Source organism: Micromesistius poutassou (assembly GCF_964030765.1).
Source record: "Micromesistius poutassou genome assembly, chromosome: 7".
Lineage (NCBI taxonomy): Eukaryota > Metazoa > Chordata > Actinopteri > Gadiformes > Gadidae > Micromesistius > Micromesistius poutassou.
Genome location: NC_140277.1, coordinates 473,814 through 545,902, shown reverse-complemented (window position 1 = coordinate 545,902; position 72,089 = coordinate 473,814). Strand labels below are relative to the sequence as shown.

Sequence of the window (72,089 nt, the reverse complement as noted above, 5' to 3'; positions counted from 1 at the left end):
TCAATATCAGAGCTTGTAATTTCAAATACAAATACTTTACTTACTCCAGGAGAAACTCCTTTAATCTAATATACAGTAGGCCTACTATACATCAATTCCAACACACACACACACACACACACACACACACACACACACACACACACACACACACACACACACACACACACACACACACACACACACACTTCTGCAACGATTGCAAAACTTGACAATACATAAGGATACAATCTGGTCCAATATTGTCAAACCAACACTGAGGTCGTTTGGAGTCAAGGTCTTCCCATGAACTTAATCTTCTGTACGTTTCATTATTTCAAGTGGACATCACATGAGGTTGTATTAACAACATGATGATGGGCAACGGCCTCATTTCTTTTGTACCACTATAAAAGGGAAAAAAATGAGAGTCCGTCTCTGCCCGCGTTGTAGGCCTACTGAAGGAGTTTGATCTTATCATATCACCAAAAGGCCTTATCACTCTGTTCCGACGTCTCACTCCTACCCACTGACTACAGCCACAACCGCCCTACTCAGTAGATAGGCTTTGAGAACCAGGCTTTGAGAACCAGGCATTGACCGCGAATTGTTCTAACGACGTTAAAACACTATATATACACAATTATATTAATTCAATAAAATGTAAATTCATTTTTAAAAAGTTGTTTCCGAGTTCCGAGTGGTCTTGAACGCAGCATCGCTGTATAGTTCAGACCATAACTTCATGAACACAGATCATAACTTCATGTTATATCTAGGTGAACACAGACCATAACTTAGTTATGTCGGTGAACACAGACCATAACTTCATTTATATCTCGGTGAACACATACCATAACTTCATGTTATATGTCGGTGAACACACACAGACCATAACTTCATTTATATCTCGGTATCACAGGCTCGGTTTCCTAGTAAGAACAGACTTGGGAGCGCCCTTAGTGGTTTACTTTTTCCTGCTCGGCTCATTCTAATAATAATTTACAAAAATTAACCATTGAATGTCTACGCACAAATGTGAAACTTTATAAAAGTGATTTAACCACTTTAAGAAAAATCTAGCGTACTTCGATGTTGCCAGCAATACATGAGGTTTAGTCATTAAGAACATACCTTTTGTGTCTTTTGTGAGCAGGTAGCGTGGATGCAACAAGCAATATATTCCTGGATCTCATGCGTCTCAAGAAAAGCCCGATATCGACTCAGTAGGACTCCGACTCGACCGCCACACTTAGTTTTCCTTTTAGTCTCGTAAGGAGCGCAGAGTAAAGCCTTCGGGGTGTCGCGATCTGCTAAATTCAGACATCATACAACATGTGAACCCGGCGAGATAGATACAATGTTTAGCCCAGCCTTGATTCTCGTGTGTGAGCCTGGCTATGATTGAACAGTTGCTCCTCCTGAACGGTGACGCAGCTTTGTTATTCAGAGACAGAACAGGGCGGGGCACTACCGCTCCGTTGCTGCTAAAGGGAACAGGTGGGAGCCTGTCCATACCTCGAAACCCACATCAGCAGGCGAACCCGTTCGGCACGTTCACCTGCTCCGTTTTACACGTTTCCCTACTCTTTGTTTGCGGTTATTTTTTTAACATTGGATAAACTAGGCTATATACACAGAAACTCACATGAGCCAATGTCTGCAAACAAAAGTCTCTCTCTCTCTCTCTCTCTCTCTCTCTCTCTCTCTCTCTCTCTCTCTCTCTCTCTCTCTCTCTCTCTCTCTCTCTCTCTCTCTCTCTCTCTCTCTCACACACACACACACACACACACAGTTTTTGGTGTATATAGACCCTCTTGTTTATTTTTCTTCCAAAAAAAAGGGCGACCCTATTAAGAGAGGCGATTATCTCACAAGCTAACATCAAATTATTTAAAAGCTCACACTGCTAAATAAAGTAACGACAAATGAATGCTTTTTAGCCATATCGCCTCTTCTTGCCAGAACACAATCAGGCACGCCATCCAAGATTCATGTGATGGGAACACGCAGCTCACACCTCTATGTGCAATTAATGGCTTGACATGCATCCGATACACATGGCCCCGAACACCGTGACCAGAATCAGTGTAGCGCTGCCTGGAGTGCTCGTCAACTGCCCCCCGGGCTAGGGTGATAGCAGTCCGGCTCCAGGCATGACCAGAGGACCACGGAGGACCGGTTCTCATGTGTCTCTGCTGTTCCGCTTGACGGGGCCTCGCTAGCGCCACCAGGCTTCGTCGGGCCGCGTGCACGTGACCACAGTAGGCCCACATGTAGGAACACACAACTTGGTTCAGAAGCCGCCTGCTATGCCGCCTTTCTGGCCGGGTCGGGTGTCACGTTCATTCACGTCACGTGACTTACGGGCCAAAAAAGGCCGGTTAGGGAAATAATGCTGGGAACCGCGGCGCAAACACACGAAACATATCTGGTATGCACCGAAAAGATCCACACATAATACCGCCTGATGGGCCTGGCATTTTAAATTAGTCCTGGAATTCGGTCTACTTTGGGTCTGCAAAGCGTATTTGTTCAAATGTAGTGTGTAGGCTTTCTAGGTATGACCGAGGGCTTAATGTCATCCCATTTCATTTGAACCTGTGAAACTATTTTAGCGGTTTCGTTCATACAAACAGTTTGCCAACGTGAAGTTGACCAGACCAGTGTCAAAGCAAGGGACTAAAGTTACGGCACGGCAGACACCATGAATCTGTTACGGGCCTCGCCGCGCTTCGCTAATGACCCCAGTTCTTGGAGGTCAAACCTTGCATGACAACAGCATTTCAGATCAACAATGTGGAGCCAGCGTTTATCTTGGGACGGCATGTTTAGAAAAACTGGAACCATGTAAATTCTTTATTGAACAGGCATAACAGTGCATATCAATACACACACACACACGCACACACACACACACACACACACACACACACACACACACACACTCACGCGCACACATTATCGGGTTGTAATGTACCCATGATCTAATAACATTGTTCCACGCTGCATAGCGCTTCTGATGTGATCGTATATGACAGTAAAGGCAATTCCTATGGATTTTCTAATATTCATTGCTACAGTTACAAAACTGTAGGGTGTATGTTTTTTGGGTGTATGTTTGGTGAAAGAGAGAGAGAGAGAGAGAGAGAGAGAGAGAGAGAGAGAGAGAGAGAGAGAGAGAGAGAGAGAGAGAGAGAGAGAGAGAGAGAGAGAGAGAGAATGTTGTTGCAATGTACTGAAAATGAATGCAATCCAATCTTTAGATGATGTTTTGGACTCCCGTCTTGTTGTATGTATATCTCTAGCCTTGTGTGTGTGTGTGTGTGTGTGTGTGTGTGTGTGTGTGTGTGTGTGTGTGTGTGTGTGTGTGTGTGTGCGCGTGTGTGTGTAGTTGTGTACGGTATATGTGTGTTTGTGTGTCTGTGTGCACGTTGCCTATTCTATGGGTGTGTTTGCAGAACTGTTTGTGTACAAAACAAACATGTTATTGAGTAAACACGTGCTTACAAAGGAAAATGTTAAAACCTGTTTGCACTGAACATGCTCCCCGAAATTATTTCCAGCGCTGCCGATGACAGAGTAGACCTGCTCATTTCCTACCATGTGGTTCCTCAAGGAAAATGTGAAGAATCCACGGCCACACAGGCTGACATTTAGGGGTGTGGTCAGTGAGCTAGGCTCCACCCCTCTGGAAGCATACTGGTTCAGGTCTTCCCCCTGCCGTTTCCTCTGGCCGGTTCTGACAGTAGTCATGCTTAAAGACATGTCTGTGTTTCTATTCAGCAGACCCAGATAAGAACGAAGACCCTTACATCCAAAAATTCTCCTCATAATATACATGAAGAGAAGCTGTTCTCTGACTTCCTCAGACTTTCTGCCAAAACCGGAATTAATTAGTTCATACTGAGAAGCGTGCAGAAAAAAAAGGGCATGGTTTGCAGCTAAACCACATACTGCAAAGTTCTTTGTTATTCTGTATACACACGCATGAGCACCCACATGCATACACACAATTTAAACTTTTAGCATATGCTTTACATTTGTATAAATATTTTGATTTTTATTCTCATGTCCTCGTTTCCTCTGTGTTTGACTTCTAATAAGATGACACTCAAAATGTTTATAGTCATCCTATTATTATCCTTAACTTGATTTGGTTAATTTTGGGTTCCTCTCAGATAACAATGTAGTCTTTGTTGCCTTGAGCCAATGGTGGCGTCCGTGTCATCAGATCACGTGGTCTGTACTTCCATCTGTATACTGTACAGTACACTGCTGAACCCTCCTTAAAGCAACACAATCAGATCACAAGATGCATTAAATATAGTGAGCTATTCAATTAAACATGTCATTTATGTATTTTAAGAGAGTAAGATATCATAAATTAACAGCCAAAGCGATGTAGGTGATTAAGTCCATGGGGTCAGATCCCGTGGGGGAACTAAATCAATTATGTAATTGAAAATACATATTTACGAGCAGCCGACTGCACTTTTGAAATATGACACACATAAGGTCTTGTATCCTGCCCAGTGGTCTGAACTGTAGCGTGTACTAAACTAAGTGTGAATTGATGCCCCCTCCATAAAATTCACTTTAAAAAAAATCCATGTTTGTGGTCCTCCCCTAAATTGTAATGAGACCTGCTTGAGTCCTATGAATGGCAGCACACATGGCAGAACACCTCGTGTAAACAACAACAGTCGGAGAGACATCCTGTGCCAACAGCAACACATTCCATTGCTATGGCTGAGAACAGGTTCTCAGAGGCTGGGTGGAGTGGCAGCATGCAGCTATTCACAGTGACAAGCGTTGAACACTTGGGAGCACACTGTGACGTCCTCCATGTTGATCTGTCCATGCGCTGTCACACAGCAGAAACAGCATCGCACGCACACTGCATCACGTCGTCGCGACACTTTTGACCCAAAGCCAATATACGTACATCACCACGGTGGTCATTACGGGCGGGGTCCCGTCGTTCTGAAGTGATATTACCCAATGAGCTCTTCATTAGAGAGAGAGGGGATCATGTGAGAATGAGCACTCTGCTCATTGTATGGATGCAGAACCTTCAATGAAAGGCCCATCACCAGTGACCTGCTATCAGTGAACCACTCAAAGGGCGTCTGGTGCTTGTATGCATGAGGTTATCTCACAAAGCCTTTGCGTCATGTGCCACCCAGGTAAAAAGGATTTATCCATCACCATATCTGGATCACTATCCATCACTATATCTGGATCACTATATAGAAGACCACAGGTTGTGAGAAACCCAAAGGGAGATGATGTACTTTCACGGAGTTGCCAATTCCAAGCCACAAAACGAGACAATGGATGAAATGTCATGCAGATCGTTACCAAGGTTACGCATGAATGAATGAACACTGTCGCGCGAGTAACAACGCTTCCAACGCTTCCACTTCTTGTTTTCACAAGTGAAAACAAGAAGTACGATCAGACGTGTGTCACAAGACAGGAGAATGTGGGTAGGAAGGCACACCACATGAATGTTTCGTTTCCACCAAACTGTTGTCAGGTATAGTTGTTGTAGATTTGTACAGTGTGTGTCTTCAGCGTTTACTCTCTATTATAGCAATAACCTTTTTACAGATTTTGACCAATCTATGTTGATAAAGCAATCTATGTTCTGAGATCTCCTGTCCATTCCTAAATTAAACTGATACCCAATTCAATTGCATCTCAGGACATACTAATTAGAATAATACAAACACATACTCATTTTACCTTATTTGACCCTCATCCAAATTGTATGCAAAGCTGTCAGACACAGTTTGAAAAATGTATTTCAGAGAGCTTAAGTGAGGGTGTTTCAATACATGCAAATACTGTTTTGCATGTATTGTGTGTGTGTGTGTGTGTGTGTGTGTGTGTGTGTGTGTGTGTGTGTGTGTGTGTGTGTGTGTGTGTGTGTGTGTGTGTGTGTGTGTGTGTGTGTGTGTGTGTGTGTGTGTGTGTGTGTGTGTGTGTGTGTGTGTGTGTGTGTGTGTGTGTGTGTGTGTGTGTGTGGCGGCATTAGCTCAGGAGGTAGAGGGTTGGCTGGTAACTGCAAGGTTGATGGTTCAATCCCCGGCTCCTCCTAGCTGAGTGTCGTGGTGTCCCTGAGTGAGACACCTCACCCTAATTGCTCCTGACGAGCTGGCTGTCGCCCTGCGTGGTCGACTCCGCTGTCGGTGTGTGAATGTCAGTCAACACTGTAAAGCGCTTTGGATAAAAGCGCTATATAAATGAGGACCATTTACCGTGTGTGTGCTGTTATCTGTATTTTCTTGATAATTAATTTATGGAATCATCAGTCATCACTATATAACTGTTTGACAGTTAGAAAGTTAAAGTTAAACTAATGTGATGTCACCATTCACCACACATTAAGATAACATTTTACGACATTTCCGTTTCATTGTCAGAAACAGCATTTTGAAGGGCTAAGATAGGCTAACTAAGGATATTGTGAGATGATGAGGTCAGATGACATTCAAGAGTTGTTCCCTCTTACAACACCCCTTCAACCTCCTGCATTGTGACTCTCTAAAGTGGCCCAGTTAGTTCCTCTTTACTTTTCACAACTAACAGAAAATAAATGAGTCATTTTGTGATTGAGTCATCAAGTTCACACAGACATTCCCCCACTAATTCCTGAAATCCTTAATCTTATCTTAAATACACAGTTGGTGTGTTACCTTGCAAATGAACGATGCATCAATCCCTCTGTGATCCTTCCTACCAGTCAAGCCAGAAGCAAGTATTGCATTCTGTTTTTGTTTGCTCCCTCCACCATCGCTTTTGGCCTCTATCCATCTTATAAATTATAATGCTATAATAATCTGTCATTCTGAGATATGACTGTCGTCATCAACCAATGTAGCCACAAATGAATGGGGAGCGATGGTGATAAGTCAACCTGCCTTTTGCTGAAGAAGATTTGTCCCATAAAACCGGTGGATCTACCAAACAGTTAGAGTGGATTCTACATTAGCCTACTATATGCATTTGACCTCCTCTGCTACATATTGAGGACATTCCTTAGACACGAGCATCCAATTGCCAAACCTCTTTTTCCATTTTGCCATGCTTGTGGTCACCTCTTCCGGCCAATCTTGGCATTGTTGTAGCTTGCGTCTCATTGAAAGCCTTGCTTGGGAGGACTCCTTTGCGCAAATGGGGTTTGACCTATTAATAAGAAAGAAATCTGTAAATGTTCAGTGTACATTTTTCAAGTAAAGTTTTAAGTTATATGGATTAAGATACATTGTACTAGTACTTTATATAATAAAATAATATAGATACAAATTGAGTGTGATTGAAAAAGTATAATAAACAGTAATGGACGGGATAGACCAAACCTTATTAGTCTAAATTCACGTATGGCGTTGGAGATCTGCTTGCGGACGGAGAGAAAGCCAGATATCAGGTCACCTTAAGTGGCCTTTCACTTCAGCATAAGTACTGTTGCGGGAACTATCTACATCCGCTAAAAGCTTTCAACCTTTAGAATCCTTTCAAGAACAATGTTGTGTGATCCTAAAACGGTTAAAGGAGGCATTGTAGAAATTAAACATCAACCAAATGATGCCGTCTGTTGCAAGCTATGTCAAAACTTTTGTTTTGACATAGTGAGAACATTGACCCACACATGACATCTGGACCATATCCGTCTGCCATTAATTATAGTACTGCACAAACAGACACCCACACATACAAACACAGACACACACACACACACACACACACACACACACATACACACACACACACACACACACACACACAAACAAACTTCATACACTTCATACAAGTGTGCATATGTTCGTGCATGCCATGTCTTCATGCAGTGTGCTGTGTTTCGATGCCCTGAAAAAGCCTACCAATGCATAAAGGCTTTTCCATTTGTTAAGTATACTTTTTAGAAGAAGAAGCTTGTATGTGTGTGTGTGTGTGTTTGTGTGTGTGTGTGTGTGTGTGTGTGTGTGTGTGTGTGTGTGTGTGTGTGTGTGTGTTTGTGTGTGTGTGTGTGTGTGTGTGTTTGTGTGTGTGCAATGTTATTTGGAGGTTTCTTATGTAAGGACATTTGGGATGGTAAACCAATAGTTTGGCTGCAGCCCAGATGGGTTGTAGAACTGCACAGACACTGCGCCCAACGCCTGTTGTGTCAGGTGTGGATCTGAAGACTACTGACGATCTAAATAGGTTTTGCATGTTTTGCATTTAACGTAAATAAGGTTAACTGTGGTCTAACGGGGGTAGACCACAGGTCTACCCCCCAGCCAAATAACCGCCAGCAACACATGCAAGTGATGGTTTACTCAATCCTTCTTTTATGTTGCAAAGTTTGCATGTAATAAAATGACCATTTGATACATGACCTGACCCATGAGGCCAATGCATCAAGCTGGAAAACAAAGAGGGTTCTTATTCTCACTTAATTGTTTATTTTGTAGTTGGCTAAGGAGCTGTATCCTAATCACCATATCATACCATAAAAATCATCATAAAATATAATCTAATATCATATAAGATAGCATGGGGACATGACTGAATACTGGACATAGGATAACAAAATGGCTTGGTAGCAAGAATGAAATGATGTACTCTGTATGACTAATCAGAAATAGGGCAGGGCGCTGAGGTTGTTGAAATGAGAGGAAGTGATGTGCTTGGAAAGAGAGCGTGGCAACAGGCACGGAAGAATCCTCAGGGCCATTTGAGCACATCAACGCACTGCACCAGTGGAGGCAGTAAACAAACTGCACACTCACACGCATGCACACACGTGCGCGCGCACACACACACACACACACACACACACACACCCATGCGCAGACATATCAATTTCATATTAAACCCAAAGTTAATGGGCCATCGCTTCCTTCAAAGTCTCATAACCGATATGTGCTGTTTATAAATAGATACTAACAGTCTGTTGTATTAACAGTTACAAATTGTACAGTAGCATTCATTATTCACCAACAGTCAATGCGGACATTTATGACGTAACATAAAGGATATGAATGATAGTGACTTTGAGTCCTCGAAAAGCGCTATATAAATGTAATTTATTATTATTATTATTATTATTATGAATTTAAACAGAGTTTGGGTATTGGGTGTGTACGCAGATGTTTGCCTAAGCAATGGAACAGGCGAGCTCTTGTGCATATAATGGAACCTGGCTAATGTAATGCTTATGACCAGTCAATTTCACCCTCATTAAAACCAAATACTCTTCACAGTTGAGCTACGGCAAGACTCACATTCTCACGCATTCTTATTCTGGGACCAAGATAAGGGCGGCTTCAACACACCAATCTTTTTGTTGTTGTTTACCCTTGCCTTAACAACATATAATAAAAGGCCTCATTGATGCTCTAGGCTGCTGGACTCCAGATATGTGAACAGGTTGCTCTGCACACCATGTGTTTAACAATGAGGAAGGTTGGAGTGAGAGAGGGAGGGAGAGAGCAAAATAGTCCAATATAAACACCACAGTGATTCTGGGTCAAGAAATTAGCTTTATTTGTTATTTGTTATGTGAATTTACAGAATGAACAAGGCCAACCAATTGCTATTCCCTATTTGCTGTGACAGGGCAGTCGCTCAAAAGATGATTTATATAGGGGTCTGTTTGTTATTTGGGGTGCATGCTCCCTGCAATTTTAGAATCTCATATTTTGTATTAAGTGTTCACAATGGCATTAAAGTCGCCTTCTAAATATTCCAAAGATTTCCTTATTCTGAATAAAATGAAGTCATGTTAAATGTGCAAGCTAATGGAAAACGTTTTTTACATCCTAGACTAAATTTTTCGATCATTTTGGGTGACAGGGACTGAAGAGGGACAACAATTGAAGACATTGGACCAGTATTGAGGGAGAACCTCGCAACCAGAAAACTGGCTTCAATGTAATCCTTTGGGGCAATAGTTCATCGTCAATGTACGTCTTCTAAAAGCGCTTGTTGCTGCCACTGACAGACTCTGATTATATCCTGTCATTATGGAAAGGATTCCGACTGAGAAATTAAACTTGTTTGTTACTATTCTCTTGACCACATCCTGTTTGTTAATGTGTTTAACCTAGACTCATTCAAAGATAAATCTCGCCATGAAATCTCATGGTTTATGTTAGAATATTTCACTATCTTAATCTTTTAGATAGCACTAATCTACCATAAAGCCCAACACAACACACTTTGCTCTCTCCAGCTCTAACTCTAGTTTCCACTGTTCACTTCCTTAACTCTCGCAAGACTTCAAACGGTAATGAAATCAGTTTGATTTCTCTGTAGGGATCCTTTCCATCATTATAGAATATAATCTTAGCCAGTCAGTGGCAGAAAACAAACACTTTTATAGGACGTTAATGTATGGGTGCTATTGCACCAGAGGATCATATTGCAACCTGTTTGCCCACGTTCTTGCTCAATAGCCCAAACGGGTTTGTCAAATGTTCCAGATTCTCAGAAAGATCTGGAAATAGGTCACAATAGGTCACAACAATCACAACCTTTTCCTTTAACACTGCCAACTATACATTTCTAAATGTTCCTTAGGGCTGTTCAAATACCCCTGTGTTCTTCTTTAGGTACACTGACTCCTTCTTCTCTCTGCCCAGGCTTGGAAGATCACCTTGTGTCGGGTCTCCGCTGGCAGACAGGGGCTTCACACAGCCGGGGCTGTAGCCAGGCCCTGGCTGCCAGGGTCTGACAAATAATGAGGAGCACAAAAGTAACACAAAGTAACAAGTCTAAAATAAATGAAGCATGCACTCATCTCGGAGAAGTTCTCAACAGCAGATCTTTTTATATGGTTGCAATTGGGTTCCAATTTTATTTTTAGCTGTAAAGAAATGACTGGGGAGCGGACCTCGGTGACCTCATAGTAGCTGGCTCCGGGCATGCCCTTAGCTCTGGGTGTTACGCAACGGCTTGCGCCGTACAGAGGCCAATTTAGAGAGCAGAGGGAAAGTGGGTGGGGCAGGAGCTGGGGTTTTAAATGGAGCCCGCCATTCACTGAAGCTTCAACTATCATGGATCGATCACCAATTGTAGGCTGAGTTGTCATTCTGTTTTTTCACATTAACCAGGAATACCTGCAGACTCATGAATGAGGCAAAGGCTTTTTTTTCTGTGGATATTTGCAATATGTCGGAACTCGGAGCTCCATCAGTTTCACATATCCAGCAAGACAGACACTGCTCAGAGAGAGCACGGCCCTTGGCAGCGTCATAACACACAACACGCTGTGTTGCGTGCGTGCATACATGCAATGCCGCGCCACGTACAATTGCCAGTGCTGCCCCGCTCCGGGCACAAGAGATGCAACTCTGCCTCTGCCTCACTACACTAAGGCGGGGAGGGTTGGAAAGCCTTAGGCCGAATATCTCAAACCAAAAACGACCGTTGATGTTCTCGGGGAGGGACGCAGCATTGGGTCTAAGCATTGCAATGAGCTGTCCTCGCTAAGTAACAAACTACCAGGGCTGACAGACACAGCGGCCAACTCCCGGCACGTTTGTCAGAAATCAAAGCCAATAAAAGCACCGCCTTATAAAAGTACACAAGAATCTCTTGACCGTCTCTGGCGCCTGCGATATGCAGTGCTCTTAGGCTGAGCAGGTTCAGATGAGCCCAAAGCCAGAGCCGGCCTGCTGGAGGAGGGCAGAGGAGCACAAACACCCCTGTTCGTTTAAGTGAGCTGTTGCTGAGATTGTTGCAGATGCCTGTTCTGAGAACGTGGCGGCTGTGCACCGGTGAGAAGAAATGTGAAAGCCCTTTCACCCCCCCCCCCCCCCCCCCCCCCCCCCAACGAGGCACCCGTGAAGACCACCATGTCAGATGTCACTCTGCCTAGGGGAACCCCCTTGAGAAATGCAGGGGGGCTTCTCCAGTATTCCAGGTCTGGTGACACCGAGCAGGGTACCGAGAGCACCCTGCGCTTGAGTCGCCTGGGATCCCACCTTTGGCGAGCAAACCCCCGCTGGATTCTGTGCATGAAGACCAGATCAGACCAGACCAGACCAGACCAGACCAGACCAGACCAGATCAGATCAGACCAGACCAGACCAGACCAGATCAGACCAGACCAGACCAGACCAGACCAGACCAGATCAGATCAGACCAGACCAGACCAGACCAGACCAGACCAGATCAGACCAGACCAGACCAGACCAGATCAGATCAGACCAGATCAGATCAGATCAGATCAGATCAGACCAGACCAGACCAGACCAGACCAGACCAGACCAGATCAGATCAGATCAGACCAGACCAGACCAGACCAGACCAGATCAGATCAGGGCTGCTCCCTGATCCCTGAGCAGCCCCAGTACTGCCTCCACACACTTTGAGAAGGTGTCCTGGGCCGAACGTTAGGTACTGGTATTCGTATACCACCATAAGTAAAGCTGAGACATTTCCTGTAAGCCGTGAGAATAGGGATGTGGAAGTAAACATCCTTGAGTTACCTGAATGCAACTGAATTGTTGAAGACGCAGAAGATCCAGAATGAATCTAATCTCCCCTGACTTCATGCGAACCAGGAAGAAGTGGTAAAACCCTAGGCGTGACTCGAGGGGGGAGGTCAGGGGAGGGAACAGCAGTGATGGCTCACTTCTCCAAGAGACAGGCCACCGCCACCGCTAGAACTGTGCTCGCAACAGGCTCCTGCAACCCTTGTCCCCACCACCCAAATAAAGGGTGGGGGGGGATAGGGCTTGAACTGAATGGAACGTCCCCACCTCAGCGTGTTGTCAATCAAGCCGGTGAAACGCATATCGCTCGGAGAGAGAGGGCGCACTGAGGACAGCTGAGGAACGATGTATAGGAATAATAGGCTGCATTCCCTGGCCCCTACCGCCATGTGTGGAAAAGTGAAAGGGAGGGAAGGGTCCATCTGCATGCGGGGAACACACTGCGAGCCGTCGGTATCACCCTCGCCTGTGCGGTGGACCACCCCTTCGCCCTGCGGAAGTCGGTGAAACGTCTTCAGCGGAGCCTTCAAAGAGGACGGCTCCACCGCACCGAGGCGCCGCTGGATGGGCGGGAATGAGTGGGCTTATGGTAGGCTGTCGGAGAGACGCCGGGGGGTCTAAAACACTCTCCCACCATGTCGTCCATCTCAGGGTCGGACGAGGCCACCGCCTCTACCGTGATTTTGCCAAACGGCCAAAACGACGTGGCTTTGCCAAGGGGCGTGCCGAAGCACGAAACACATCAGAGTGTGGGTTGAGCCCTCGGCCTCGGTACCATCGATGACGGGGGTCGTGTCTCCCGCGGTCGTCCGGCCCGGAGATGGACGACATCGTTGGGGGGAGAGTTTTGGATCCCCTGTCGTCATCCCGACGGCCTGCCATTATTGCCCACGATTCCCGCCCGTCCAGCGGTGTCACACCGCGGCGGCTCTTCTTTGAAGGCTCCGCCGTCGTCTCCACCCTCGGCCGGAGGCGCAGCGACACCAGAGACGTCCACGGCGTCATCTCACCCCACCGAGGGGGGTGGAAAAAGAGCTGCCTAAAAAGGAGCAACTCTCACGGCGACAGAGGCGACAGAAGAACGAGTGCTCGTCGTCTGGTGGAAAGGGCCCTGAGGAGTGAGCGTTTCTCTGGGGCCGCCGCTACACCGCCTGGACAGCTGGCTTTACCGCCGCTGGATGACTTCACTCTTCTAGATGAATCCACGAGTTGCTCTTCTGATGACGATTGCTGAAAGAGACGGGAGGACGGCTGTTGCTGTGCAATGCATCATACACACGGGGCGGGGCACATGGTACTTTGATGACATTTTCAGTGCGCGTGAGGGCGTGCCCGGGGGAAGCCCAAAAGGCTAAGCCTAGACGGCGTAGCCCACATGAACACTGGCTCCCGGGGTGCGGTCTCCGAGCAGCATGTCCGATTGGCCAGTAGCTTACACCACTGTAAGTGGATGTGCACTTCCATGTTTTGGAGAACTTAGTAATTTTTTGGATCACCAAAATGAAACCGAAGAGCAAGTTAACATTAGCTTTAAGCGCCAACTGCTATCTGGCTGAATGATAGCAGCAATACATTGAACAGAACTAAAGGTCTATAGTTTCCAACTAGGAATGCAGTGAGTGAGGAGTTTGTGTTGAGATTTCCTACAACATGCATAGTGAACACGGTGACTCTGTCGATCGGTTAAACTGATTTAGACTGGAGCTGTAAAAAATGAGAATAAAGAGTGAGTGAGAATAAAGTCACTTTTTCAACTTTATTCTTTGTTTAACATTTAGCTAAATTATTTGTAATGCTTAGCAGCGATGTAAATGTCAGTAAATAGCAGGTCAAAACTGCGTCACCAGCCGAGCAGCCAAAAGAACTGACAATTATCCAAGTTGGATTGGAGAATTATCAATAGGCCTATTGAGAGAATCTGTCATATTTTATATATGTCCCCCTGCGGTAGCGGTCTCAGGGACTCGGCACGCTATCATTGAAGTGCAGCAGACGAGCTGCCGTGCTGTACGCTGCATCCCGCCACAAGTAGGTACACGGAGCGTTTGGTGTGGCTTCATCCGGGGAGTTCCCAACCTTTTTCTGAGAAATGACTCACCGACACACTTTCACACATTTCAGGAAATGTTTAACTGCTTGTCATTAAAATAATTATATTCACACGTTGTTGTGACTTGCTGTTTACAGTTATTAAAATATAAGTTAGTTATCATATTACCATGATATTTTATCATATAGCAGAATATAGTTGTAAATAAAATATCAACCATATAAGACCAAACTCACAAGATAACAAATCATTGCAAGTTGAAACTGCAGCCCATAAAGACATAAACCAAAATGTAGCCCAATTATTATTATTATTTTTTTTTATTTAACCTTTATTTAACCAGGAGAAAAACCTATTGAGATTAAAAATCAATTTTTCAAAGGTGACCTGGCTAAGACAGGCAGCAGCACAATAAACCACATTTACAGACAAACAGTTACAGACAAACACACAGGGACCAAATTAAAATAGCACTAAAAATAAAGCAAATCAAATTCACACTGCAACAATATTAATAGACCAATTTCTGTAACCAGGAAAAAACCTATTTAAAACACTGACATCTTAGAGAGTCTATAGCTCAATTTCCTTCATTTTCAACTTCAACTTTTTTTCAACAAAAAAGCATTCAACGAAATTAATTCAACAAGTCCTAGGTCTTTCTGCAGCGTATTCCACACAGTTGGGGCAGAGTATACAAAAGCCTTTTTACCCTGTTCTAACACCTTAAGGTTTGCAGCCATTTAGAGACAGATACATTTTTTGCATCCATTCACAATAAATGGAAACCTATCTCTCTGGCCAAAACGAAAGTCATAGGGCAACATATTATCCTGGTAACCAAGCAACAGCGCCCCATGTGGCCAAAAACATTATGGTCTGTCATGACCCTTTGCTAAGCTTCACTCTGACCTAACACTGCTGCTATTCATCACATTCAGCCTATTGAGAGACGTGTGAAAACAGAACACACACCCACAGGGATATATACACAAATGAATAAATAAATGAATAAATAAATATATATATATATATATATATATGTGTGTGTGTGTGTGTGTGTGTGTGTGTGTGTGTGTGTGTGTGTGTGTGTGTGTGTGTGTGTGTGTGTGTAAATAATAATTGTTAGTACAAATATTTATAAATGTATTAATGTATTCAATTTTAACAGATGATATACTTTTAAATTCATTGTCTCCATAGTTACAATCTGACAATCTGACAATGGGCCAACTGTTGTCAGGTCACAACACACAGACAAAACAACCACACACAGACATCTGATCTAGTAATCTGTACAATAAATCGTTTTATTTCTTTGTGCAAGATAAACAAGATTAAGACCATAAATAATTGGATATCGGTCTTACAGCACACACATGGCTGGGGTGCAGTTTGAATTGAGTTAGGTGTGGCCAGAACGGATTAGCCTCAAGTCAACAAACATACAATAAGGACTGTGTTGGAAAAGGAAAAGACACGATGTCAAGAACCACCTTTCAACGTGTAACGAGCACCTTGTAAATCACAAACCATTTGAAATCAATGCCTCTACCTAGTGGACAGACATTAGTATTGCAAGTCGATTGCGTATGTGTGTATAGAGCTTATGATGCACAATGCAAACCTTTTATGTTTTTGAATAGCCTGCAGAGGACGTTACAAAATATTAATACATTTCCATAATAGCAACATAATACCCAGTATTATCTACTGTATACTTTGAAAACTTCTAAGACCATTTTCCATTGATTCATAATGATTTGGTGGAAAAACTGTCTACATGGGTCTATTGTTTATCCCCCGCCCGCTACCAGATACACGGCACCGAGACAGGCTACAGATGGCCCAGGCCTACCTGGCTAAAGGGATTAACACCATTCTCTCCCTCAAACTAACTTCAGAAACTTAACCAAACTAAGCCAATTTGATAGTCTGCGGTGTCTGCTGCTGCCATACGGAATCTCCTTACGTTTTTTCAAGCCCTCATTTAAGCTAAAACTTGAATATATAATCGCGATTCGTTTTTTAGAAAGGCAAATATATTTGCATTTAGGAAGTTTGTGAGTAGTAATTTGTTAATAATGAGATGCATTTCTTTAGAACTTTGATTGGATGAGAGGTGTGTGTTGTATGTGTGTGTGTGCAGAGAGAGAGAGAGAGAGAGAGAGAGAGAGAGAGAGAGAGAGAGAGAGAGAGAGACAGAGAGAGAGAGAGAGAGAGAGAGAGAGAGAGAGAGAGAGAGACAGAGAGAGAGAGAGAGAGAGAGAGATCGTAATGGCAATGTCAGTGATCATAATAGCAGGGATAAAATATAATGTTTGTAAGGATAATTAAATATCTTCATAAGTACCAGTGGTCTTACGCTTCTGTAAGGGCAGCAGGTGTGTAGGCCACGATTCCGTTCGACTTGGCACATGGCATCGTTTAATCTCTAAATCTGATTTGGGTGCCTTCACATCTTCAGCTGCTTCACTTTGACTAGTGGTGGAAACAAAGCGTATGAGCCATCTGGTCATGCGCCTCACACAACCACCGGGACTCCTGTTGGCATTAAGACGATTAGGACTTTCTCTGCACGTTTTTCCTAAGCTTTTGCTTGTCCTGCATCCCGACACTCTGGAGTGTCGGACTGGTGGCGGTGGACACACGACCACACTATCCCTGAAGGGCCTTGTTTCTTCTCTCGCTCTCTCCCCCTCTCGTGTCTGTGTGGAGCAGAACCGGGGTTAAGGGGGGCAGTGATGTACAGGTCCAAATCATTGGAAAATCAGGAAATGATGGCGTTGTGTAGCAGGGGACGATATCTCTATGGTGTCCAAGACATGGACATGAACAGTGAGGTAAGGCTCCATGTAGTTAATCAATGTTGAACTCTCTACAAGATTTAGTATCATGGTGAAGAGGATAAGAAATGTGTGAATGAAGATGCCTGCTTCCTTATTACCTTGTTAACTGCCCTGATGTGAAACAGTAGCATATTGAAGGCCAACATTTCCTAATTACCCTTCATCTTCATCAGAGAAGAGCAAGTAGAAAATATAACAATTGACAAGCAGCCTAATTATGTGTAGTGTTATTATATCTGTAATTGTATTGTCGTAGACGTTTATTGCTGCCATTAAACTAAAGTAAGTGACTATTCCTTGTTTCAGGATGAGGAATCGGACTCTGAGTTCTACAAAGGGGAGATGAGGAACTCCCTGTCCATGGACAACTGTGCATTCCAGGGGGAGGAAGAGGAGGAGGAGGAGGAGGAGGAGTGCCAAGTCTACTTCTCCAACCAGGAATACTACTGGAGGTTGGAGGAGCTGAAGAAAACCCACCTGAGCAACATGGCTGAACTGGAGAAGATGTACATAGGACGGAGCGAGGGGGGACCCCAGCACCACCAGCATGGCCTGGGCCTTGGAGGTGGAGGAAACAGGTGGAGTAATCCTCTTTCTCTTCTGCTCGAAGGCTGGTACATCGTTTAGGTCACTGCTCGGATATAATTGGACCATTTGAATTATTTTTTTTGTTAATTTAAACTTAGTTACACTTCATTTTCATAATGAATATACTACCACACTCATCCGCTGTATCTGTGGCATTCATCATGACGAATGTAATAGTTCTTCCCTCGCTTACCGCATTGAACTGTCCTATCTCATGGTCTCCTCAATGTCTATCCTTCTTCTAACCTATCTTTAACATCTGCAGCCTGGCAGAAGAACAGGCCACTCCGACCAGAAGGCTTCAGCGAATTAACTCTCAGGAGGAGTTGGACTTCCACGACACCTCCAGTGGCTCAGACCAATCAGAACTCTCCAATGTGCAAGACAGTGTGGGGGAACTTGAGATGTACATGGACTGTTTGGCCGGGATTCCTAGCCAGGCCCAGGACACAACCTTTGGCAGGTATTGAACAATTAATCGCTATTAGTTTGAGTTAAAATATTTAAATCTGTCAAATGAGAAAATTATGTAAACCTATTATGTAACATACAGGATTCACACATCCAGTATTGACAAGATCATGAATCGTGGCCTCGACTACTAAGAAACTTGAAAATGTATTTAATAGATTATATATTATATTCATAATCATATTAATTCAATCTCACTCTTTTTTTCCTTCAGGGACAGACTGGTGAATCCAGAAATGTCGCCCGCTCGCTTACAATTCTACCCTCAGGCCAACCGCCATAATGCGGGCTGTCTAAAACCCAAGCCAGCGACGTCCCGGTCAGCGACGTCCCAGTCAGCGACGTCCCAGTCAGCGACGTCCCGGTCAGAGACGTCCCGGTCAGCGACGTCCCGGTCAGGGACGGTGGCCTGGGCCAAGCCCACCTCTAAGCCCACCGTGCCAAAGCCCTTCCGGATGATGCTGAGAGAGGAGGAGAGGAAACATCGGCAGGTGCGGACGCGCTCGGCGGTGGAGCTGGAGAACACCCTGTTGAGACTGGAGCTGGAGGAGCTCCGGGAGTGCCGGAAGAAGTTCCGCGCGTCGCCCGCTCCCGCTCACACCCGCCGGCCCCTCTACGAGGTCCTCGGCCGGGGGGCCGCTCGGCGTAGCCGCGCCGAAGCCAGCCGCGACCGGGCCAAGCCCACCGCCGGCCCCGTGCAGCCCTTCAGCTTCCTGGAGAGGGAGAGGAGGAAAAAGGAGGCCAGGATCGTGGCAGAGCTGGGGAGCCTGTGCACCAAGGAGGCGCCGTGCGTCTTCAAGGCGAGGCCCCTGCCGTGCTCCGTGTACGGCAGGCCCAGACGACGAGGCGGCCACAGTCCAGAGGCCAAGACCACGAGCCCACCCGAGTCGCCCTCTGCCGCCACCGGCAAACCCCAGGCAGACGACGAGAGCTTAAAGGAAATCAAAAAGGAAGTCCAGCAGCAGGCTGAGCGCGGGCGACTGCCAGAGAGGTCCTGGATATCCGGGAGATGTTCAGTGAACAAGCCCGTGAAGAAGCACATGGAGGTGTCCATAGAGATGGTCAGAGAGAGAGAGCGGTCCTACGTCACCTACGTTACCCTCACCGCCAGTGAGGTGTGACCATGGGACGCTGGGGCCCGATGAAGAGATGCACATGTTGGCTGACGAGCGTTTACTAACGTTAACATGCGTTCATTTAACAGACATAAGCCAAAATGATTGACATGGGTATGAAAGAAATGTATTATTTTGAGCCATTACCGTTACCCAGTGTAAGGCTTTCATTAAGAAATCTCAGTTATTAATAGAGCTCAGTGAATGCGAGTGTGAATGAAAAAATCTTTTTCTAACAAATAACAATATTGTATTTATTGATATTGAAAATATAAATTGAGTAATAGAAAATACAATCTTTATTATATCATTTTGTATAATTTCTCAACTTGAATTGTTTGTTAATAAAATCATTACTGAAGACAAGGCTTAATTGTGCTCTAGGTAAGATTTAAGAGCTAGTGTCAGTGAAATTTAGTTAGAAATGCGAAAGCAATCCGTTGGCTATTAGTGAGTATTAAAAGTATTGTTGTTGTATTAATGACTAGATCACACCTTTGAAAAGAGGTTAAAAAATGGCTCATTAGCGAGGCTTCAAACTTGTAGGCTACTATTGTTAATATAATTAAATAATCTTTAGAATCTAAGGATTATTACAAAAAGTCTTTACGAAAGTCTCCTAAACTGTAGCCAGCATACTTAAAGGTGCCATGACATGCCACCAGGTGTGGTGTGATTAGCCGTTACAAGCCGTTCAGGAAATCTGCCCCTTATGACATCATAAGGGGCAGAAAGTGGGCGTGTCCACCTAGATGTGTGCTGGATAGATCAGTCTACCAGCCTACCCAGTGGACTGCAGCAAACGTTGCATATCTATCCGTCACACATCTAGGTGAACACACACCTGTGATGTCTTAAGGGGCTGATTTCCAAAACGGCTTGTAACGGCTAATCACACCACACCTGGTGGCATGGGGTTGGGGGGGGGGACTCTGCCCACACAGATAAGGTGGTCAAATCCCCTTGGAAACATCTCTTCTTCTTGAAGAGACTTGAGTGTGGAACCGGTCAACCTCACAAATTTTACAGGTGCTCTTTTTGGTGTACGGAAGCTTCACAGCTAAGTAGTGCAAGGTCTTACGCTACTGGTCAGGACTGGAGAAAGCATCATTGGCAAATAGCTCCAAACCGAACAGGTCACATACCACACCCTCAGAAAAGGATTATTAAGGACTCCCACCACCCATCTCAAAAACATTCTAATTCTAATACGTGTACATCCGTTCTCACACCGGCAGACTGAAGTTTCTATCCTAGATACAGATACAGATCCGTCAGGCTTCTCAACCTTCTTACATTCTTACATTCACATGTTACTTTCAAACCTTACTAACCTAAATGCCTCATAATTTGGTACAACATTGACTTTGCACATAACTGGATCAGCACTGAATTTTTTTTTTTTATATCATAACCCCGTAATATACTTTTTCAGTTTTCAAGTTAATTCATCTTTATGTTATAAAAGAAAGAAATAATAATAAAGTATTGCCGGTAACTTGTCATAATTATTTTGTCTGTCTGACTCAGATGATCTTTGTGTCTGACAAAAAAAACCTGAACCTGAACTTGAACTGATGATGTGGCCTATTATATATATAAATAAAATATAGGCTATTATAGGCCAACAGGATGCATGGATGCTTGCATTAGGCCAATGCAGGCCTTTCCCTTTCAGGGCCCGATTGAGGACCGGGCCAATGGGGCCCTTAGGGGCCTCGAGGGATTTGCACCCCTTGCCATTGGGACTTTTGTGATTTAAAGGGTAGACAGAAAACAGAAGTTTCTATTACCTCAAAATCCTCCAATGTTTGTAGACATCATAGAGAGTAACATCCATAAATGGTTTTACTGGTTTTATCCACAAACCATGAAGGATGTTATTTATCATCATCATCATAATTATTATATCAAACTTCAACATGTGAGAATATATTAAGTATGAATAAAAAAAATGTAAAAGCCACATTAATAACCACGATTTTATTAAATCCACAGAAATATTTTAGAATATTCATTGAAGGGGTGGGCCCTGCTACTAAATATACCTTAATGCAGGCTGGATCATCCCTTGCGCAGGACCCCCATTAGGTGTCCATGGCAGTGGTCGCCACAGTACTTTATAATCAACCACAGTCAGTTTTGTAACAAAGTCCTGGTTTCTGTTACAGCACTGCTCCGAGTCCCATGTTGGATGCATCTGTATGAGGTACACATGGTTGGGAAAAAAATGGAAATGCCTGGACAGGTGGTTGAACCAGACAGTCTATCAGTTGCTCAACAGTATGGTGATAAGTAAATTTTGATTCAATTGGTGTGTGACATGGCACCACTTTCACATCTCCTTTTTAATGCCACTTCCTTCCCTTGGGTTGTGATCTTTCCTCTCTGGCAGGTCCCTTGGTCATTTCATAAAGAGGGCTGGCAGTGCAAGAAAAGTATTTTATAGATTGGCGAGAGTAGCTCGACAGTCCCTTAATCTGTCTCAACCGACTGTTCTCTTTGTTTTAGTCTTTCAGGACCCTCATGGCAGCGGTGTCAGCAGGATCCACTTTATTTCCTCCCCCTGATACTAATCTCCCAAGAAAGCAGATTTCACATTTGCTCTGATTCAATTTGATTCCATACTGCCTCAGTCTCTGCATTACTCCTCACATCATTGAAATTACTTTCAAACCTTTTGCTTAATACAAGGGTGTCATATAGATATGGGACAAATATCTTATCTTGGAGGTCTACTTAATACTCCTCCATGCAGAGTTGGAGGGCTGCATTCAACAATCCGAATGGGATCTTTGTCCATTCATACAAGCCCAGTGTCACAAAAGAGGTTAGGTGCTTCTTCTGCCATAAACCCCCAATGGTAGGCCATTCCCTGGCCTAATGTTAAGATAATGGTCTTTCCTTCAAGGCCATCCATGATATCCTGCACTCTGGATTGGCTGCCTGTCAGAGTCTTGTGCTTTAGCTCCCTATAGTCTGTGCGCAAAAATAAAGGGCAGCACTTCTTTCTGAACCAAACAACAGGTGAAGCGTAGGATGACTTGGATTTATTTTTCCACCCCTGGGCAATGAAATCCGGCAAATGGTCTTTCATTTCCTCACGAAGGCTTACGGACTGAGAGCCCTGTACTAGTGTCCTGGTCTTTGGTGTGTTGGACCTGAATGTCTACATCAACAGCACTGAGAGGATACACAGAGGTAACTGACAAGGGCAGATGACGCCAATAAGACTCAACAAAATTGATGTTTCCATTTTAAAAGTATATTCCAAACTATGTTCCCTGTGTTTGGAAACGTTTGGAATAATTTGGGAATAATGTAATTACACAAGTAAAGTAAATATATAACAAAGGTCTATTGCTTTTTACATATTTATATATTATATATATAAAGTGTATTTAAAGTGATGATATTTGGTTGTTTCCTCACCTGCACTTGCTTTTTACTTACTCAACTGCCTTACGGGCTTACGGCGCGGAGCTGGGCCTCAAGGCTCCAGGACTGGCATATAACGAGAGGTCCACCATGCAGAGCCATGGTGTCGTGGGTGCCTGGCATGGTGACCTTGGAGAGGAGGGTGCTGTCGGGGAGGCCGGACATCCAGGAAGGGTTCAAGAACTTTGGGTCGGGGGTCTCATTGTAGTAAGGTTCTATGGCAGCTCCCATGGCACCGTCAGTTGGGCAAAGGACTGATCAATGGAAGACATTGGGGGACATTTTCTTTTGAATATCTGGAGAATTCAAAAGCTTATACTTCTTGCCGTCATTGTGTATTCCCCCAGATCCAAATAAGAAACGTATCTTGTTTGAATTGCACTTTCATGAAATGTACTTTCTTAAGCTTATAAAACAGAAACATAACAAATAATATATAATAAATAATAAATAATAGTGTACTTAAACATAATCATCCCCCAACCCTATGTTTAAGTACACTATTAGTTAGTGGAGATTTGGGGGATTTTAATTTGATTGCATTGATTTAACTTGATTGCATTGTTTATTTCAATGGCATAGCAAACAGACAATCCATCCAACAAACCGTCCTTATCGTTATGAAAAATATATTGATGACCAAATAACAATATGGTTAAAGGTCAAAACCCATTGAAGATGTAGAGGCATGAAAAGTTCCACAGGTGATACCTTTCCCATCAATTATCTTATCAGGGAGAGAAAGATAAACATTACATGGTGTTGATCCTATTATGCAGTCCTATTGTACTTAACTCAACTCTACTTGAGTTGAGGTGAATACTGTACAATATTTTTCTGCTGTCTCTGAATATGATCGTTCTCCACTTTCACTTCCAAGAAGGCAATCACTACAACACAACCTTATCTGCAGTGTTATACTTACCTACACATTGTCATGCTGTCGAACATGTGCTTCCTAAATTGTCCGTATTGACCATCCATTGTTTCTGGACTGCTGTGTCCGTCATATAGGAGAAATGCACCGGATCAACACACAGCTGACGACAGAAACTAGTCACTTTTGCCTGATCCAAGATTCACATCCTGCAGGATAAATCAAGTTTATAATGTTTACTTATGCTCTCATTGGCTTTTCTACTCGTATTATAAATAAGATACTATCATTGCGTATTTTATTTTAACCAACACGGACTAGGAGGGTTTGTATGGAAGCCCATTCCCGCCAGTAAAAAAAAGAAAAAAGATGAAAACTCTTCCTTGATAAAAAAATAAAATCCCCATTGTAAGTCGAAATTATGAGATAAAAAGTCGAAATTATGAGATAAAAAGTCATAATAATGCGATAAAAATTCGAAATTATGAGATAAAAAGTCAAAATTATGAGATAAAAAGTCGAAATTATGAGATAAAAAGTCATAATAATGAGATAAAAAGTCGAAATTATGAGATAAAAAGTCAAAATTATGAGATAAAAAGTCGAAATTATGAGATAAAATGTCATAATAATGAGATAAAAAGTAAAGTGTGCATGTGCTCCAGTAGCACTGTTTTCAAAGGTCCCTTCATTGTCACCATCATCGCTGGCATCCCCAACCATGCTTAAATTAACTAAACAAATTAGATCTCTGTTCGTGTAGCTTTGACTACACGAACAGAGATCTAATTTGTTTAGTTGTAACGGTGTACTTATTGAAAGACTTTAACAAAAGTAACCATAGCTGTAATTCTTAAAGGTCCCATGACATGCTATTGAGATTTCAAGAAATTCTGCCTTGGTGCAGAATTACAGCCACTACGAGCCAGTCCCACAATGAGCTCTCCACAAACGCGCCATTTTTAGAGGCGGGTCAAGGTAGGGGGGGGGGTGTGAGCAGCTTGTTGCCACGGTACTTCTGGCCAATGATGAACCTGACATTCCCTGCAACAATAAAGTACTGTTTTACACCGAGCATTGGTGAAAATTTAGACATTTCTCCTTTTCTCCACATTTGGTGCATTTTTGGGGCAGTCTGAGTGATCCGCTCACTCCCTGTCCCTCGAGAGCACCGCTCCTCGTCTAAAGAGGTCCCTCTCGCTGCCCTAGTCTGTCCTCGGTATCCTCTACAGCCAGCACAGAACTGCTCGCTACTCCCGCATCTGTAGCAATGCTGGCAGTATCCCTCGCCTCCCTTCTGACACATAACCCATCTTGGCCGGGGACGTAGCATTGGGTATCTCTGTGGTGTGAAGCTCTGCTGAACCTGGACAGTTCCTGTCATTGACTTTGGGTCAACAGCGGCTTTGTTCTCCTGCACTGGTCTACACTCTCCATTCCCGGCTGTGAAGGGTGGCTGAACATACATTTTTCAATCATGCTTCAGCCTACGAAAAGGAACAAAATTGAAATGCATGGGTTTAAAGTACTTGACACTGTCACAAGTTCTGTGGCCCAAGCCCTGAAAGTGGTAATAAGCTGTGGGCTTATAGCCTTATGTCTCCAAAATGAAATAAGCGTGGTCCTCGCAGCTTGAGCCTGCATGGGGGCTGTTTCAATAGGCTAGCAGGGGGAGAAGGGGAAGGAGAAGAAGAAGTAGTCCTCGGGGTCCGACAGAGTCAACGAGAGACTCTATCAGACCCCGTGGGTCAGTGCTACGATAAGCTACATCTGAGTAAAAGAAGGCAGGAGAAGAAGTGCTGCCAAGAGGGTCCTGGGTGCGCTCTATATATACCCGTCGCCAGCTGACTTGTGCATGCGAAGGCATGCGCATGCGTCGTTGCAATAAAGCCATGTTCCGCTTTCTTCAGGGACAGAGGGGTATGGGGGTTCCTGTTTCTACGAGGTATTCTGTACACTTTGTGCTGACGCAACAGCTCAACAGTTTAGCAGTTGAATATTTTTCACATATGGCAGCACTATTAAACGAGGAAGTCCTGCTCATATAGTAGTGCCGTTGAAAGTCCGGTTTTTTCCATGAGCAGATGGGTATGAGGGTTCCTGTTTTCTTCGAGGTAGTTGGTATATATCATGTGCGGAAGTTGCTGTCGATAGTTGCTGTCCCTATTGCTCTAAAACAGTTCCAAAAGGTCCATGAGTTTTTGACTTCGGCAACAGCCATACAGTCCATTTCCACATCTCCATATCATAACTCAAAAGTGCATTACTTATAACAACTGTATGTCAGTATGAAAACAGTCAAAATCTCAACAATAACAATGTCAATACTGTCAACTTAATAACATAACATGTACAAACCATGTTTTCATTTCCCACTTTTCTCTTTTTCTTTTTCAACCAAAACAAGTGTATTAAAGCAGGCCTAAGAGCTAAGTGCCCCTATACCTGTAAGGAAGTCTGACCTCATGGCCTCACGACCTCAAGTCTGACCTCACGGCTAGTTGTAGTATGGGCAAAACCATACTTCTCGCTAAAGTCTTTGAACTCACCAGATGTGAACTGTGGCCCGTTGTCACTCACCAGTTCGAGTGGTATTCCCTGTCTAACGAACATGCCTTTGAGCCTGTTGATGAATTGTATGCTGGATGTTAAAGAGAGGTGAGCTATTTCAAGGTTCCTTGAGTAATAGTCTGTCACCACGAGGTAATTCTGCTTTTCTAGTTCGCAGAGGTCTGCTGCAATGCGTTGCCATGGGCCCTCTGGTAGGGCTGTCGTGAGTAGTGGCTCACGTCGCTGAGTGGGTCTGTTTTCGATGCAGAATCGGCATGCTGAGACTTTCTGTGTTATCTCACCACTGATGCGTGGCCACCACACTGACATACTTGCTCACGCACGGCACCTTGTCAGACCCTGGTGGCCTCCATGAATCTGCTCCAGTATGGCAGATCTCAGTGCAGCAGTGATGACAATCCTATCCTGATATAGCACCAGCCCATCTGTTTCGGAGAGGTGAGCCCTAGCAGAAAAATAAGGCTGTAGAGATGGTAGCACCCGTGACTTGGGCGGCCACCCATTTCTGATAAAGGCTATGATCTGCAGCAGCTCACCGTCATGCTGAGTAGCTGTGCGGACCTCGTTGAGTCGTTGTGATGAGACTGGAGCATTGGCAGCGACTGATTCCACGTAGGCCTGTACCTCGGGCTCCAACTCTCATCACTCCATCTCCATCACTCCTCGGACTATCTGGAGAACGACTAGCTGTTTCCCTGGAATGTGCTCGGCCACCACATTAAAACGAGTGGCACAAGAGGTGTGTGGTCCGTGTGCACGTGAAAACTGTCCATACCTTGTAAGTAGCGTGCAAACCTCTCGCAGGCCCACACACACGCCAGGCACTCCTTTTCAATTTGTACCTTTTCTTGGCCTCCGACAGTGTACGAGAACAGAATACCACTGGCTTCCACTCACCACCATGTTCCTGCATTAACGCAGCCCCTAAGCCGTAGCTGCTCGCGTCTGCACTTACGACAGTATTTAGTAGTTAGCTTCATAGAATGCCAGAGCAGGGGCTGACACAAGCATGACTTTGACACTCTCAAACGCTCTTTGCTGTGCCTCACTCCAGACCCAGTCGTTTTCTCTCTTCAGCAGATCAGTGATCGCAGACCGTTTTGTGGAGAGATCAGGCAGAAATCTCCCAACATAGTTGACGAGCACCCGGACCTGACGCAGTTCCTTGACGTTTGTTGGACTGGCCATTTGGGTGATTGCCTTCACCTTGCTGGGGTCCGGCCTCAGGCCATCCGCACTGATGAGGTGACCAAAGTACAGAATTTCTGACTTGCCAAAGTGGCATTTGGCCCTGTTCAGTTTCAGTCCACTGTCTTTGATAGTCTTTAAAACTGCATTCAGACTACGGTCATGCTCCTCAGCCGTAGCTCCATACACCAGAATGTCGTCCATCACTGCGACGACCCCCTCGTGGTCCTTAAGCAGAATGGTCATCTGTCTTTGAAAAGTTTCTGGGGCTGACGTTATCCCGAATGGGAGCCTACGGAAACAGAACCTGCCAATGGGAGTAATAAATTTTGTCAGCTTGCGACTGTCCTCCTCCAACGGGATTTGCCAAAAACCTGCATGAAGCGTCGAGAGTGGAGAATATTTTTACTCCAGCCAGCTTTGGAGCTATGTCCTCAAGGGTGGGCAAAATGTACCTCTCACGCTTTACTGCCTTGTTCAGGCGTTTTAGGTCTACGCACACTCTTACTTGGTCTTTGTTTTTCTTTTCGACAGGGACCATCGGGGCACACCAATCCGTGGGGTCCGTGACCTCCTCAATTATGCCCAGAGACAGTATGCGTCTTAATTCGGCTTCAAACTTTTGGCAGGAGAGGAAACGGCACATGCCGCAGCGTTGCCAGGGTGTAGGGCTCTGCATCAGGCTTCAATTTAATCTTCACAGGGTCACACTTGAACAGGCCGATTTCCCCAAACACACCCTCTAGCAGATCTGTTGCACTGGCATTGACTCTCATCACCAGGCCCATTCTCTTAGCGACACTGCGTCCCAGTAGATTATGCGAGTACGGCCCCTTTATAACAGTCACCCAGTACTCGTAACGCTGTCCCTTATATGGACTTGTGGCAAGGAATCTGCCCACACATCGCACTTCACCTCCTGGGCTGGTAACGAGTGGTTTTGGTCCAGTAATGACCAATCGTTGGCGCCGCGCTAGCCTATTGAAAGCAGTCTGTGACATCACTGTGATGTCTGCACCAGTGTCTATTTTAAATTCAACAGGAGTGCCATTTACACGCAACTCCACAAGTCACTCATTTTCGGAGTCAGGCTGCTAAATCACGTCTGGTGTCACCTCCATTACAGCACCAACGAAAAATGGATCGTCATTGTACTTTTTTTTTTTTTTCTTGTTGCTTACTTATTTCGGGTGAATAACGTTTTTATCTGTCTTTATCACAATATTCTGTCTATTAAAACCTGGCTCTGGGTTGTAACAAAACCATGTACCATACCATAAAGTATTTATTTGTAACTTATATCAGTTAGTCAGTGTTGTCATGGATGGTCTGAATGGATGATAATGAAATCTGTCGTGTGGGTGTTGTGTGTGTGCATAAAGTAAGAACAACGGCAAAAGCACTTATGTAAAAAAATCAGAAGAGCCATGTGGCCCAGCACATGGCTCCGGCTGAGAGCCCAGAGAGAGTGAGCCAGCTGGGAGGAGGCTCTGGCATACCCCTGGTCAGCATGAGGTGCGTGTGCTGACCCCACTCGACCAAGCCTGCAACAGGCCTGTCATTCAGGACACGTGTGTCCACTTGAATGGTTGTTCATTTTTTAAACCAGCTTTATGTGTGCCAAGACTGCATGTTGATTGTGTTTTAAGGTGGACAATACAACAAACCGTTAAATATAAAATTTCAGAAAAATATGCTTTATGAAATTCATTAAAAAACATGAAATCAAATGAATTATCACATGGTGAAAAACTCATGCTGTCACACAGCAGGATATAAGTGTCACAACATGAATTGTGTGCACATGGTTACATGTATTAGAATGTTAGAATGACAAATGATGAACTCATATTTTCTATGGAAATAGGAACTGGTAAATGGGAATGGAAATGGTAATATACAGTAATATACAGCAACAAATACCGGAATTGAGCAAGCACCGTCCTCATGAGCGGGAGGCTATTCCCTAAACATTTGGCTTTGAATTGCTTCCTCATGGCCAGTAGACATAGTCTCTGTTAATGGGGATTAAAACTTTTTCCTCATGAGAAGTATTTCCTATACATGGGCATTTAAAAGTACAGGGTTCTTTTGTGTTAAATAATACAAATCTTAAATGGAAATTGTAAAAATTGAATCAGCATTAGTCAACAGCATTTGTTTAGATTTATAACAAGATTTGTCTGTTTGTTATTCATTTTATTTATTAAGCCCTTTGCTCCTCTTGGCTGCATAGGCCCCTGATGAACGTCCTCCATTTCAATCTGTTTATGGCTTTTCGCTCAAGCTCTCCCCAGTCGAGCCCACTCACTGACATTTCTGCCTCTTTACTTCTTCTCCAGCTGTTCCTGGGGCAACCACTTTTCCTTTTCCCTTGGGGGTTCCAGTTCTTGTCGGGGGATGTTTAATGGCACCTTGGGAGTCATGCATGCAGGCCAGCTTTCCCGGAGCTTTGAAGTCAAGACAGGTGTCAAACAAGGATGTCTTCTGTCACCATTCCTCTTCCTCCTTGCTATCTGGGGGAAAACAAGAGGGAAACAACTGAGGGGAAGAGAAATGGAATTCACCGGACAACGTGGGAGCAGCTGGAGGATCTTAAATTTGCAGATGATATAGTTCTCCTTTCACATACACACGGACAGAAATGCAAGAGAAGACAGACAGACTTTCACAAACAATAAATAAATAAAATAATATAAAACTAAAACTTGGTCTCACTCCCAATATAACAAAAATACAAGTGATGGATATCCACTCCAAAACCAGAAACCACGTCTTCTTGAACAGCACTGCCCTAGAGGAGGTAGAAGCTCCCACCTAGTGTCCCAGTGTGGATACCACTGGAGGGACAGACGCCGACATTAGGAGCAGAATTAACAAGGCTAGAGTGGTGTTTAACATGCTCAAAAAGATCTGGAGCTCAAAAAACATCTCCACCAACAATAAGATATGCATCTTCAACTCCAACGTGAAACAAGTGATGCTGTACGGATCCGAAACATGGCAAACAACAAAACACACAACACACAGGCTGCAAGCAATCATCAACACCTGCCTCAGAAGGATTGGCCACACCCTCAGACAATCTGCCGCAAACATTTGTCCGAATTATTCCATAGTAAAGTGAACGATGGGGACCAGAGGTCGTTTTGTGGCATTCATTTTATTCATCATCACCACAAGAGGGAGCACTCGAAACGTCCTCCAGCAACACTCGTTATTTTCCCATACGCACCGACACTGCCACTGGCACACAGACACACGCACAAACACATACAGACACACAGAAAAAGACGCACTCTTATCATCTTATTATTATTTGCCATTTTACCACTTACCAACCTAACTTTATTCTCTGGCCCTCCTCTATAGCCCTGACTAGACCTAGGTCTACCTGAATTTCGGCTCCTCAGAAACATAAAACCACATTCACTCTCAACTCACTCCAACTTGTTGCTCAATAACTTCTACAATAACTTCCACACTTTCACCAGGTATCAACTAATTTAACAAGGCCTATAACAAACACAAAAAACACACAGTTCAGATGCCAAATGGCCTGCAGTGAAATTTGAGACTGAATGGGTTGGGCTTAAGTTCTGACTCCAGCCCTTCGGCTGTAGGTCAGCGCAACCCGCTGAAAAAAAAAATCAGCCCAACCCAACAGGTCCCCGAACAGGTTTAGTTTCCACTCGGTAGAATTGCAGACTCGGGTGGGGCACGTATTCCTATATCTGCTCGGTGAAACGGGACTATTGAACACACGGAGAGACACCACAGCGTTGGTTAAAAACGCGGAGCGCCGTACACACTCTGCTTGTTCTCTCGGTTTTTTCCACCCCAATCCGTCGGTCATGTTTCGCTGTGGTATCGCGTACCCCCGATGCAGGTGGATCATGCCCCTGCTCCTGTTCTTCGCCATTATTTTCGACATTATCGCCATCTCGTCTACTTCGGGATGGGTCGAGGACGAGGACGCCAAGTCTCACTACGCGAACATGTGGGAGCAGTGCCGTGGCAGGAACAATCAGTGGGAATGCAAATCACTCATGACGAACGGTAAGTGCACAAAATGTGTGTTGTGTGTTGGATATCGCCATGTCACCACGACGGCGTAGAGAGAGCACAGCACGACTCATTGCGGCTGCGCAGTTCGCTCTAGGACAGAGGTGTAAAGAACCGCAAACTGTATTTAATACGAAGATTGGCAACGGCGCGAAACCTAATAGCCAATCCGGTGTCTGTAAAATGTTGTGCGTTACACGAATTCGAAATAAATAGGTGGTTCGGTGTTGACGAGGTATAGGCCGTGTTCCCCTACCAATGATTGGAGACAAACTGAACTCACCTTCCCGAAGTATTTCCCAACAAACCCGGACAGGTTGTCAGGATAATACGCCATGCATGTCCTCGCATGTTTTCTGTACGTGGGAACAATTTAGTGGACTGATTCTCTCAGTTCAACTTTGATTGCAGCTGTCACCCATACATATTGTATGGGAAAACAGGGAAGAGATGTTTGGCTGGTGGGTGAAACACCAACCCTGCCAGACCACTCTCGGCTAGGGACCAGTGTGGGTTGTAACTGCGTAATGAAAAGGAGCAAGGACTAAGGATTTTAGTTCAAGATGGCTGGCTCTGAGGTCGACATGTTAACATTTCCAGCTCTATTTATAGGCCAATTGTGAGGGAGGGTCTCTCTTTGCTGGAGGTCGTGCTGTTAGGACACACACACACACACACACACACACACACACACACACACACACACACACACACACACACACACACTCAAAAGTGTTATGATGACATTTTTACATATGCATGCAGCATATGACATAGTTATAGCCTTTCTCTTCTAAATATTTTCACCAGAGAAGAAAAAAAAACTGTGACTCTCGCTCTCTGCAGTTATGGTGTCATTGCTCCCTCGCTCAGTCTCCCCCTCCTCTTTTACATGAGATGTGCAAGATGTAAGCAAGAATACAGACAACAAGTAACAACAAGTAGACACAAAGGGCACTTACAAAGTGAGCATGCTCACAATTCATATACAATCGAAGAACACACACAAATGATAGCATAAGACCGTATTGCCTCGTTATGTTCAAGGGACTTCAAAATGTTTAAAGATTGCGGCACAATTATTAGAAAGTAAGAAAGAAAGGGGAAAGAAAGAAGAAAAATCAGGTTGAGCAAGTTTGATGCGATTGGTGGTACATCCGTTCATGTTCCACTCCCACACCCTACTCACATAACAACGTCAAAAACAAACAACCACATACTTAAGTGGATAAATCATGACTGACGTAAGAGATGATTTAGTAGCAGTCAGAACAGTTGGGCACACATTCAATTCAGTGGCTGGAGCTCTAGATTCAAGTTCACATTTTAAGGCGTACCATATGAAAATGTTAAACATCCCTACATTTATTAAAGAAGACAACCACTGCTGTAACCCATCAGTCCTTACAAGACAGAGAGAGAGAGTACAAGGGATATTTTACCACTAACATCTGCCGTTCTCGCTTCGTATTTTTCACAAAGCGTAAAATTATATAAACCTCTGGAATGTTCAGTGACATTGTAAAGGAGGCGGAGAAACCTTTTAAATAATTAAAGTATGAGCCAAGGACATCCTTCTCCAGAATATTTGCCTTCTGTGTGTCTGTATAATTGTGTCTCTAATTGATTGAACATTCTATGTGTATGATTCATTGAATACGGCATTTCAGAATGTTAGTAAACAATTGCCGTAACGACACTTCCGGGTGGCAGAATGCGAGCGGCTACCACTGACCTCTGAAGCCATCCAGCCGGCTGTAAACACAAATAATAATAAATAATAATAAATAAATAACAATAAAGACTATGTCACACAGTCAACAAAACATTGTTGTTGATCTGAAGTTGAAACGATGACGAAAACTATATTAATATAATATAATATATTATATATATATATATATATATATATATATATATTAATGAGACGTCCCGTAGCACCCCGCAAGAAGAAAATCATTAATTCAAGCCATTTACTCTCGATCGTGGAAGGGTTTGTTTACTAGTGGTGCCAACGGAGAACGCATCGGCTTTTGCCACCCGGAAGACCATAGTGTGACGTCATGGTGAATTGCCGTATTATTGTGTGTGTGTGTGTGTTCAGGTTGGGCCCAGGCTGTGGCTGCTCTGATGATCATTGGATTCCTCCTCCTCGTCATCGCCTTCATCATCTCCTGTGTGGCTCTCTGCTGCACCCTGAACATCACCCTTCTGCCTATAGTCGGAGTGCTGCTCTTCGTAGTTGGTAAGAGACACGCACGCACGCACGCACGCACGCACGCACGCACGCACGCACGCACGCACGCACGCACGCACGCACGCACGCACGCACGCACGCACGCACGCACGCACGCACGCACGCACGCACGCACGCACGCACTCACGCACGCACGCACGCACGCACGCACGCACGCACGCACGCACGCACGCACGCACGCACGCACGCACGCACGCACGCACGCACGCACGCACGCACGCACGCACGCACGCACGCACGCACGCACGCACGCACGCACGCACGCACGCACGCACGCACGCACGCACGCACGCACGCACGCACGCACGCACGCACGCACGCACGCACGCACGCACGCACGCACACACACACACACACACACACACACACACACACACACACACACACACACACACACACACACACACACACACACACACACACACTCTCTCTCTACATCACAATAGGCCACCTAAACAAAGAACACAGTCCACCAAAGTTTCCTTTTCAGTGTGTTTCCCCTCTTGTGTGGGGCCGCTGTGGGCCTTAAACGTTTTCAGAAAAGTGCTACTGTCGTTATGCTGCTTTTTCATGTTTTGCTTTTTATGTCACCCAATGAGATTAGTTCTACCGTCCCAAATTAGTTGGATACATATACATACATATTGTATACTCTACAGTAAGTTACTTTCACAAATCCAAACATTGAATGCAGGACATATGTGTCTGCATTCGCTGCTTATCAATCATGGATGGATTAAAAAAAAGTTATCGCTGCGATGTTAAGCTAGGAGCAACGGATCTTCCCGGCTAGTTGTCATAGAAACTGTAAACAAAGCCCTGGGACGCGGCAGGTTTTCTTTGAGCCCACAAGCTCTCACAACCCAGTACTGATCAGCGCCCTGCTGCCAGGAAAAGAGATTTTGTCCACTGGGAAACATGCACGGACATACGTGCACATACACGCACGTGCGTGTGCGCTCTAGTGCTGGGCCATAATGCAATATGATCGTTTATCGTCTTTGAATGGTATTGCATAATGAAAAGAATTACCTTAAAGCTTATCTTGATACCCACTTTGATAGCATGAATTAATTACGATTAGAAGATATGCCTCTAAAATGAGGTTTGATACATCAGGCAAATGCCCACATACATACACACACATATACGTATGGCCACACACACACACATACACACACACACACACACACACACACACACACACACACACACACACACACACACACACACACACACACACACACACACACACACACACACACACACATCCACACAAACAAGAAAATATTGCAACCATGGAATATATCACAACTTAGCAATAGTATGTAAACAATAAAAACAATTCAATAATTATTTGTGACTAAAATGATCGCTCTTGGAGACTTGTGACAGCGGTTGTCTGATTCCCACATTGTAAAGGGACATGGCCCTGGTGTAGTATTCCAAGAGTAGGAGGAAAGAGTTCACAAAGTTGATCCACAAATAACGGTGACACACAGAGTGAGACACAGAGAGAGGAAACGGTCGCATCACTACATTTCTGAAGAAATTAGATACTGCTAATGAGAAGAGAGAATGGCAGGAAGGGGGGGAGATCAACAGGAATTGGGAGGGAAGACTGGGCTAGGGAGGAGGAGGGGAGGGAAAGAAAAGGAGGGGTGGTACAAACAAAAAGTTCATAGTCCACATGTCTGTTGACTCATCTAGTTCAAGTTTAAGATTACAGAACAAAGCTGCTACACACACACACACACACACACACACACACACACACACACACACACACACACACACACACACACACACACACACACACACACACACACACACTTGCATGCAGACACACTCACATACTTGCATGCAGACACACTCACATACACATAAAGTTGGTGTTAGACTTGGTGGTGGTTGTTATTAGTCATTTTCACAGGTGCAACTATCTACCTTTTTTATCCAATTATATCCAATTATCTTATGTTATACCGACAGCACGGCTGCTTGATCAGTTTTAATACTTCATACTTAATCACTGATGAACATGGATTATAATCAGTCATGAAACAAATTAAATTGTTCTCCTGCATTTGTACTTTGAACATTTAAATACCGGGGCCCTGTTTGTAACTGTAGAACTGTACTCTACTTTACTTTTTTACGAGGATAACTCAGCCACATTCATAAGCTCATATCAATCAATCATTGGGATATGTTGTCTTTGACAATCGTCAGAATAGCATAGATTGTTCCAAGATCAGGGAACATGTCTGCGAAATATTTGCCAACACACAAAAAATGTCCTGCCCCACCCTGCCCCACCCGCACAGACAATTAGTGTTGAAAAAGATATGAGTCACCAGTCTGGTTGAAGTTCTGTGTCACAAATCAGACATACTATACCATGAAGATTCACTCAGGGTCTGGCAGGGCGTCTGCTTTTTGTCCTTGCCTGACTCGCTCAGACAGTGCAGATGTTCAAATGTTGGCGTTGCTGTCGCGGCCGCACGCGATATATATCTCCCACACCCTTCTGCTATAATGCAACATGCCTGTCCAGTTAAGTAAACAGGGGCCGCGTTGGCTACCTCCTATTGTTTATAAATACTTGGTCAGATACTCGTTTACATGACACTCAAGAAAGTCGAATTATTGGCTTAGTCCAACTATGATTGGATTATTAAGATGCATGTATACACCTTAGTCGAGCTAAAATCAAATCGAATTGGGTTACTCATAGTCGCATTAAGACCCCTAGATAATGCGATTCCTAGTCGAGCTAAGCGTGCATGTAAGGAGTCGAATTGGATTATGCCTTGAATTGCGTTCTGCGCATGCTCGAGATCTTTTCCCGGGGCCGTGAGCCGGAAGTAGAAGGAGACGATAGTCGTGTTGTTGTTGTCGCCGTCGGAAAACAAGAAACAGCAATTTATTTTAAAAGGTGGCGCAGAAGATGGAGGAAGCCGGTGAATGTAGTTACCCCCTATAAGAATTGTGTCCCGGCTGCGGGAGCCAATTAACTTTGGCTTTGACTCTCTGAAGTCCAGATTGAAACGAACATGGAGGAGAAAGCGATGTTTCAGCAGACAGCTGTCAGTTCACTTCGGGTCCATATCATTTCTCCGACGCTCCATTGTTCCTCTTGGTCGTATGCGGACTCCTCCGCCGGCAGAGCAGCCGGAGGAGTCCGCATACGACAGACGGGTCGGAACAATGGAGCGTCAGAGAAATTATATGGACCCGAAGTGAACTGACAGCTGTCTGCTGAAACATCTTTCTCGAATGCCGCCTGTGTGTTGTTGCTGGTGACGTAAAGAGGTCAACCGGTGGCGCTATAACCACTAGTTGAAATGGGTACAGCGCCACCTATCTTACCGGGGAATGATATGCTTCGGCCAATGAATCGGGTTACTCACCGCCATGTATACCCGGACAATTGCAGTTGTCCAATTGCGGAGCATAGTCGAACTATGGCTTTAATCAGATTAAGCTGTGCATGTAAACGTACTGAGTGATAGTTACTCGTTTAAACGTTTTAACTTCTCACTGCACTTAACTTCCCTAGAAGGCTTTATAAATCCACCAATAATATTAATATTAATAATATTATATACGCTCTCCCCTAGGATAAGGCCTGCAATGTGCAAACATCTTGTCGTTTAGTGTGTTTCCAGAGAAATGTTTGACCTTCTATTACAGAAGACACACGTTCAGGTTGTCTTCATTTGGTCTTCCTGAAAACTCCACAGTAGCACAGAAAAGACACCATTACTCTAATAGGATAAAAGCAGAGTAATTGGTACAGGTTTATTTGATTACATCTTAAATCAATGTTGAGCAACTCTGTGACTTCCCTTACTACTGCCAGCCATTGGGCTCAGACAGTAAGCTTGTGGTTGACCCGTTGGTGACTCTCTCTCGCTGCTGTGTCAGATTGATGAGTGATGCTACCCTTCAATGGCCTCCAGCCCTCCAACCGTCCTGACTCGCAGTCAAACATCTCCAACTGATTTGCGTGAAAGCAAACTAGCTGGACTAGTTTGTACGCTGGGGTTATTTTGCACACGTAGGGTGGAGTAATTGGGTGATTCTAGTCGTATGCGCTCCCTTTAGTAGCTTGAACCTGGATCAGTTCAACCTAGTGCTGCAACCTTGAGTATTGATAACAAGGTTGCCATATTTACAGAATATATGAACATGCTACTTTTGTTTGGGTCTGAGTAAAAGGATTAGCAGAAGTGCTGGAGCTGTGGGATCTCACTCACACACTCACAAATACAGAAAAACAAACCCGCACACACTCCTTCAGGGCTGGGTGTGAGCTCTCTCTCTCTCTCTCTCTCTCTCACTCTCACTCTCTCTCCTTCCCCGTTATCGATAACTCACCGTTCTCTCCTCTCTTCCCATCCAGTGGTCCTTCAGTTCATTGCGCTCATCATCTATCCAATGAAGTTCAACGAGCAGATCTTCGAGGGCGACTACTCCTACACCTGGGCGTACGGCTTCGGCTGGGGGGCCACCATCCTCACCGTCGGCTGCGGGATCCTCTTCTGCTGCCTGCCCCGCTACGAGGATGAGCTGACGGGCCTGGCCAAGACCAAATACATCTACTCCTCCTCCGCCTAAAAGACTTACCTGAAAGAGTTACTCTCATCGGCTGAGCTCTCCCACCACGCTGAGCACCAACGATGCCATGCTAAGCTTAACACTGAGCATTCCCTTCCCCTGCTTTACTTATGTTTTAACGAATGTCCCGAAGCTCTGTTAGATAATAACCTGGCCCTGCACAGGGGCTGAGGCTTTTCAGCCTGAGGCTTGATATACAGTGTTGCTTTTTTTTTTTTCCCGTCTTTTCTTGTGCTAACACCGAAAACCCGCAGTTTTTCAGAATTGGAATGCATTCGGTGTAGATTTGTTTTTAACTATCGCTTTACTTTTAACTCTCAATGCAACATCACCAAAGTGTACTTAAAAACAAAGGATGTCATTTTGTAAAGTATAGCTTTAAGATGATCGATGTTTCTTAAATGAATTTGTCAGAAACATATGCAAACTGTTAAAAGCATTTGTGCATCATCAAAACATGTGTCAAACTGCGTGTTGATTGTTAAAAATAGGAACTTTGTCAATTCCTTACATGTACTAAAATGCATTTTGCATTGTGTATACATCACAGGCTGTAAATAAGGGAACATGTCAGAAAATATACGGATACAAAAGCGGGATGTAACTATAGCAATCATAGTAATGATGTACTGTCACAGCAGATGTTTTCAACTATTCCTGTGTTCTCATCCATTACCTGCTTCCTATTGAGTGTTGACATTTGCTGTATTTGAATTGTTTTTGTATTACATGGGTAGACATGTAGAGGCACACAATAGATGGCTTTATGTGATCTTGAGGATAAAGAATTTAGTTTTCATGACGTTCTTGATTCATTGGTTATTTCAAGACCCCTGGTCAGCACGCACATTTCATGTGGTGTCGTCACTAACGTAGGAGTATGTTGTGGACTGTCCTGGGCTCTTAATAACACTCTCGCTTTCAAATTCCTGCTGGAAGTCAAGATGCTAACACCTAGCTGTAAGACATGATGATCTCTCATACCGACGCCTTACTGTTTTAGTTTTTTTACTTGTCTTGTGGAATTCCTGATCCAACAAAGTCTCTTGAGTCTCTTACGTAACGGTTGTTCAGTCAACTCAAAACTACATTCAAGCTGTTTTTTTTTTTATTAATTTACAAAAGAGAACTGATGCAAGATCAGTGGTGGCTTTTAGATTCATATGGTGCAAGAGGAAATTATTGTTGATTGTGAAATAGTAGCTTTTTAACTGGTTTTATTGTACAGCTATGTTCAATATAATCATGTGAGCAAGCACTATTTTAATTGACTGCTGAACACTGAAAAAAAATATTCTTACTGCTGTCATTTGTACAGTTATGGATGTAATGCATATAGGTAACACAACATTCTTCTATTGAGACCAAGCTGTTTTTTCTGCTGTAGTTTAAATTGTTTCTTTTGAAGTTGTGTGTTTAATCTAATAAAAGTTGCATTTTCATATAAACTAAAATATATGTTCTTTAAGATATATATAGATTTGCAAAAGGTTCAAAAGTCATCAACAATATCATAAATACAATTAACTTTTTTTTTTTTTACACATCCAACTCTTGAGTAAATGTGACAGGAAAATAAAGAACACAAAAAAAACTAGCAAGATCTCCATGAAAGACCAAACTGCTCGTCAGGTGCTCCAGGAAACTGAACCTGGATCTGCCAGGGCTTGCTTAGCCTTGTTCTCACTGTTTTCCTGTAACCGCGATGAGTCCGTGTGAAGTGAGGTCATCAAATTAATCCTAACGAGGGATTACATTTGAGTTCCTGGCTGATAATTCATCACGCAACACGAGATGCCAAGAAGAGTGAAAACCAGCAAACCACCGATTTACCGATCTTCTCGGAGACCCAAAACATCCAATGGCCGTATGACTGCTGTGTGCTGGGCTTGGAATGCGTGCTCTTGAGTTTACCCGATGATGGTCGTAAAAAGTGACACATTCTCTCTCCCACTCTCTTTTTTCACACATGCACGCACACACACACACACACGCACGCACACACGCACGCACGCACGCACGCACGCACGCACGCACGCACACACACACACACACACACACACACACACACACACACACAAACTGCAAAACAGGCTAAATCCTGCTTTATTTTTTTTATGAAGCATACGCCCTTACAGACCACGCCCTGTGTGAAACCTGAGTGAGAACACCTCCGCTTGAGCAAGCCCTGACAGCTACAGTTTCAGCTTCCAGCAGCCAATGACGAGGAGAGGGAATGACGGATAAAGGGAGGGGCTGGTAGAAAGGGAGTGAGAGCAATGACACCAGGGTGAAAGGTAGCAGGCAAATTCAGGGAGGGGGGGGAGAGAGAGAAAGAGTGTGAGAGAGACAGCAAGAGAGTGAGAGAGACGGAGAATGTAATTTATGGGAAATCCTTATAGGTTATTTTGAGTATCTGAAATTCTTTGAGATATGGCAAATATTCATCAACCAATTGCCACAAAGAACTAAATACACACATTGCACACAAGCGCAATACATGTTTGCGCAAAATATCTCAGGGGCAGGGAAAACATAAATGAAAAAGAATGCTAAGGAAAACTTACACTAACATATGAACATACTTTGTATATGTTTTATATGAAATAAATAATTAAATACATGCCTTTGTTTGAAGCTGAAAACACTTTCAGATTATGCTACCCCCTGGCTGACAAGCATGGTAATGCATGTGTGCGTTATTACAGGCTAATAGATAATGCAGATGTGTGTCTCTAGCTGACTACCACTAGGGGTCATGCTTAAGCAGGAAATCATTCTGGTGGATTAGCAGAGATCGAAGATTATAAAGTAGCCTATTCACCGTTACTGTAGGCAGGAGCCTAGAGAGGGATTTATTTTTCTTCCTCCATTATATATTTATTAAAAGTATCTTAAAAAAACATGTTTATTTCACTTCATTAAATATTTTATAGACAATTCTGCACACATCTGGCATTGCTACTACTATACCTTTTATAATGGTTCACCTTCACCACTATCCCCTGTATCTGCATCTGCATGACAGCAGGTTGCACAAAGCCTGCAATTAAACATGCACATAACTCCAAATTCTCACAGCAATTATTATATTGTGCATGACCTCATCTTTGCAGAAACTGAACCCAAATAAAGGAAAGTTTAAGGGTTTTTAAACCTTAACCATTGCTGCTGATCATTTTGGGTCCAAGTGACATAATGCGGACAACAATATTTGAAATTGTGTGTGGACCCTGCAGCCGTGATCAGCGACTATAAAAGCTGCACTGTGCTCCTTTGGGTACGCGTCACAGTACCTCCTCTAAGTTATCATTAGAGGTACTTGATAAGGCACCATACCAAACCGTGATCGAAAGGTAAAGGAACACGTCGTATTCCTCTGATCGATCCCTAACGATCAGAAAAATAGGTGCTGAAAGTTGAAAGTTGAAAGTTAAAAAAAATCCACAATTTCATTTACATTTGAACCAAATGTTCGCCAAATATGATAAATGTTAATATAAAAATGATCATCATATGTTAACAACCAGTCAGGCTTGAGGAAAGTCAAATTACATTGTACAACAAATTAACTGTTTATATACATACATATTAACGGGCCTAGCCAAAATGTGCTTGAAACCTATCATTGACTAATAAACGCACCTTTGAAAAGGATGTTGTCATTATTTGGCTTCCTGGGGCTTGATATACTGTAGATGCATTTCCTTCAGTGTAGCCACTATGTGGTAGCAGTTGAGGCCTATGAGCAGCCTTGCCAGATTGGGCCAGATTTCCCACCCAATCTGGCAACACTGCCTATGAGTGAACTGCATTACGCAATTGTGGACTAAACCATTTTGGAGAATGGCAGGGGTACAGAAAATTTTGTCTTTTCATCACGGAAGATCAAATAATTTTCACTTTGTTTTACTTAGAATCGTTAGGAAAAAAATGGCCATATTTGATGGCGTACTGATAATATGATTTAAATTCCAGGGCTCTGTCTAGGGCCCTCTCAGGGGCCCCTGCACCGTCATCACCTGCCACCCCTTTACGACACCTCTGACTGTAGGTCGACTAGAGCGTGTGTCAGAATTACTATCTAAATGAGGCACTTGCAATGTTGGCTCTTGTTCTGCGTAATGATTGTAGTGTGGACTTTGTTTCTGCCTCCCTGGTGGTTTCCACTCTGTTCAAGGGGAACAAAATAATGTAGATATAGGCTCCCCGCGTGGTACTCACCGCGCTTCTGACATCTCACCCATATGCCTCATTCTGGGAAAAAAGTGCTGGGCTCTGATACCTTTAACCGATTTATCAAACACAATTCAATTCAATGTTGAGGGTTTAACCCTCCAACAGTCCGCAGGGAATGTCCATATTCCATGACAGCACAACAGACATTTCGACTCGGGTGTAGGTTTGGGGTCAAATGAGTGTATGTAGGGCTGTGGTTGGAAAGAGGGGTGGGGGGTAGGCCTACATGTATAGTTGGGTTAGATGATAAAGTAAATAGTCAATACAGCTACTTTGCTTATGTATGTAGAATACAACAATAAGACAAAGGAAATGTCTTTCGTTTTTGTCTTCGACAAATTATTTAATACATACTAACCCTAACCCTATTTGGGTGGGTAGGAAATCTATCTTGCAATTGTTTAGCTGTGCTAAACATGTGTAACTTCATGTGTAACATTACCCTAATGGATATTTCGATTTTAACCCACATACCTTTTCTGCCCTTTATTAATCTCGCCCAAGAAAAAAAAAAGAAATATTACCAAAATGGCTAGCTAATGTTCAATGAAAATCTATAAAAACCTTGGTGCCTGAGAATTGAATTCCATAGATTACAGAAATCATAAAATATTAAAGTAAATAGCAAACTTCCTCTCCCAGCATCTTTACAAGTGTGGCGGGGCAAACTGGATTAAAAACTAATTACGTAAGTGAATAGGCCTACTGGAATATGATGATTAATAGGGCCTCTAAATTTCCAGTGTGTAGTCACAATGTTAAAAGTTATCTTTACAAAGTCGATGATTCCACTCTTTGCTAATTTCGAACTTCCTCAAGTTCCAATGTAAACGGACAACACGCTGCACGCCTGGGAAAGCAACACATTTGCCTGCTTTCACATATTGTTCAAATTGAAAGTGCATGCCACAAATAATATGAATCTTCAGATAAATAAAATAACCCTTCTTAACTGAACCTCCACCCACTCATCTGCTGTCTATTCTGTTTTTGAATGTGTGAATATAAGTAGTGAGAATATATACCCCGCAGTCTTTTAATAGGCTGACAACCACAGCTGACTGAATGTAGAATATGAACAAATATTGAAAGTGTCAAACAGACATTAAGGAATGAAGAACAGAGGGTGTTCTAATTGTAAAAGTTTTGGCTTTAAATGTTTATGTGACCTATCCATCCAGAATACCAATTTCTAGGGAATTGGTATTATGTTTGAACACTCTTATGTTAGGCCTTATTTGTGTAAAATATTAGATAAACCCCTGAACTCACATGTGTTGAGTCTGGGTGTCAGAGTCAACTGATTTCAACTAATAAAGCCACCAATCTGCAACCCACCTGAGACCATCAATAGTGTAAGCTTTCCCATTGCTGGTCATAGTCTCCACTGCCCAGTCACAATGGCCAACTCTGACGCCTAACGCTCGTTTCCCTCCCAGTTGATTTGGTTTATTCATACATTAGATCAAACATGAGGCCCACTGTCTGTAGAACCCAGTGACACTCCTCTGTGCCCCCAGCAGGTGGGTCTAGACCAGCGATTCCCAACCCCCGTTCGCTGGACCGGACCTGGTCTGTGGACCCGGTCTGTGGACCCGGTCTGTGGACCATTAGAACTGGGCCTTGAAATATTTCCAGAAAAAGCAAAAAAATTAAAAATATATAATATTAATACTACTTTCTCTTGTGTTTGCACTACTTTTGTGTTTATTTAAGCTTCAGTGACTTTCCTTCTTCGTGTTTCTCTTACACATTTTAGTTATAGTAGTAATATTATTGCATTGTTGAAGGGAGCCTGAGACTCACACATTTCATTGCTGTTGCTTTAATTGTTGTGAATATGACAAAATAAACCATCTTGAAAAATAGCCACATCCTTTGTTAAAAAATTATGAATCTTAAAATTAAGGCATTCAAGTTAACTACCGGTCCCCCCAAATGCTTTAATGAATATGCCGGTCCTTGGAACAAAAAGGGTTGGGAACCCCTGGTCTAGACTATGAGGACTGCTCAGCGTCCGACACATGAGACCCCCCTGGTGGCGGGGAGCTGTACTGCCGCCCAGGTTGTATTACTAACAGAGGGAAATGGGTGGGTGGAAAGTCCCTCTGTGGAAATCCCCTTCCCTGTACTGGGCTTTCTTGTAACATTTAACGAGTTAAACGGACGCCCATGAATTATTCGTGACAGACCCGGCGGACTGCGAAGGCACCAGACGAGGTGGATAGTGAGGGGAAGAAGAAGAGACGGTTGAATGGCGCCGAGGAAGGACCGCTGCGGTGGGGCTGAGTGAAGTGGCTGAAGAAGGACCGGTAGCCTGAGCGTCCAGGAAGGCTTTGTTATTACCCGGACACGGTACCCAGGTAAGACCACGGTCCCCGTCCCCCGCCAGCTGCTCTTTAGGGGGTGGCGTGTTAAACACGAATGTCAGACTCGCTGGGATGCTCGGGGTTTTTAGGCCTTTCCCAGTGAACGGTCGCACAGTGGGAATATGGGGACATGGTGGGGAAAGCTGGAGGCTTGTGGCTCACGACAGTGGCTGCTTTCTTTGACAGCCATTGTTTACAAAGACGTCAGCCAGGACGTTCAAACTGAACCAATGTCTCCCGGGCGCTGTCACACTGGCTCCGTGTCCGCGGCGGCGGAGGAGACCTTTAAACGCCACGGTGTCTGGAGGGTAGTTGTCATAGGAATTACGTAAGCCCTCCAACGTCAGCAAAGTCTCCTGTTTATTGTGTTTCCGTGGAGCCAGTCGGGCTTACACCGCAGCGTTCACCGTCCTGACACTGGGTCTGTCTTCGCCCATGGTGTCAAAGCAGAAATACCCGATTGTTGCTGTCTCTAATGTGGTGACTGACACACATTCCTGGGGCCAGTTTAGATCCCTTTGCACCTGCTGCTCTCTGGAAAGGTGGAGCTGCAAGGCACAGGCCATCAAAGGCTGACTACTACGTCTGCCTGTTGTCTCTAACTGTAGGCTGGTGTTAAGTGGATATGGTGTTCTTTAAGTTAGACAGTCAGGGTTTCAAAATACCCACGGTACTTTCTTTCCTCGTCGTATGGACGGTGACTATTGTTGAATTCACATATGGAGATTATGTTTGGCCTGCAATGTAGCCCCAATGCTCTACCCTTAAAACAGATTAGTTTAAGTGAGGTGTAGTGAGTGAGGTGGGCTTTAAAGATCTTAAAGCCACCAAGCAATGGTTTGAATGCTTTGTAGGATCTGTTAGGTGAAGGGTATAACAGGATTGTATTAAAGTACTAACGTAACATTAGCTTGATACATCAGTGTGGAATGGATTTATACACATACAGTAAATATGACAGTAAATATAAACCATAGTGGATGCCAACGCAAAGAAAGCGAAACGTCTGGAATAAGGATGCAAGTTAAATTGACTAAATACGTTATTAATTATAGTAATAATATGTTGTCATCAGTTGTTTATTACACAGTCCCTACTCCATCCCTTCCTCGTTCAGGTTCCCACATTGTCAATAGGTTGGCGGTCGCTGGTGTTCCAAACTCCCGCTCCCAACTCCCGTTCCCGTTCTCCTCACGCTCTTCCCGTCCTGCACGCCGCCTGCTCGCCATGTCGCAAGGCCAGAACTTCCTCCCAAAGTTCCTCTTCGTCTCCAACCTGCTGAAGGCGGTGAAGATCCGCCAGCGTGTCCCCAACGACGTGGTCAAGCCCGGCGCCAGCGGCGGTCTGATGCACCACCTGCGCGGCATGCACCGCTACACGCTGGAGATGATCGCCATGAACCACTTCCCACAGGCCTTCCGCGAGGTGGTGCAGGCCGCCATCCTGGACCGGGCCATGCAGGTGTCCCTGGAGCAGGAGAAGAAGCTCAACTGGTGCCGGGAGGTGAAGAAGATGGTGCCTCTCCGCACCAACGGTAAGACGGTCGGGTTTATCAGGCTTTTTCTTTTTTTGTTGTACAGATCCTAAAAGTTTCAAGCATCAAGGAGCGTGTACAGTATATGCTGCCACTGGACAAATGAACCTGGCTTGACTAAACCTGCTGCCAGGCTGCTGCCAAAAACACCACTTATGCTAGTGCCAAGCAGATCAGGAAAACACAAATGGTTTGTTTTGGAAATATTCTCAGATGCAATGTCCTTTTTGGAGCCGTTTATGTGGACTGATATCCATCCCTGACATTAAATAAAGGTGGAGGTACTTTGCAGTTAGTCTCACCCTCTGGTGGACCGTGGAGTTGAACTCCTTCACCCCAAAACTATTGTTTTAGACGTGACTCCGGGAACAACCCTTGAGGTAAGCTATGAGTAGAAGAAACACTTGTCTGTAGTTAAGTGTATTTTCTAAAGCGTTTTAGGTTTTTTTTCATTTCATTTCGAAATCATTGCACACTTCCTGTGCAAAGTTCGGGAACAGAGTTTAGCTGCTATGACTCACCACCGCGCTACCTTAAATGACAGAAGACAGAGTTAACTTTCATTCAACCATTAATGTAACCCTGATGCCGGGCAGGCCGGGTAGCCAAATCATAATTTACGGTTAACTTTTTTTCTTCATTTTCGGTTGTGCTGTGACGATCAACAGCACTTGGGGTCTGTGGACTTCCGATCAGAGCTCAACACTGGGAAATTCTGCGCTCGTCATCCTCCGTGGTGGTGTGGCTCTCTTGTTTACTTACAGATGTTTAGAGTCCTTTTCCACGGGGGTTCATCCGCTGCCTCCGTTACCTCACTGTGTTTCCCTGTGAGTTTCCACAGATGTGTCACATGTCTGCGTAGACGGCACGAGCGTCGGGAATACGAGTTGTTTGTTGTTCTTTACCGGAAGTGCTGGTTTGTTGAAATGATCACATCCGTTCTTTCGGTCTGTCTCATATGTCTTTGAATAGTTCATTCAGTTGTATTCACATGGCCACCGCTGGTCTAGATTAAACTGCTTTGAACTAGTATCATTTCAGATTCCCTGAGGTAAAGAAAGTGTTCTTTGATGATATCTAGATGATTGTTTCTTAATTGGACAAAAAAAATATTAAATCTCTTCTCAAGGTTCATTTCAATAGGATAGCGATGGAGATGATTCATCGTCCAAATGCTTACTCTGTTGTTTGATGAATGAATTTTTTTTTTTTTATCATTTAATTTAGTTAAATAAAGGAAATGGAGTTTAAGCTGTTAAAGATATTTGATGTATACTCTAGTCATTAGCCTGCAAGGTCTATATCAGGGTACAATATCCTTTTGCGTATTTGTATTGCCCCTTATATAGTAGTGAATATTGGGATTTCGTTTTGCATTCATCCGAGGGAAAATTCTTTAGTGATCTCCACTTTGTTTTTAATTGTAAAAGTACCCTGGAACAATTCAGGTGTATGCTGGGTGATTCTGTTTGGATTGTAAAACTTTATGTGAATGGGAATTCTGAAGTTATTAAGAAACACAAGCACACACACACACACACACACACACACACGCCAGACCTCTGTCTGATTACTAATTCCTCGATTTATTGCAAGCACCCTGGATGGAATTTCCCGACATAAATATGGGACAGGGTTTAAAGTACGAGTGTCTTAAAGTCTGAAAGGACCCAGTCATGACTTTGAACAGAGGACAGATCACACACACACACACACACACACACACACACAGTCTCAGACCACACTGAGAGCCTCAGTGCTCTCTTTGGCTGTTGCTGTGTTTTTTTTATTTTAAATGTAGCCAATATCAGATTATTTCGAGAACTGGTCACTGTCCGAACCGACGTGAACGGAAGCAAACGTGGGAGACAATGTCGACATTCTCACACAGATCTCTGTGAGAATCTGTCTGTTTGTTTGTTTACTGGTAACGCTGCCGTTACCAGTAAACAAAGTAAATTCATAGTGCCTATCTGAATCGCTATCTGAATCGTGTTTTTATCCACTTATCATTTTTTCCTTTTCATTTCTAAAGTGGTTAAATTTGTGAAAACCAATGCTTTTGTAATAAGGCAAAAAGCAAAACTACTGTATCACGTAGGATATCAGTCGCTTTCAGGCCAAGTCCCTCTCTGCTCCGGCAGAGCTTCAATGTAACCAAAACTTTAACACAGACACACGGCGTCCATAGTATGAGAGGACAAGTTAGGATGAGATTGCACAGCAGGACTAGAGGTCCTGCAGCCCAGAATTGTGACTTACGTATATCGAGATTCTAGAGTGACGTAAAAGTAGCATGAATTCCAATATGACTCAGACTGAGGTCACACGGCAAAACATTTAGGACCACAGTAATCAGAATTGAAAAGATCAGATTCCATGGGATTTCTGCGGTTCACACTGTTATAAAACTGTTGTTAATGAGTCATATATGATATGAGCTGAAAGATCTTTTGGCCACTTTTGCTTTGCTTTTTGTGTGAACTATCAACAGTCCTGAGTGTTCCTCCGCGGGTATTTCCCAGGCAGTGCATCATGTCTGTCATGTCTGCTAGTTGAAACTGTTTATTATCTCCAACACACTGATGTTAGACTTAAAGCATAGACAACACTGAATCACGCACGCACATACACGTTGGCCTATGCTGGATCCCCGTAATGACTGAACCAAACATTTAAAAACGTTTCCAGGTGAAGCCCTCCCTTAGGTTGATTACATTTGTGTTGGGCCGTTCTAACACTGTGCACGAGAAGCAACCTGCAATTTCAACATTCTCAAAGTCTTGAGAAAGAATGGACATTCAAAAGTTAGGAAACACAGACATACTTGGGTTTGTTATGTAAGACTTTTATGTAAGTCATTCTTATGTTCAAACGTTCATTTGTGTTATCTGTTTGTGCAGATGTGCATTAGTCTTTCGGACGACTCAACACTGCGGTCAGCGTGTGTGACAGGGAGGTACTTCCTCCCAGAGCCAGAGGAATCTTTCTCTGGCTCCGTGTTGTTTTTCGTCTTGGAGACCCCCCCTCCACAGACAAAGGGTCGGGTGTTCTTAAGACATGTGACACAGTTCCTGTTGGAAAGCACTGGGATACAATGGGGATCCTTTCTATTGCATACCAATATAACTTCTGCTGTAGATGACCCAAGCCTCCATTGTTGAAGCCTATATTTATATTGAGGCTGCTGGGCCAAGGCCATTCATGCCTGGACGACAACTCTGAGATGATGGTTGGTGTGAGCAGGTTTTTGGAAGTTTTAAGAAGATATATATTTTATTCGTCAATTTATTATTCATGCATTTATTTCATGGTCTGGATTGTAAGACAAACCTGCATACAAGATTGCAGATATTGACGTAACTTTTTTGGGGCATGCACAGATGTTCCTTTAGCATATCCTCCAAAAACATTTCCATGGAAGGGACTCCTATTTCTAAGTTGTCACATAGCTGAAAGTCCAAAGGAAAAGTTTCTGTTGGACATTTTCGGTCAATTTGAAGTGCTTTCTTAATTTGTTTATGGTGGCGTTTTCATTTAATGTTTTCCCTGCTAAAATGCTAAAAGGTACAGTTTAATACGACGTGAAGTGTTGCATTTCTATTCATCCTATCAGAGCACCAGCAGAACGAACACTGGAATCAGCTCAAGCCGCAATAATCAACGACAGGTGCACACCTCGGTGTTGGTGTGTTTGTGTTTTCATTTTCAGTTGTGTGGACGCTTGCTAAGTTAATGGAGAACCTGAATTATCTGCTTGTGAGAATGCATGTTAGGCAAGAAAGAAGTCAGAAGTCATTAATTAACTGTTCTAATTTGCTTCTGGTTCGCACGCTAAATACACAACATTCCGCCTGGCCCAAGCTCCGCCCCTGTGGAAAGTCCGGGCCAGTTGAGTGGCGTGGATGAGTCCTAACTTGGGATCGCAGAGGAGGAACACACACACACACACCCACACCCACACCCACACACACACACACACACCCACCCACACACACCCACACACACACACACACACCCACCCACACACACACACACACACACACACACACACACACACACACACACACACTCACACACACACACACACACACAGGCAGTACTTGAGCTGGGAAATTCCTGTGTGTGCTTTGCAGCAGCTGGGGTATTTCATATCAACAAACACATACTTATTTATTCTGTTCTGTTTGACAGCGATAACAGGCCCGGACCGCAATAGAAAAGAATTAATAAAATCCCCCCGATTTTGTAAGTGGCCTAATAGGGACTTGCTTATCTCCATTTAATTCATCACGTGACAACACATCCGATAGGCCCCACTCACTATCATGAAGTGATGAAAGCAAAAAGAATACCTTGGGATAACAGATTCTTTGTCTGTTCACATATTGATAGAGAAGTATTGGCCTCCCAACAGATGTATTCTAGGCAGGGTTAAGGGGAAGTAGCGAGCCGCCTAACCGCACGGTGTGCGTGTGTCGTGGCTGCGTGCGCCCCAGATGGGAGGATCGCAGACACCAGATAGGCTACCTGACAACCCCGCTGAATGGCCTGGAAATCCCCATGCTTTTGTTCCCCTCAAGTATGCACGCACCTATTGTGTGTGTGTGTGTGTGTGCGTGTGCGTGTGCGTGTGGAAGGCGCGCACGCCGCACAGAGAGTTGTCGTGCACCGAAACGTTTCAGTTTGTTTCGGTCTTGATCCACGAAAGAAATAACGCCTCTGGCTCCCGCGCGCCGCGCGCCTAACAGGGCCGATCAAACGGCCTTCCAACTGTGGTTTGACAAACGTGTGTGTGTGTGTGTGTTGTTGTTCCCACGGCGCGTGCGGTTCCAGGGGACGGGAACTGCCTCCTCCACGCCGCGTCGCAGTACATGCTGGGCGTCCAGGACACGGACCTGGTGCTGAGGAAGGCCCTCCACGGGGTCCTGAAGGACACGGACACGGGCAGCTTCAGGGCCCGCTTCCAGGCGGAGCTGCTGCACTCCCAGGAGTTCACGCAGACGGGCCTGCGCTACACCACCACGGTACGCCAGAGGGGGGGGGGGACAGACGCAGGGACGGGGACATCCCAACCGGCCGTAAGGCGGCTGAACCCCTGAGCGACTGAGCCGGCCCACCACTAGGCCACTTTATAACAGTCGACATCTGGATGAAAATGTCTGCTTACATTTCACACCTGTTATTTTATGCTGCATCTATCTATCTGTTTATACAATTACAGTTGTTATTATTATATTTTTTATTTTATACTAATTACTCGTGTCAGTACTGTAGTTTATTTATTCATTCTTATTTAGCTTTTAGGTCTCAGCTCTCTTACTTGTGTTTCTTGTACTTTACTTTTTATTGCACTGTTGAAGGAGCCTCAGACACAAGAACTTCATTGCCAGCGACTGCTTCCATAACATATTGTATATGTCGATAAACAATCTTGAATGTTGAATCTTGAGTATTGAATGTTGAGGCCTCGCCGGGGAACCGGGGATTCTAGCAACAGTAGACAGCAGCAAGACCTTTTAGGTTTTTTTATTCAAAATAAGCTACTTGGCTACTTACTTTCCCTCTAGAGGTGGATTGTGTGTGGATACTTTGTTTTCATTGGTATATCATTTCAAATTATGTTTATTGACATAATCAAACCTTGTAAAGTATAATGTATTCTAACTCTGTGTGTGTGTGTGTGCATTTCCTAGAACTGGGAGGAGGAGTGGGAGAAAATAGTGAATATGGCGTCCCCAGTCTCCAGTAGCAACGGCCTCCAGTTTGATTCCCTTGAAGACATCCACATCTTCATCCTCTGCAACATCCTACGCAGGCCCATCATCGTCATCGCAGGTACACCAGAAAAGTCTTATTTCCTCAACTTATTCACTTGATGATTGTTCCAAATGTTGTTGTTCCTGGTTTGTTCCTGAGATCAGTTGGAATATGTTAAACAGTTTGCTTCCCCTTTGGACCCTCACTGAATACTGACTTCTGAAGTTTTTTATAATGTTAATAATAAAACTTCAGAGAAAACATTCTCTCCTATTGACGTAAAAGGAGAGTAGAATGCACTCTTGTATAAAAAAACACCTGAGAAGAGCGCGCGGGCGGCTGGCTGGCTGCCGTGTTAACGCCTCTGCTCCTGTGAACAGACCAGGTCCTGAGGAGCATGAAGTCAGGCTCCTCCTTCTCCCCGCTCAACGTGGGCGGAGTCTACCTTCCACTCCACTGGCCGCCCACAGAGTGCTACAAGTACCCCATCGTCCTCGGCTACGACTCGCAGCACTTTGCGCCCCTCATCACCATCAAGGACAGCGGGCCAGGTACGTGGTGGTGGCCCTGGCCACGGTCCTCTGGCAGCGCTGCCAACAGGACATGACTCCAGGCTGCTGAGTCTGTTGTATAAAGGTGCCAACAGGACATGACTCCAGGCCCGTTGAGTCTGTTGTATAAAGGTGCAAACAGGACATGACTCCAGGCCCGTTGAGTCTGTTGTATAAAGGTGCAAACAGGACATGACTCCAGGCCCGTTGAGTCTGTTGTATTAAGGTGCAAACAGGACATGACTCCAGGCCCGTTGAGTCTGTTGTATAAAGGTGCCACCAGGACATGACTCCAGGCCCGTTGAGTCTGTTGTATAAAGGTGCCAACAGGACATGACTCCAGGCCCGTTGAGTCTGTTGTATAAAGGTGCCAACAGGACATGACTCCAGGCCCGTTGAGTCTGTTGTATAAAGGTGCCAACAGGACATGACTCCAGGCCCGTTGAGTCTGTTGTGTTAAGCTGCAAACAGGACATGACTCCAGGCTGCTGAGTCTGTTGTATTGAGGTGCAAACAGGACATGACTCCAGGCCTGCTGAGTCTGTTGTATAAAGGTGCCAACAGGACATGACTCCAGGCCCGTTGAGTCTGTTGTATTAAGGTGCAAACAGGACATGACTCCAGGCCCATTGAGTCTGTTGTATTAAGGTGCAAACAGGACATGACTCCAGGCCCGTTGAGTCTGTTGTATAAAGGTGCCAACAGGACATGACTCCAGGCCCGTTGAGTCTGTTGTATTAAGGTGCAAACAGGACATGACTCCAGGCCCGTTGAGTCTGTTGTATTAAGGTGCAAACAGGACATGACTCCAGGCCCGTTGAGTCTGTTGTATTAAGGTGCAAACAGGACATGACTCCAGGCCCGTTGAGTCTGTTGTATTAAGGTGCAAACAGGACATGACTCCAGGCCCGTTGAGTCTGTTGTATTAAGGTGCAAACAGGACATGACTCCAGGCCCGTTGAGTCTGTTGTATTAAGGTGCCAACAGGACATGACTCCAGGCCCGTTGAGTCTGTTGTATTAAGGTGCAAACAGGACATGACTCCAGGCTGCTGAGTCTGTTGTATTAAGGTGCCAACAGGACATGACTCCAGGCTGCTGAGTCTGTTGTATAAAGGTGCCAACAGGACATGACTCCAGGCCCGTTGAGTCTGTTGTATAAAGGTGCAAACAGGACATGACTCCAGGCCCGTTGAGTCTGTTGTATTAAGGTGCAAACAGGACATGACTCCAGGCCCGTTGAGTCTGTTGTATTAAGGTGCCAACAGGACATGACTCCAGGCCCGTTGAGTCTGTTGTATTAAGGTGCAAACAGGACATGACTCCAGGCCCGTTGAGTCTGTTGTATTAAGGTGCCAACAGGACATGACTCCAGGCTGCTGAGTCTGTTGTATTAAGGTGCAAACAGGACATGACTCCAGGCCCGTTGAGTCTGTTGTATAAAGGTGCAAACAGGACATGACTCCAGGCCCGTTGAGTCTGTTGTATAAAGGTGCCAACAGGACATGACTCCAGGCCCGTTGAGTCTGTTGTATTAAGCTGCAAACAGGACATGACTCCAGGCTGCTGAGTCTGTTGTATAAAGGTGCCAACAGGACATGACTCCAGGCTGCTGAGTCTGTTGTATAAAGGTGCCAACAGGACATGACTCCAGGCCCGTTGAGTCTGTTGTATTAAGCTGCAAACAGGACATGACTCCAGGCTGCTGAGTCTGTTGTATAAAGGGGCCAACAGGACATGACTCCAGGCCCGTTGAGTCTGTTGTATTAAGGTGCAAACAGGACATGACTCCAGGCCCGTTGAGTCTGTTGTATTAAGCTGCAAACAGGACATGACTCCAGGCTGCTGAGTCTGTTGTATAAAGGTGCCAACAGGACATGACTCCAGGCCCGTTGAGTCTGTTGTATTAAGGTGCAAACAGGACATGTGAGGCAGAGCCAGGCAACGCCACACACAGTTAATATCTGCTATCTAATGAGCTGGTTTTGAAGCAGGGATGAACGTAGCGGTCAATAACAGGATTGTCGATGATGTTAATGATTCTACGTTGGGGGGGGACACCGTGCATGTTAATCTATAAGACGTGATGCACCTGGTTGGAAAGCTGCTAGGGACTCTGGAGGACAGCTCCGCAGCGGTGGAGGGGGCTTAGACCCGGGGGCCTGTCTCAGAATGGATCTATATAATGTACCGTAGATCAAGTGCGACGGTCTGAGGGGCTATCTGAGGACGTTGGACCATTGGATGGTGAACAGAGTGAGTCACACAGTGTTAACCGTTGTTGTGGATGTTTTCCCCCCAGAGATCCGAGCGGTGCCCCTCATCAACCCGGGGCGCGTGGGCTTCGAGGAGCTGAAGGTCCACTTCCTGATGGAGAAGGACCAGCAGCAGAAGGAGCGGCTGCTGAAGGACTACCTGATGCTCATCGAGATCCCCGTCATCGGCCTGGGCTACGACGCCACGCGCATCATCAACGCTGCACGGTACAACACCACCTGTCAATACACCAGTTCAACATGAAGTACTGGGACTGATAACACTGCACGCTACAACACCACCTGTCAATACACCAGTTCAACATGAAGTACTGGGACTCAAAAGTGATACACGTGTGATATATTAGTGACATGCGTGTGATATATAGGTGCTATATAAGTGACCTAGGTGTGATATATTAGTGACCTCGGTGTGATATATAGGTGCTATATAGGTGACCTAGCTGTGATATATAGGTGCTATATTAGTGACCTCGGTGTGATATATAGGTGCTATATAGGTGACCTAGGTGTGATATATAGGTGCTATATTAGTGACCTAGGTGTGATATGTTAGTGACCTAGGTGTGATATATAGGTGCTATATTAGTGACCCAGGTGTGATATATAGGTGCTATATAGGTGACCCAGGTGTGATATATTAGTGACCTAGGTGTGATATATAGGTACTATATAGGTGACCTAGGTGTGATATATAGGTGCTATATAGGTGACCCAGGTGTGATATATAGGTGACCTAGGTGTGCTATATAGGTGCTAATAAGTGATCTGCGCTCACGGCCCCAGGCTGGACGAGGGCAACCTGCCGGAGGACATGAACCTGATGGAGGACTACCTGCAGCTGGTGAACCACGAGTACCAGCGCTGGCAGGAGGACAAGGAGCAGGCCTGGGCGGCGCAGCCCCAGCGCCCGCCGCCCTTCTCCGTGTCGCAGCTGTCGCTCATCGAGATCCGCTGCGCCACGCCGCGCTGCACCTTCTACGTCTCGGTGGACACGCAGCCCCACTGCCACGAGTGCTTCGAGAAGCGGCAGGGCGCAGAGGGCGGGGCGCTGCAGCTCAAGGGCGGCATGCAGACGGCGGTGGCCGTGCTGGGGGTCTCGGGCATGGCGGACGTGGTGAGCTGCCGGGGCGGCGCGAGGGGCGGCAGCTCACCGCAGTCGTCGTCGTCGTCGTCCGCCGCCGCCGCCGCCGCCGCCGCCGCCGGCGGGAGGGGGCCGGCGGTGACCAGCCCCCGCTCGGCGCCGCCCACCGCCCCCAGCCTCAGCCTGTACAGCGAGACGCACGCCATGAAGTGCAAGACGCCCGGCTGCCTCTTCACGCTCAGCGTGGAGCACGACGGGCTCTGCGAGCGCTGCTTCAACACCACCAGGCAGGGCCCCGGGGGGGGGCCCGCCGCCGCCGCCGCCGCCGCCGCCGCCGCCGCGCCGGGGGGCGGCGGCGGTGCCGCCACGGGGCCGCCCCCACCGCAGGGCCCCGGCGGCGGGCCGGTGGCCCCCCACGCCGTCCAGCCGTCGGCGGGGTGGAGCCAGTGGCCGGGGCGGGAGGCGGAGACGGAGCGCTGCGGCATGTGCCGGCAGGAGGCCTTGAGGACATTCAACGGCCTGTGTCCGCCGTGCATGCAGAGGCAGCAGGCGCCGGAGAGGGGGGAGCCGGGGCAGCTCAGCGACCCGCGGACCACCGAGGCCTCCTCCTCCTCCTCCTCCTCCTCCTCCTCCTCCTCCTCCTGCTCCAACTCGGCGGCGGCGGCGGCGGCGGCGGCGGCGGTGGCGGCGGCCTGGAGCCAGACCCGCGAGCCGGAGCGAGGGCCGTGCCTGGCGCTGACCCCGGGCCCCACGTCGGCCTGGCAGACCCCGCTGGCCCGGTCCTGCAAGAGGCACGGCTGCCCGTTCTTCGGGACCCCGGAGAAGTTGGGATTCTGTACCATCTGCTATGTAGACTATCAGACCAACCACCGTAAGTCCCGCGGACGCGCCACGCGGCCTCATTTGTGTTGTGCCTCTGTGTGGTTCAAACTGTGTGCAAACTGTCGCTATAGTTATTCAGCTAACTGCAGTCAGTCTATTTTAAGGGGAAAAAAAACAGACGATTTCAGTGTCTTTGTATTCAGGATCATTCCCCTCCCGTTCCCCCAGACATGACCCCTTCGGTGGCGCCGGGGCCGAACCGGCACGGCTCCGAGGCGGCCTTCCAGAACGCCTCGCGCTGCCTGGGCGCCTGCTGCGGCGCGGTGGGCAAGGCCATGCTGGAGGGCTACTGCAATAAGTGCTACGTCAAGGAGCAGAGCACACGGCTCAACCAGGCGGCCAGCCGCACGCCGCACTCCCCGCCCCCCGTCACGGTGCGTTCTGCCGCCGCCGCCGCCGCCGCCGCTGGTGTCCGTCCGTCCCGACCGGGGCAGCAGACGATTCCCCGAGCGTGACTGTGACGACGTGTCTCTCTCTTCTTTTTTTCAACAGCGAGAGCGAGAGCGAGCGCCCAAGCCCAGGTCCTCCCAGCAGTCGCAGACGCAGACGCAGACACAGACGCAGACGCAGACACAGACCGGGACGCAGTGCCGGCGGAGCGGCTGCAGCAACGAGTCCCCCGGCTGCACGGACTTGTGCCCCGAGTGCCACACGCGCGGCCAGGGCAGGGAGGGGGGGCGGCGGGCGCAGGCGCCCAAGGAGAAGTCCAAGCAGCGGTGCCGGACACAGGGCTGCGACCACTACGCCAACGCGGAGAAACAGGGCTTCTGCAACGAGTGCGACCACTTCAAGCAGGTGTACCGGCGCTGACCCCGCGACGGTGTGGGGGGGGGGGGGGGGGGGAAGGCGCATCGCAGCGCTCACGCAAACAAAGCCAACAGCCGCCACCGCCGCCGCCACCGCCGCCGCAAATAGACCCGGGGGGGGGGGGGGGGGGCCGCCCCATGCCAGTCAATGCACCTCTGATACTAACTAACTAGCTAGTCGCTAACTAGTAACCTAATGGCCTGAAATCAACCCCTTCGTGTAGAATGTGGAGTGAGTGTGTGCTCAGTGGGGGGAGTGTGTGTGTGTGTGTGTGTGTGTGTGTGTGTTTGCGTGCGTGCGTGAGTGTGCGTCCGTAGGTGCGCAGTAGACATGGCCTCCAGAATACCTCTTTGTGCAATTATGAAGACTGACCGGCGCGTGCAGATCCACGTGGAGAGGTAAAGCTCCATGTCGGGAACAACTGGCTCAACTCATGTGTACAATATGTATTTAAATTGTACACAGTCAATCGTGCCGGACAAAAATGATTGTATGTTGACATTACAAAAAAAGCACCTGACACTGCTTTCTATACCATAGCCAAGGATCTTAACCCTCTTTCTGTCTTTCTTTCCGTCCGTCTGTCGGCCGATTTTTACCGGTGCCCTTGTTTGCTGTCCTGTCTTTCTCGCAATTGTTCTGCTGCAACCAGGAATGCGACAACTATGGCCTGGGTAGAAAAGGTATAAGGATTGCAGTTTAAAGAACGAAAAAAAAGCTAAGATGAATTAAGCCAAAGAGTGCAAACTCAAATCCAACACGTTTTGAAGCAAGCTGCGTCCGACCTGCTAGGGGAGGCTTGTGTGTACCAGGGTGGTGGCTGGCAGAGGCGACTCACTCGTCCTTTACACCCATTTGATTTCATAGCGTCACCGCTCAAAGTAAGCTAACCCCAAATATTTTTTTTTAATGGATCACAGCGTCATGAGTCATCGGAATTTAAATCTGATTTTGGCTCTGGTGATTCAGTAGAGATTCTTTTTACTACTTTTGTCACTGCAGTGTGGGCCTGTAAATCATTCAAAGGGTCACAATTAATAAGCCATTTCACTCGTTCGGTTGTGTGAGTGAAGATCGAGGATCCCCCCCAAACAGAGCTGATGTCCCTCACGGTAGCGATAAGGTCGCTGAGGGACAACCCTTTGACTCAGAACAATGCAAGATGGACAGAGCAAACCCAACCTAGCCTCTGGTGCTACATGTACAGAAACAAGTGCGTCTTTATCGTAGCCCGCCTCGGCAGAGGACGCCGTCGTAGTTCACGATAGAACATAGGATTAAAGTGTCACGCTTTCTATTCCTCTTAACCCCCCCTCTTCCTTCCTTCCTTCCTTCCTTCTCTTCCTCTTTTTTTTTCTGCCCACTCTCAGTATAACATATGTTGCCTTGGTAGTTGTTATTATGTTTGACTGCGCCGCACCTAGACACAGGAACATATACATTACACCAACACATACAGACAGACGGACAGGGGAGACGTAACGAAATACATGCAACATCGTGTAGCTCCTGCCCCATTAAACACGGGCGTCACTTAAACGCACTCGAGCGTCAACACTCACACTGACATGCACACATGCATACATTCGCACATGTAAGATTGTAAAACGTCTCCCACCCTAGCCTGAGGCGATGTGAAGGCAGACAGACCGGTGTAGGATCACACCTTTCCTTCTGCTGCAACGCTCTCCGTATGTGCCAAGGAGATCACTTTTTTTCAGATGTTCAGACAGCAATCCCATTTGCCTGCGCTGGCCAACCAGTGGATCTGAATGTGTTTATTGAGAGCCCCTGCGGCCTACAGTCCCGGCCCCGGGGGATGATTCTCGATCAGCTTTGCCTTTAAATAGTTCATGGGAATTTTTTCTACGCTATGGGTGATTGTGGATCAGGGCCCACTTTTGTGAGTCGGGATCCCCCCCCCGCCCCCCCCCCACACACACACCTGATGCCTCGTGGTCAAGACTCACGCCAACGCACGCACACACGCGGGCACAGATGCGCAAAATCGAACATTCCTGTTTTGTTTTCTTTTAGTTTTTCTTCAGATTTAATATATTTGAATATATATTTTGTTTTGTTTTTTCGCCAAATAATACATGTGCCAACATATACTATTCAACAAACAGTCGTCGTTACCTCCTTAACAACACGACCAGCTTGGATCCCTTCTAATATGCCATGGATCGATATCTAGCCGTCTCGAGCTGGTTGGGGTAAAGATCAGGGGATCACGTTTCTTACATCACTACCACATGTCATCCCTTGTAGTGATTAATACTTGAATACAAAAGAAACTCCCCATTCTTTAAATCAAAAACAACCATTTCCTCCGCCACATGTTTCTCTCTCAATTGGCCTCGTCCCCTTTTGAGAGCCGCTGGACGGCAGATATCCATCTATGGCTGTGGTTAGGAATGTATAGAAAACACACAGGGCCTCGACCTGCCTTCTCGTAACAACTGTATGTAGAGCTGCCCCCACCCCGCACCAAGCACTTGTCGAGCCTATACGTAGATGTGTGCTTTTAATCACCTCTAGACGGACCTTAAATCAACGCGACGCGCCGGCGGAGGGGCGTGCACGGGGCTGGGCTCGGGGCGGGACTCGGGGACGGCTGACAGGGTAGCACGCGACGACGCTGCCGTGAGATTATGGGTCGGAGCCCCGTCCCAGCCGAGGGACATTCCCAGCCCGGGGAATGCATGGCCTCGAACGAGCCGAAGGTGTGACTGAAACATGCAAAACATAACTCGGTGACCTTTTGACAATAGGGTATTGTATGAAAAAAGCCTTCTTTTATTTGTTAAGTATTTATTCATATCAAGATATTATCTGTATTGTGTGATTCAATAATTATTTATATGTTGTCCTGAAATGAATTATTTTTAATAAGAAATCTGACGTTGGTCCAATGTGGTTCTTTGTGTGTGTGTGTGTGTGTGTGTGTGTGTGTGTGTGTGTGTGTGTGCGCGCTTGTGTGTGTGTGTGTATGTGTGTGTGTGTACGTGTGTTTGTGATAAAGTGTGCTTGTACAACAGGCATCTCAAATATGTGAGTCAGAGCAGCGAAGTCTACGATAAGACAGGGTGTGAATGTCTCCGGGGAGATTCTATCATTGCACTCCAATAACATCTTCACTCTGCTAAGTTGTGTTGCCAACTACTAGCCCAGTGCAAATCTACAACAGACCGCAAGGAAATCCATCCTAAGTGTACGAAGCACAAAGCTTGCATCTGTGTAAGAAGTTCAGATAACGTAACAGAAGCTCAGTGAATGTTGTGCCTTAATTCATTGACTTACCTATTGACCTTCATTTGGGCTTATAAGGGTCTAATATATGTTAATATTTGATTTGGAACGAAATGATCTGCAAAATATGAGATGCATCTCTGTTTTCCGATGCTTCCTAAATGAAAGTGTGCAATCATGTGCACTCTGTTAAAAAAAGACAGCATTATGCCTAGTGCATGGAGGCAAACTCACTCAGGCTCTCGCGAACATGCACACGCACACACACACACACACACACACACACACACACACACACACACACACACACACACACACACACACACAGATCAGGTGATGCGGTGGGAGGGGGAGTTCGGAGCGCGATGGGGCTTCAGATGGTTATGTATAGTAGAAGCAGAGGTGTGTGTGGGTGCACAGGCTGCAGCACACCACAGTCACATTGATAGGTTACTCTGTGGTTTCCTGGAAATACCCCAGCCTTCAAATACTCCCTTTTGGGTCACAGTTCATTTGCTGATAGGCTAGGGGGGCGTCATCATGTGATTATATTGTGTGTCCGATGTGTCCGATGTGTGTCAGAATAAAGTGTGTGTGTGTGTGTGTGTTTGTTTAATAGGTTACCAACACAGGCCTACATAAAATACTCAAAAGTAAAGAGTTAAGAGGAAACCATTCCAGTTTAAGATTTTCTCTGTTCTTTATTTATTCTACACATGTCAGAATGAAACCGAATCAAGAGGACACACTTGTATGACTCAAGAAATGTTTTATAATTTCCTTGGCCCCCTCAGAAACAAAATGATTCATCTCAAGGGGTTGTCCTTCCAAACTGGAATAATTTATGAATTGCTCTTTCAACACCAGTATTGCACTAACCTGGTTCTAGTCCAGCCTGCCTGCCCCTTCCTCAAGGGTCCTGCCTATATTTTGCTGTAAGCAGTTGATTAAAAGCCATGCCTTGACAGACAATGTTTTCAGATAAAGCTACCGCCACAAACGCAGCAGCTGGGTTGTGTGGGTGGGAGATATTTTAGGAGTGTCGAAGGTGATATTATTGTATGTAAAGAGAGACGTCTGGAATGGCCAGCATCTTATATTGTACAATGTATCATTTTTAGGATGTGATTTTATTGGGAACATTATTTAAATCACTATTGATCAGCACTGACTATAGATATGTCCAGGTTATTTTATACGAGCTAATTGATTACACATTGTGAATTAAACTATTTTAGATGTAAAATATACATGAGTACACATACACATGTTATTAGTATACATTATACTTTTATACTATATTTTTATAAAAACAGAGCACACATACAATTTGTTAATTCAGTACACAGAAATAGGACGGTTGATTTGGTAGCCTTTGCATAGAATACATTCATATCTAAATTGTTGCATAACTGGAAGAGTTCTCATGTGACTGCAGCTCAAAGAGCATTGCCCTCACCACAATGCCAGTGCATGACAACAAACAACTTGCAGCTTTGGAAATAACGAATAACGAAGATTGTGGAATTTGTTATTGCAGTTACAATTGTGATTATGATGGGTGTGTCTATACAAATGAACTGCCAATCCAAATGATCACTAGTTTAGTACATTCCAAGAACAACACACTAGTCCCATTCTGACACAATGGGACTTGTGCCTGCTCTACGATTTGGCAAACAAACCAAACAAACCAAGTCAATGTTTACTGAGATGCACCGTTGCCTAGAACAGTCACACCCATAACCCCACACCCACGCATATTTTTTTTTTTATCAGCACACACACACACACACACACACACACACACACACACACACACACATATATATATATATATATATATATATATATATATATATATATATATATATAATTATTATGTTTTATAAGCCTACATCATGAGACATACACATTAATGCTGGGTGTATGATTAATTTTAAATTATATTACCATAAGCTGGATGCTGTAAACAATATTGACCACACTGTGGCAGTCAGAAGAAACGCAGCTTCTTTAAACATAGGACTACAATGCGAATAGAAAGAACTACAATTCCCGTGTTCACTGAGCCGCCTTGTGTTTACGGAAGTAAAGGTGGGTGACTCGGAGGAGCGCTTGGTTTTCCTACGTCTCGCCTCGACGGTTCGGTGCAGTTACAAAACACGTCCTTCAGCGACGGCAAGCACCGCCTTCCGTCAACAAGGTTTCAGAATCGAGGATATTATCCTTGGACCGTTGACAATATTTGCTCCTCAAAAGTTGTTGATGGATACGACCTCGTTGACTGTCTATTACACATTTGTTAAATTAAACAATGAAACCACTGGGTTCTGATGAGGAAGATGAGCAGGCCGATTACCAGAAAAAGCTTAGAGGTAACATTTAGCGAACTCAATTCAGGAACAACGACGGGATAAAGCTCATATCTCTCTGCTCATGTCTCTGTTCTCATATCTCTATTCTCATATCTCTATTCTCATCGCACTAACCGATCATTTAACGGAACCCCATACCCGGTTGCAATGTCTGGTAAAAGAAAAAAAAATGCATGAGAACGAAGCCACAAAGCGCTTTCCACCACACAACCAGTAACTCACACCACCTGTCGTCGGCTTTCTGCTCTGCGGCCGGATGCACCGCGGCATGTGAATATGAAAACAAGGGCCCTCAACAATCAACATGCACGGTGGTGATTTCTGGGTGTCTTTTCAGAACGGGCCAACCGCAGTATCCAGCAGTTGAGCAGTGTCCTGTCACAGCAAAGCCCCGGGGGGGAGGAGGAGGAGTCGGAGGTGGTGGATGCAAGCACCGCGGGGTCAGCCAGCGGACCCCGCAGTGCGTCGGGGGGGAAGGACGATGCTGCGTGGAGCAGAAGGTCCCAGAGTGAAGCAGGTGACCGCCAATAGCCTATCACCCCCCCATGAGCTGATCAATGTAAAATCAGTGCAAAGCTGTACTTAGTATATCACGGCACATCATTTGCTAGTACTACCAGTACACCTATTGACACACTTGTTGGTGTATGTGTTGAAAATACGAAATATGTGTGTGTGTGTGTGTGTGTTATGTGTGTGTGTGTGTGTGTGTGTGTGTGTGTGTGTGTGTGGTTGTGTGTCCCCTAGTCAATCAGCTGAGGACCTTCCTGCTGAAGCAGCAAAAGGAATCATCTCCTCCTCTCTCTCCATCACAGAGATACTCTCCGTCCAAGGTAACAGTGCTTCCCACACCCAGCTTCAACTAAAGCATCTTCCAGCCTCTACTCAAAAGAGATGCTTTCTTCAAAAAGTCTTTGCCAAATAAGATTTCCCATGAGTCCCCATTCCCCCCCCCCCCATGTCTTCCACCTGCACATCAGCTTGTTCTGTGTTCTCCACGTCTGTCCTGACAACAGCTCCCACAGGGGGGGGATGGCTCTGGGATGACGGCCATTCAGGATTTAGTCCCAATCATTTACAACCAGTCAGAGTACATCCAGCATCTGGAAGCCGAGGTCAAATTCTGCAAGGTGGGTTCTGCAGACTGTGTGTGTCTTGATCAGGAATGTTAGTCTCTGTCTTTGTGTCAATGGCCAGTGATGCTCCCTATTCCTTGGTGGCCTGGGTGTCTAAGGTGTGTGTGTGTGTGTGCGTGTGCGTGTGCGTGTGTATTCAGGAGGAGGTCCAGGGGGTCAAGCAGAGGGTGCGGGTGGCTGTGGTGGAGAATGAGAAGCTTCAATCCAGTCTGAATAAAACACTGATGGACAAGACAGTGCTGGAGTCAAAGGTACTGTGTGTGTGTGTGTGTGCGTGTGCGTGTGAGTTGTGGGGCTTCAAACTGGCAGAGGCAATGGTGCCTCAGACTTTCCACCAATTATCATGATGTTGTGATCTACAGATTTTCCATCATGTGCTGTTTACATTTACATTTACATTTTGACATTTTTGTTATTTTTATGCTGCATCTATCTATCTGTTTATACATTACAGTTATTATTATATATTTTTTATTTTATACTAATTACTCATGTCAGTACTGTAGTTTATTTATTCATTCTTATTTTGCTTTTAGGTCTCAGCTCTCTTACTTGTGTTTCTTGTACTTTACTTTTTATTGCACTGTTGAAGGAGCCTCAGACACAAGAACTTCATTGCCAGCGACTGCTTCCATAATTGTTGTAAATACATTACAATAAACAATCTTGAATCTAGCCCGGATTGCTTCCTTGTTTGTCAGCGCAATGAATCTCCAGGGGTCAGAAGTAATACAGGCTCCATACCAGGAAACAGGACGCTTCAGGGAACAGACGGCCCAACATGGAAGAATGAACTGGTGAGATGACATGATGCTTCATCACACACCTCCTGTCAGTGCCCAGCTACTCACATACCATAGTATGTTTCAGTGTCTCAGATTGTGTGTGTGTGTGTGTGTGTGTGTGTGTGTGTGTGTTACATGATGGTTTAGGAGCAGCTGAAGGCACTGCACCAGGCCCAGACTGAAACATTGGAGTCTCAGCTCACCTCTCTAAGGTCAGTAAATCATTGCCCCAAAGCTATGATCCACATAGCATTATGCTACGATCCACTAGCCCCAAAGCTATGATCCACATAGCATTATGCTACGATCCACTAGCCCCAAAGCTACGATCCACTAGCCCCAAAGCTACGATCCACTAGCCCCAAAGCTACGATCCACTAAGCATTATGCTACGATCCACTAGCCCCAAAGCTACGATCCACTAGCCCCAAAGCTATGTTCCACTAGCCCCAAAGCTATGTTCCACTAGCCCCAAAGCTATGATCCACATAGCATTATGCTACGATCCACTAGCCCCAAAGCTATGTTCCACTAGCCCCAAAGCTATGATCCACATAGCATTATGCTACGATCCACTAGCCCCAAAGCTACGATCCACTAGCCCCAAAGCTATGTTCCACTAGCCCCAAAGCTATGATCCACATAGCATTATGCTACGATCCACTAGCCCCAAAGCTACGATCCACTAGCCCCAAAGCTATGTTCCACTAGCCCCAAAGCTATGATCCACATAGCATTATGCTACGATCCACTAGCCCCAAAGCTATGTTCCACTAGCCCCAAAGCTATGATCCACATAGCATTATGCTACGATCCACTAGCCCCAAAGCTACGATCCACTAGCCCCAAAGCTACGATCCACTAGCCCCAAAGCTACGATCCACTAAGCATTATGCTACGATCCACTAGCCCCAAAGCTACGATCCACTAGCCCCAAAGCTATGTTCCACTAGCCCCAAAGCTATGTTCCACTAGCCCCAAAGCTATGATCCACATAGCATTATGCTACGATCCACTAGCCCCAAAGCTATGTTCCACTAGCCCCAAAGCTATGATCCACATAGCATTATGCTACGATCCACTAGCCCCAAAGCTACGATCCACTAGCCCCAAAGCTATGTTCCACTAGCCCCAAAGCTATGATCCACATAGCATTATGCTACGATCCACTAGCCCCAAAGCTACAATCCACTAGCCCCAAAGCTACGATCCACATAGCATTAAGCAACGATCCACTAGCCCCAAAGCTACGATCCACTAGCCCCAAAGCTATGATCCACATAGCATTATGCTACGATCCACTAGCCCCAAAGCTACGATCCACTAGCCACAAAGCTAGCATCCTATAGCCCAGTGATTTTCAACGCGTGGGGTACTACATGTGGGGGGTGGTATTTGGGATTTTTTTATTGAACAAATATATATTTATAATTTGAAATAAATATATTATAAATGTGGTTCAGTAAGGATTATGGTAGTATTATGAATATTTGTTACAGCAGAAATAGGATGCCTTTGTGCATTGCATCATTTTTTCGATTGTAATGTTCTCCATTGATGTTTTGTGGTATTTTGTGATCAATTTGATAAAACTTTGTCTTATGCAAGATACAACTTGAGAAAAACCTTGTGTAGAGCTGGTAATGTATTTGTATAGAAACACATTAATCACGTATATTACAAAACAATATTAAATCATCATCAGTGATTTGAACCCGTGCTCTCTGTAATGACTAACGTCCAAGTAGCCCAGGATAGCAGGCCTGGGTCTTTCTTTGATAAAGTGGGAGTATTACGAGATCGCTTCGAGAGAACTGCCATTATTATTCCTGGTTGGACGGTCACGCCTGGCCACTCAGACCTGGCGATCCAATCACAAAGACTCATTTAGTGTCAATAAGCAAAGCTTAGTGCCATCAGTCTACCTGTGGGAGTCCTAACCCTTAGCCTCTCTGAATACACAGTACGCCGCTTTGGATAGAAGCATCTGCCGCGCGACATAATCCCATGAAATCAAGATAAAATGGACGTTATTCATCCATGTAGAGTTAAATAAATCAAGTAAATCAGTCGACAGTCCATCTCATGTCTCTCTCTCTCTCTCTCCTTGCCCCGATGAAGGCCTACAATGGCCGAAACATGTCGGCAACTTTTTAAGAATTCCAATATGAATTAGCCTATTTATTAAAGCTTTTTAAAACTTTTAACAAGAGTGTCTTGGTCAGCCCGTCTTTCTAGAAACAATGTTTTTGTTTAGCAAAGAGCACCTTCCGCACTAAAGGATTCACTTCATCGGAGCAACGCCGTAGCCCTCCGCCCTGTCTACCTGCCCGGTCCGTCTCACGTGGTACCTCATCTCTCCCTTTGAACCCGTACCCCTTGGTGTCCCGGGGGGGGGGGGGCAGGAGGGAGCTGGCGGCGAGCCAGAGGGGGCGTGAGGAGGCGGCGGGCCGCCTGAGGCACGGCGAGGCGCAGGCGGCCAAGCGGAGCGCGGCGGGGCCCCGCGTCGGGGGCCTCTGTCTCAAGTGCGCCCAACACGAGGCCGTCATGGCGGAGACGCACACCGACGTGCACGTGCAGGCCATCGAGAGGCTCACCAAGTCAGTCCGCGGGGGGACACCGCCGCCCCAGCACATTGCACCCCACACGCACGCGCTTGCATGTTTAAACCACACTATCGCCAACGTCAGCGGTTGCCCGATGCGTTTTCATATCTTCAGTTGTTATTATATATTTTTTATTAACACGTTTCATATGCGATAGGCATGAGGAAAAACGTAAAAGTGAGTCTGTAGGCCATCATTAGTGCAACCGATTTTATTGACTTGATTTGAATTATTATTAATTTGTTTGAATTTGACCCGTACTGTTTAATGTACACACATATCAATACTTCCTCCATGTACCTATCTGAACAACAGTAACGTGGTCAGCCCTCTTTAGTGAAACGGAGGGTCCAGCGGAATGGGACACGGTTAAAACACACACACCAAAGGCAGTTAGTTACACATTGAGAGGTGTGTGTTTCATGGAACACACAAATAATAAATTAGAAGTAACCAGACACGCATTCAAGAAATAGTCAAACATAACACATCTTAAGAAAAATACAAGATCAGTACACAATACCAACGCTCAACGTACAAATGATTGAACCAGTTATGTCGTTGGAGTGCTCCATGGTCGTAGCGCCTCTGGTTAAAAGCCCACCTGATGGTGAGTGTGTGTGTGTGTGTGTGTGTGTAGGGAGCGTGACGAGGTGCTGGTGGCGCTGCGGGCCGTGAGGGCCAGCCAGGAGGAGGCGCAGCAGAGGGAGTGGTCGGCCTGCCTGCAGGTCAAACAGGCCGTGGAGATGGCAGAGGAGGCCAACCTGCATAAGGCCCGGGTAGGGAGTGCACACACAGACACGCACGCACGCACGCACGCACGCACGCACGCACGCACGCACGCACGCACGCACGCACGCACGCACGCACGCACGCACGCACGCACGCACGCACGCACGCACGCACGCACGCACGCACGCACGCACGCACGCACGCACGCACGCACGCACGCACGCACGCACGCACGCACGCACGCACGCACGCACGCACGCACCTCAAACGGCATGCTGTTTGAGGGAGGTGATAAGGTCAAAGCAACACACACACACACACACACACACACACACACACACACACACACACACACACACACACACACACACACACACACACACACACACACACACACACACACACACACACGCGCGCGCGCTGACTTACTCAGACACAGAGACACAGATTCACGCCAAAAAAGAGTATTGCATTTAATAAACCATGAGCGTTGCAGCATCACATCAGAAGAGATCACTAGGTGGCAGCCTAGAGCCGCAGCACTCAGTCAGGTAGGACGTAGGGGTTCAGGTTACCGGAGGACCTGGGGACGAGTGTGTATAGGAAGATACGAGGACAAGGACTTTCTAGTGTCTGTAAAAACGTTATTTTGTGTGTGTTGCGTGTGCGTGTGTGTGCGCGCGCGTGCGTGTGGTGCAGGTGGAGCTGCAGTGCGAGCAGCTGTCCAGGGATGTGGGTCGGCAGAGGGAGCGGCTGGAGAGGGAGGCGCAGGGCCTCCAGGAGAGGCTGGCGGAGGCCAGGGAGGAGGTGCGCGGCGAGGCCCGCAGGGAGAAGGAGGAGCTGGCCCAAACGGTGAGCTCACCCCCCCCACCCCCCCCTCCACCCCCAACCCCACCCGTTGCATGGAGCAGGCAGATTACTCAGACCGAAACCGCTGGGACCGCAGATGATGATGTGTGATCCACTGTGATCCGGATGAGTCCTGGATGATGTCATCGGCAGTAATAGTAGGGAAATTTGTTCAGAAACAGGTGTGTTCGCCACACCTGTTTGTGTGTGTGTTTTAGTGACGTCGTTTGTTAATTCAGGGAGTGAGTCATGAGGGGTGTGTGCGTGTGCGTGTGTGCGTGTGCGTGTGTGTGCGCGTGTGTGTGTGTGTGTCAGGTGTCCAATCTTTCCCAGCATGTAGCCGAACTTGAGGGACAACTTGATCGAGCAAACAGAGAGAGAACGTCACTGACCAATCAGCTCGAAGACACCTTCCGAAAGCTGACAAATCAGGAGCAAGAGAGCACCAAGGTACACGTGTTTCCTGCGATTGTAGACTGATATTGGGAGGAAAAGAGGTCAAATCCACCGTGTAAGGACCAAATCAGGACGGTACCGCTGCTCATTCGACACACCACTAGGTGGCACCAAAAGCCTTTCTAAATTCAAGTCTGATTTTCTACTTGTAGAGTAGATATACAAAACATTTCTTGTTGCTAGGCTTATGTTGGTGTTTCAACATTATTCATAGTCAATTATAATTTGCAATCAGTCAATTAGTTAAATGTTATTGATTGTCGCCCAGGTTTAATAACTAACGATGTGACCTGATAGAGAAGATGAATTAAAGCATCAACCCTTTACATTGAGCTCATTTTGATAGCTGACGTTTCTCGTGTTCCCCCGAAGACCCGGCAAACCCCCCGTCTTTGTTCACAATCAACCCGCCGCTAGCTCACGAAGAAGAGCCGACTGCTCCGAGTCTGAACGGGTCGGTCCTAACCAGGCCAACTATGACTCCCTCTCAGATGTGTGTGGACCTGCGCTACCAGCTGAGCCAGGCGGTGGTGAGCAGAGAGGAGACGCAGAGGGAGCTGAGAGAGCTGGCCACCAGGACCTCCCGACAGACCGAGCGCTCCTCACAGGTCGCTCAGCCACGTCCCGGCAGTGTGAAAACTCGCGAAAACATTTCTACTTTGGACAATCGCAAACTTGAGAGGCGGATGCGTTATTTGATTATTGAACTTTTCACCACGTGAGCCGTTTGAAATTTTAAATTGCAGAAGTGTTGCACATTAGACTCTGTTTATGAACACATAACGGACGTAAAGGCACTGCTCTAATTCCCTGTGACCCGGGCCTGGTTTTAGTGGCCACAGCCATTTGAGGGTGTGTGTTTGTTTAAAAGGGCATAAAGGGCCTTGTTGTGTAAGACTTTCTCACCTCGCCTCCCCCCCCCCCCCTGCGCTCTCTCTGTGGGACAGGAAGTGGAGAAGCTGAGCTCTGCGCTGGTTGGCTGTCAACATCGCTTGGAGGCGGTCCAAAAGGACGGGAGCCAATGGCAGACCGAAGCCTTGAGCCTGGCAGAACAGCTGGCAAATGCCCAGCGCCAACTGCACCTCACCAGGTAGTACCTAATCCTATTATACGTGCCACCACACACACACACACGCACACACACACGCGCACACGCACACACACACGCACACACGCGCGGTTCCCCTCTGTCCAGCATAGCCCATTCCAGCCCAGTTCAGAGTAGCATACCAACTGTACCGCTCCAGGTAATGGCTAATCCTATTATAATAGCCACACACACGCGCACACACTCGCGCTGACAAACGCTGTTGGGCCATGGTCGCCGTGCCGACTGGACCTCACCGGGTCACCTCTAATCCTGTTAGGCACGGCACGACGTTATTCAGAACACACACACAGACACACACACACACACAGACACACATACACACGCACACGCGCACACACACGCGCACAGCGCGCGCCGCTCTCTGCGTACCATCAGGACAGTACCCAGTCCAGCAACAGCTCCAGCAGAGCCAAAATGGCGGCAGGTTTCCATCTTCTGTCCTTGGCGAGAGCACAGCAAATCGCACACACACACACACACACACACACATTGCACACACACACACACACACTTTGCCGAAACACGCACACTGTGACGGTGCAGGCCGCCGGTCGCTGGACAGCCTGGCCCGGGCGCCACCCGCCTGTGCCCTGTACCCGCCGTCGCCGCGGGAACTACCGGCTCCTCTCCTCCCTCCACTCATCCCTCGCTCTCCCTCTGTCTCCCGACGCGCCGCGCTCACGCTAACCTGCAGTCTGTCCGTCCCGTGGCTCTCTGGTCC

General features: G+C 45.9%; 5 protein-coding genes across 7 annotated transcripts in view; 4 read left to right on the top strand and 1 right to left on the bottom strand.

Annotated features, from left to right (window-relative positions):
- b3gnt2b (UDP-GlcNAc:betaGal beta-1,3-N-acetylglucosaminyltransferase 2b) overlaps positions 1-1,383 on the bottom strand; it is a 16,535-nt gene extending 15,152 nt beyond the window's left edge. For both annotated transcript variants that reach the window (XM_084470858.1, XM_084470859.1), the window contains exon 1: positions 1,114-1,383. The gene's annotated coding sequence lies outside the window, so the exon portion shown is untranslated. The remainder of the gene's footprint in view (positions 1-1,113) is intronic.
- A 15,917-nt stretch (positions 1,384-17,300) lies between these two features.
- LOC311350108 (protein FAM161A) lies at positions 17,301-19,549 on the top strand (the record flags this gene model as incomplete). The annotated part of the gene is made up of 4 exons (XM_084470135.1): positions 17,301-17,363; positions 17,676-17,947; positions 18,223-18,420; positions 18,643-19,549. The coding sequence occupies 4 exons, from the start codon at positions 17,301-17,303 to the stop codon at positions 19,547-19,549; spliced, it is 1,440 nt and encodes a 479-aa protein (XP_084326261.1).
- Positions 19,550-31,332: 11,783 nt separating this feature from the next.
- On the top strand, positions 31,333-39,364 carry perp (p53 apoptosis effector related to pmp22). Its single transcript, XM_084470357.1, has 3 exons — positions 31,333-31,676; positions 33,787-33,927; positions 38,348-39,364. The coding sequence occupies exons 1-3, from the start codon at positions 31,472-31,474 to the stop codon at positions 38,560-38,562; spliced, it is 561 nt and encodes a 186-aa protein (XP_084326483.1). The 5' UTR covers positions 31,333-31,471; the 3' UTR covers positions 38,563-39,364.
- Positions 39,365-44,886: 5,522 nt separating this feature from the next.
- Positions 44,887-58,082, top strand: tnfaip3 (tumor necrosis factor, alpha-induced protein 3). The gene is made up of 9 exons (XM_084470934.1): positions 44,887-45,164; positions 46,288-46,704; positions 51,541-51,731; positions 52,401-52,542; positions 52,845-53,015; positions 55,317-55,497; positions 56,077-57,245; positions 57,425-57,630; positions 57,749-58,082. The coding sequence occupies exons 2-9, from the start codon at positions 46,398-46,400 to the stop codon at positions 58,064-58,066; spliced, it is 2,685 nt and encodes an 894-aa protein (XP_084327060.1). The 5' UTR covers positions 44,887-45,164; positions 46,288-46,397; the 3' UTR covers positions 58,067-58,082.
- Positions 58,083-63,445: 5,363 nt separating this feature from the next.
- On the top strand, positions 63,446-71,441 carry sdccag8 (SHH signaling and ciliogenesis regulator sdccag8). 2 transcript variants are annotated; one of them, XM_084470935.1, is made up of 13 exons: positions 63,446-63,693; positions 64,031-64,210; positions 64,441-64,526; positions 64,710-64,823; positions 64,970-65,080; positions 65,531-65,626; positions 65,762-65,826; positions 68,020-68,214; positions 68,861-68,999; positions 69,652-69,804; positions 70,117-70,251; positions 70,749-70,865; positions 71,205-71,441. In XM_084470935.1, exons 1-13 carry the CDS (start codon positions 63,633-63,635, stop codon positions 71,349-71,351), a joined length of 1,599 nt encoding a protein of 532 aa, XP_084327061.1. In that variant the 5' UTR covers positions 63,446-63,632; the 3' UTR covers positions 71,352-71,441. The 2 variants fall into 2 exon arrangements, with proteins under 2 accessions (XP_084327061.1, XP_084327062.1); XM_084470936.1 differs by lacking the exon at positions 68,020-68,214.
- The last annotated feature ends 648 nt before the right edge of the window (positions 71,442-72,089 follow it).

Bases quoted from the DNA above. Each gene is read 5' to 3' on its own strand.
- perp (XM_084470357.1), top strand. From the start codon at position 31,472: ATGTTTCGCTGTGGTATCGCGTACCCCCGATGCAGGTGGATCATGCCC. The intron at 31,677-33,786 runs GTAAGTGCACAA...GTGTGTGTTCAG, and splicing joins CAAATCACTCATGACGAACG to GTTGGGCCCAGGCTGTGGCT. The intron at 33,928-38,347 runs GTAAGAGACACG...CTTCCCATCCAG, and splicing joins AGTGCTGCTCTTCGTAGTTG to TGGTCCTTCAGTTCATTGCG.
- tnfaip3 (XM_084470934.1), top strand. From the start codon at position 46,398: ATGTCGCAAGGCCAGAACTTCCTCCCAAAGTTCCTCTTCGTCTCCAAC. The intron at 51,732-52,400 runs GTACGCCAGAGG...TGCATTTCCTAG, and splicing joins GCCTGCGCTACACCACCACG to AACTGGGAGGAGGAGTGGGA. The intron at 53,016-55,316 runs GTACGTGGTGGT...TTTTCCCCCCAG, and splicing joins CATCAAGGACAGCGGGCCAG to AGATCCGAGCGGTGCCCCTC.
- sdccag8 (XM_084470935.1), top strand. From the start codon at position 63,633: ATGAAACCACTGGGTTCTGATGAGGAAGATGAGCAGGCCGATTACCAG. The intron at 63,694-64,030 runs GTAACATTTAGC...GTGTCTTTTCAG, and splicing joins TTACCAGAAAAAGCTTAGAG to AACGGGCCAACCGCAGTATC. The intron at 65,627-65,761 runs GTGAGATGACAT...ATGATGGTTTAG, and splicing joins CAACATGGAAGAATGAACTG to GAGCAGCTGAAGGCACTGCA.